This window comes from Catharus ustulatus, chromosome 11 (genome assembly GCF_009819885.2).
Source record: "Catharus ustulatus isolate bCatUst1 chromosome 11, bCatUst1.pri.v2, whole genome shotgun sequence".
Lineage (NCBI taxonomy): Eukaryota > Metazoa > Chordata > Aves > Passeriformes > Turdidae > Catharus > Catharus ustulatus.
This window is the reverse complement of record NC_046231.1, coordinates 6,182,022-6,254,110: the sequence shown is the minus strand read 5'-3', so window position 1 is coordinate 6,254,110 and position 72,089 is coordinate 6,182,022.

Below are 72,089 nucleotides of genomic sequence, written 5' to 3'. Positions count from 1 at the left end.
ATCTACTTCCTAGGTAATTTGACTGATTAACTATCCAGACACAGACGCGTGCGTGTTTGCGCACGTGTGTTTCAAAACAAGGTACAAACCTAAAATCAGGGAACCAGACAGATGCTTGCTTCTTGGTCGATTTGAATGTGTTAATCATACAGCTTTTATGCACATAAATCTGTTGCTGTGGGTTGATGTCCAGTTCTGTTTATTTTGCCAATAAAACAAAAGGTGATAGTAAATGCAGTCTATTGCAGCTCAAGGGATGGTGGATGAGTAGCCAGTAGGAAAGTCTGCAAGCTGCAAACAACAAGCTGTGTCCTATCAGACATACCCACGGTGTATCTAGCCCTTCCAAAATGTTGCTAATATACACCCCAACATTCACACCTATCAGCTCAAACACACTGACAGAACCAGGTCTGGTGTCAGCAGAGGACGTGACCTCCTCATTAGAGACTCTTGTTACACAGGCAAATGCCCATCTCCTTATAGCAATACTGTGAACTCTTGGTAGTACATTATGACTTAGCATCCCTTGACAAAATATTTACTGTTCCATTTGAGCACTGTTGGTCAATACAATTTTAATTACTTCCGAGACTATTTCTCTGGATCAAGTTTTTCGCTGAACCAGATTCACCTCTTGCTGATTTATCCATGCCCTGTCAAAAAACAAAAGTTTTAATCCCTTAATTTAATTAAAATGTTCCTGACGGAGATCATTACATCTTGGAGAGGTGTTTAATTCAAAACTTACTGTATGCACAATGGTGGTGATTAAGAACAGAAAAACAACTTATGTCATATAATTTATTAGAATATTTGTTTACTCTTCAGCTGAAGCATGCTAATTACAATAAGAGGTCTTCACAAGCAATCCAGTTAGCAAATATGATTGGTTAATAGATAAGGAATTATTCGTGATTAAAAACATACAAAAACAGCATCTGCAGTAGAAAGTTGTTAGACCTGGGGCCACATTGCAAAGCATCAAAAATGGGGTTGCCAGAGATACTCGGGCTGCTGTGTGGATGTGGAATCAGACATATTTTTATCATATATACAAATGGAAACTAATATGAGCATTTGTCTCACTGGAACTGCAGTGGCAGTGGTCATCACTGATACAAACAGCGGCCACCTCTGAACCATGTAAATGTAGTATTTTTTCTCCTCAGAAAAGAGATCCTCACAAAATCAGAAAATTTGGGAAGAGATCATAAAACTATTTGACCAAACTACCTCCTAGAAACAGTTTGAGCTCTTTAGAGCATTTTGATTACTAAGAAGGACTGACCTGGCCATGACTGAAAATCAGGAATGACTCATCTCCAGTGAACTTAGTTAGAATATGGGTTCCTGAGTAAGGATTCCACAGGAACGAGTCTTTATTGTTGACTACTCTGAGAGACTCTTACATGCTGAGTACATACAGGTTGGTGAAAGGCTAAACAAATAGGGTATCGAAAGCAGGTGGTATCACATTTTTGGCTGATTTGTGCAGATATGGGAAATCTATCTATTAATAAGCAGAGAAAGTCCATTAAGTATTGTGTTCTATTATTGTTAACACAGAAATTATTGCTTTTCTTGAGACAAGCCTATTTTAAGTTTGGGGATTTTGAAATGAGAAAGGATTTGGCATTATTTTTTCCATAGTCACTGGGGACCTGTGATTGTAAGTTTTAATTTAAAAAAACAAAATAAGCATTGCTTTTAGCAGGTCTTCTGTACACAAGAAGTTCTTGAGTAAATACATTATACTACAATAGGAAAATTAAGCTCATTATAACATGTCTTGTTTTGCATTTTCATCCTCACTGTGTGTGATTCTGGTGCCCCCAAGATAAGAAGGACATGGAGCTGCTAAGCAAGTCCAGAGGAGGCCATGAAGTTGAAAAGAGGACTGGAGCACCTACCCTATGGAAACAGGCTGAGAAAGCTGGGGTTGTTCAGCCTGGAGAAGAGAAGGTTGTGTGGGGACCTTACAGTATATATGGCTCCTCAAAATAAATGTAGGAAATCAAAAAAATTTTAGAAGTTTATCTGAGACCCTGAGTGTCTTAGCATGCAGTATCTGAAGGGGCTACAGGGAAGACACAGAGAGATTCTTCGTTGGGAACTGTAGCAACAGGACAAGGAGTAATGGGTTCAAATGGAAGGAAATTCACATTAGGAAGAAATTGTTTACTGCAAGGGTGGTGAGGAGCTGGAACACCTTGCCCAGAGAAGTTGTGGATGCCACATCCATTGAACAGGGCCCTCCCTGACCCACCTGGTCCAGTGGCAGGTGTCCCTGCCCATGGCAGGGGGTGGAACGAGATGATCTTTAAGGTCCTTCCTAACCAACGCTGTTCTGTGATTCCATGATTCCAGGACTTTCTCAAATGCATGCACCATTTTTGAATCTGTCATTTAAATTCAAAATCTTCATTCCCCTGCATCCTGCTCACTCAATCTGCACCCCTGACAGCTGATTTCCTCTCTTTTTTCCAGTGAGTCCTATCGTACTGAGGTCTGGCACTATTTTCTCCAGCTCAGCCTACATGAGTGTCTACTCCCAACTCCTTTCATTTTTCCAGTATTCACCCAGCCCCATAAACACGGCCCCTCAGCAGTAACCCCAGGATCTCCTAGCAATGGGCACAGCTTCCTCCTGGCAGGTCTCCACCAGCAAACACCTCAGTCAGGGGAGGCTAAGCCTAGGCATTCACAGCAGCCTGTGAAGCATAAACCTGAGTCAGAATTCACACGCCTCTGCCCTTAGTTTACATTGTAAATGTGAATTGAAGCATTTTATTGTAATTAACTGGAAGGGGTACAGATTGTAGTTGTTTTATAGAAGCAAAACTATGAAATCTATAAATGTAAAACTGTTATGGCGGCCATAATACATTCAGAGCACTAAATTAAATTATGTCATAATATATTGGCCATTTACAAAAGATATAACTTCTAATGGATTTTTTTTTTTATAAATGAGGAGTTCCAGATTGAATATCTTGGCAGCTGAACTTTTCTCCTTAGTCACAGAGGTGAAGACTGAGACAGGATGATCCTGGCGTCAGCAGGAGTGGCAAGCAAGGTAACTCCATCTTTCCATGATCTGGCAGGTGAGAAGGGTGATGTGGGGCACACCACCAGCATCCTGACTGACCCCACAGAGTAAATGTGTGCCCATACCCTGAGGCAGTCCAGCTGAGCTGTGGTGAGCTGTTGCAGCTCACATCTTGCCCACCGAGGGGGAAGGAGGCTGCCTTGGGGCACCTTCCCCTCCCTTGCCAGAAAAGGCTCTGCAGAAATCATTCCAGTGCAAACAGGCCTTAACTACTGCCCTCTGTTCCTGCTCATGTGGTCATCATTCAAAAGGGTACTGGGGGTTTGATGCTTCCCTGCTGGAAGTCACCAGTGACTGCTGCTTTCCTCAGCTCCAAAATAAAGCCTTTGCTTTTCATTCTCTCAACTCAGAGCCCTCTGAGAAGGGGTCCAGGGGCATCAGCACATTGAACACACAAGTGACACAAATCTTTGTCAAATACTGACACGGTCTAGCTGGGGATCTTGAGCAGAGCCAGGATCTTGTAATCCTTTCCTGGGTGGATAATTTACTCTCAGAATAGTCTTGATAGCTCCCTCAGGGCTTCTCTGAATATGGATTAGCAGGAGGAGGTTTCTTGCAAGGCTAAGCTCCTCACAGTGAAGGAACTGACTCTTTTCACTGATGTTAGCTGGTTATTTGTAAAGAAAGATGGATAAATGCACAAAGCTGTGAACTGCTGAGCACAGGAATGCTAAAGTCACTGATTCGCAGTGTAAAGGAGCAACATCCTTACTAGAGCTATTCAGTGATTTTCAGCTGAAATTATTTTCTCTGGAAAATTTCAGGCCTCCCCAAAAGTATATTCATTTTGATATCACTGTTCTCAACACACTTGCCATTACCTCTGAAGTCCTCTGCTGCCACTTTGCAGCAATCCCCTTAGGAGTGGAAAAGTTAGGTTTGTTTTTCCATAAAAAAGTTTTCCCAACCAAGGAACAAAAATGTAAATTTTTCTTTGTGGATTACCTTGATTTAATTTTTTAGATCACATTTTGGGGTGCTTTCCTTTGGCAGTCACTTCCTGATGGGACAAGAGACCTGTACACAACCCATAATTTGTCCAAGCAGAAGTCTGTTCAGTAAATGCAATGCAAAAACCATGGTGTTCTTGGAGGTTCTGAAGCAATGCACTAAGCAAGAGTGAACTAAAACCTATGAAATTTCAAATCCACCCCCAAATCATATGATTTTGAATATTAATAAGACATCTCATATGCAAAAGCAGCTTGGGCAGCAGATTAAGGGCAGTGATTCTGTCCCTTTACCCAGCTCTGGTGAGACCCCCCTGCAGAGCTGGCCCAGGACAGCAAGGAGCTGGAGCTGCTGCAGAGAGCCCAGAGGAGGCTCCAGGATGAGCAGAGGATGGAGCAGCTCTGCTGGCAGGAAAGGCTGGCACAGCTGGGATTGTTCAGCCTGGAGAGAGAAGCTTTAGGGTGAGCTCAGTATGGCCTTGAAGGGCCTGAAGGGACTCTGAAAGAAAGATGGAGAGAGACTCTTGACAAGGGATGGAGACAGGACACAGGGGAATGGCTTCACACTGACAGAAGGTAGGTTTAGATTGGATATTGGAAAAAATTCTTTACTGTGAGTATGAGGAGGCCCTGACACAAGTTGCCCAGAGAAGTTGTGGCTGCCCCATCCCTGGAAGTTTCCAAGACCAGGCTGGATGGATATCTGAGCAACCTGGTCCAGTGGAAGGTATCCCTGTCCCGTGGAAAAGGGGTTGGAACTGGATGTTGTCCAAGATCCCTTCCAACCCAGGCCAATCCATGACTTCTTGTTCCTGCCTGTGCTATCCCATTCTTTTGAAACCAAGTTCCTAAGTGCAAGAAGTATCTGTGATGTGTATGTGCAATACTAACCCAGTGGGATCCTTAAATCCCTGCAGTCCCTAGATTCTGGTACAACACAAAATAAGGAGGATCTCTACACCACGGGAGCATAATGCACTGTCACCACTTCATATTTAAATATTTTTGTAGGATTCCCTGGTTCACAGACATATACCAAAACTGTCAGATAGGCTTCCAGCTATTCCTACTAGGGCAAATTCATGGTTGTTTTGCAAATGTTCATTAGGACTTTAAGATGTAAAGGAGCATCTCTGAAGATTCACCTTCCAAAAGTGCACAAATGATTTGTGCAAATAGTGCTGCACTCCATGGATGCAGATGTTCCTTGCACCAGTGACTTTTAAATGGTATTCTCAAGAAATGGCTGTTAAATAGTATTCAGTATTTCCCAACTCTTGCATTTAGCCAAAAAGTCTTGTCTCACCAGAGAACCATTAAAATCTTGAAAGAAATAACAGATCATTGGATATAGAACAAATCTAAACAAGCCTTTTGGTGGCAGTCTATCTAGGTTATCCAATAATAAATGGAAAATATGCCATTTTTATCAGGTGAGTTTCACTGCTGCAAAGAAACCTGCCTGTTAAAAAGTATGAGAATGAATATGTGGGGGCATGTTCACTGCAGAATAGATGGGGTTGAGGCTAGAAGAAAATATGTTGCTGTTCCTGCACTCCAGTTACAATACAACTGTTGTATCACATGTGGCATTGCAGATCAGGGTAGTCCATTACTATAAATACTAAAAGCAATTTGATCAGTGGGGTACAACAGACCCACTACACCAGGAACTCTGTTTACAGCATCCAAGGTGACATTGCAGATGGACGTTTTATTTGCTGGAAAGTTTTCTTTTACACTTCAAGTGCTGCACTTGGGGGTTCATTAAAGGGTTTGCTAGAATTAGCTTTATCTAGTGGCAGTAAAGTTTACCACTGACCCCTTACCCTAAAAGATTTTGCTTTTGACTGGTCAGTGCTGTCCAACTCTCCTGTTTCCCACTGCCATCTTTCCTTTGTCTAGTGTGCAACATATTTGTGACTAAACAAATAAATAGCATCAGCTCAGTAGATGGATCTCTAGACCCAAACTCCAGAGTAAATTCCATAATCAACCAGGCTGAATGATGCTTTCAGCAGGCCAAGGCTGATGCTGTCTATAATTCACATTCCCTGGGTATGCTGTTCCATAATAAAGCTTGAATGTCAGGCGTGTCAGCCAAGAGCTAACATACCTGTTTGAACTAGTCCTGTGCCAATGGAAACATGTCACAAACTGAAAACATTTAGTCCACTGTATAATTGTAAATGGATTCTTTTTAACCAAATGAAGAATAATCACTTATACATAAGCATATGCTAAATGTTAATATATAATAAAGCCTTAAACCACTCCTAGTTGGCATGTTCAGAGTAATGTCACTGTAAATAAATGCATTGGAGAGGTTTTAGAGTCCAAGCCATTTTTGTCCATCAGTAGTATTAGTTTAACAGGACAAACTTTCATTATATTCTGACATTTGGTACATACAGTACGTTGTTTATGCACTAAATGTCAGAATATAAAGATGGTTTAGCCCTTTTATTTATGTATTTAAGAGTTATTAATTTAAGAGTGACCTTATTTAATCAAAACTGCTGTTTAATAAAAATCACGTTCGCAGATTTCAAAATAGAGCTTTTGGTTCTGAAGAGACATTAGTTGTTTAACACTCAGATATGTGCTCAGCCTTCCTAAGAATCCTTTTTTTCCCCTCTAAGCTTGCAACTCCAGCATGCACAGTGGTTTAATCGTATATTGTTCTCTGAGTACTAACCCTTTACAAATCATATGACATAAAAAGAAAAATAAGTAACATTGTAAAGACAGTAATGAGAACTGTTGAGCTAAAGTGCCTCTTAAAGAAATCCTAATAAATTCCAGAATTTCTAGTCTTCTGGCAAGCTTTCCATTTAGAATAAAATCAATGATCAATGGTTGCAAACAGTCAGCATCAGGCTTGCATGCCTCCAGAGCAGAAAAAACTCATAGACGAAAGATGACATTTAAAGGAAAAAAGCTGACATTGACTCCATCACTGTCATTGCTTCTGCCATAAAGCAGCTTCAAATATTAAAACATTTTTCATCTGTGCTGCATTATTGGCACCAGAAATTGTTTTCTCTCTGTCTGATACTCACTTGAACTGCAGCAGAGCTCCCCAGAGACTCCAGATTGTTACCAAGGCCTCATAACATATTGGCAGTTGATGTGGTGGTGTTCATGTACACTTGCCACTCACAAAGGAGCCTCCCCCTCCCTCCACACTCACAGGAAAAAGAAAATGCTCCAACAGGAATTTCAGTCAAGTTCAATGAGTTCACTGGCTCGGATGTAGGAGCTGGTGTGCATCAGTCTGAGTGGCCTCCTTGAACTCACTGTGGGTTTGGCTATGGGGTGGAAGCCTATATTGACCATGCTTCTGATTTTGTGCCAGTGTTCTTAAAAGCTGATCATCTGAATTCTTTTTTTCAAAATCTCTGCCCTCCCTTTGTATAAATGCCTCTTAATTCGTCTCACATTCTGTGCTCAAGCTGTTTCCAGGTAAGTGTTTCACAAGTCAATGGGAAAGCAGAGCTTTTGTTGATCAGAGCTTTTACAGTCTGTTACTGGGAGGGGTGGCAGATTCAGAGGCACCATGGAAAGTCTTTGCTTACTCTAGGATAATCTTGGCATAACTTTTAATGTAAACACACCAGTAGTACACAGGTCAGTGACAACTGGTGGGTGAATAAACCCTAACTAATGCATCAGCTCATCAATAGAAATTAGGCACCTAAACCTCTACTAGTCTTTAAAACACCATTGAAGTGCAAGAATACACTGTATTTCACATCAGTAATAAAGCCCCACAAACCCAGTATGTTGTCAAGCACTGGTACACACTCAGTTTATGAAAGATGACACAATTAAATGCAGCTTCACATCATCAGAAATGATTCACGCATCCTCCTACGAGAAAAAAGACTGAGCTGTTCATGAACAGAGGCTTCTGTCAGAAGCACTTGCCCAAGATGTAATGTTCAGAAGGATGTGAGGCAGCAGGACAGGTGAGGCAGCTCTGTCTCCAGTCCCTTTTGTGCATTACGACCATCACAGAGGCTGGAGCCTGAGTCACCTTTGACTTACTATCAAGTGAAACAACAAAGCAGAGCAAAGACAGGCTGTAAATTATTTTCTGTTATTTTCTACTGTCTTTACCCTCCTTGTCAGTGAATACACCCACTTGGACTTTCCAGGTGTAAAACAGAATGAATGTTGCAATTTGCAACTCCGTCCAGCAATTTTTTTAAGACCAAGGTCTCTGCCCTGTGACACATAAGCAGCATTGTCCACCAGACCCTTTGAGACTACTTGCAGTTATGGGAAAGCAAAAAATTAAGGCTCAGGCTGACAGGAAGCAAAGATTTGCTCACTGTTCACAACTTCACCACCTTCATCCACCTTTTGACCAACAGAGCCAAGGGACTGCTACTCAAAACATTTCCAGCAGCTGGGGCATGACAGCACACAGAAGCTGACTGTGGTCTCTGAGCCTGCAACACACCTCAGCTCTTACAAGCCATAAACAACGAATGTCAGCATCCCTCACACTACCAGGCTGGGAATTGGCTGTAACACTGCTCCTAGTGCCACACTGCTCCTTGTGCCACTCTGCTCCCAGTGTCACACTGCTCCTTGTGCCATGTTCCTCCCAGTGCCTCACTGCCTGGCACCAACTAGTGTCACATACTGACACAGCTGCAGAGCAAAACTGGCCCCTAAGGGATTGTCCTGCTGCTTGGATGGCTGTGCTGCAGCACCCTGGCTGCAAGGAGAGACTGAGCTTCTTTCTGCTGCCATCATCTCACTGCAAGGAGAGATTGAGCTTCTTTCTGCTGCCATCATCTCACTGCAGTGCAGCCTCACCTCATAAGACAGGCTTAAAAAGCCTGGACAACCAAGGGACTTAAAAGGGTTGAAACACATATAATCTGCTCTCTTCCAGAACAGAAGCCCTGGAAAATCCACACCCACCTGGTCCCTGGGGCAAACCATCTCACACATGACAAGCTGCCTGTCCACCTCCTGCCCGGCCCTAGGAGAAGACCCAGACACCCACACACCACAGCCCTGTGCCCTCTCACATGCCTCTGACTTGGTTGTGCAGCCCATTTGGTGAACAAAGTCAAGCCATAAAGAGGAAATGTTGCCAGTGGAGCTGCTCAGGGTGTCAGGGAACCTCCCAGCTGTGGATAACAGACTGCAGGTACCAGTGCCCAAACCTGCAATAGGATGGTCTGTTTTACCATGCTGAGCAAGCTCTGACAATGACTGGATGACTTGACAGGACCATGTCTTTGTCCATCATCTGCTCCAAATACAATTACTGGAGACCTGGCCAGCTGCATGGAAACCATGGATAAAGGGAAGTACATAGCTGAGCAGTATTGGTTAACTTCTACTGTAGGAGAAGTTAACCAGAGATGGAAAGTGCTATATTGGAGCATAGGATGGTGTAAGGGACAGGAATTAGGGCGAGAGGAGGATGCCTTTTATTATCAAGTGGTTTAGGTCTGTCTCAGAGGAAGACATTCAGCATCCCTTCCTTTGGGATTTGTTTTTTTTCACAATGTCACTAGGACACAGTTTCCTGGAGACTGACAGCATTAAAAAAATTATAGGGTTTCAGTCTATGAAAAGGAAGCAATCATTTGCCACAGACCTTTTACTGGATATTATCTCATGAGTCATGACCCATATCAAGAGAGCAGCCATTTGAGTCTGACTTGAAAAGCGACTGGTTGGTAATGTTCCCCATATATTCCTGCAGGTAACAAGTGATATTTAGCTGAGAAGGTCTGCATAACTTGGCTTGCTGGCCCTTTTAACTCAAGTAACTGCCTGAGAGTGAATGACAGACTAGAGAGATTGTGTTGAAAACAAACAGAAAGAGAAATCAAATAAAAAGTATCTGTGTGGGTTGTTTTATTGTGGAAGTGAATGACAGCATTAGGATTTAGACCTCCTAGTTTAACACATCCTGCCTTCCCTAGTTTAATAACTATACACACAACTAAAAGACAGCATATAAAAACATGTAGCGATTTAGTGGATCAGGGTTGCTGTATTTGGATTATCAGGGCATTTAGAAAAAAAAAAAAAAGACCACACAGGGAGACAGCGCAAAGAGCCTCTCCACAACCATCTGCCACAACATCACGTAGCGCTGTAAACTGACAGACACTCCTTTAGCAGGGCCCAGGCACGTCAGATGAATCAATCAATCAAAAAAATTCTTATGAAACTTAATCACGGAGGGTCGTGTTAGGGAGTGGGGAACAGATTAAATTACCACGGTATTAGATACGGGAAATGATTTCTGTCAAAACCATCTTTACTGCAATTATAATATGTTAATTATGTATTTCATTAAGTAAGTGGATTAGAGTCTGCACAGATGAAATCACGCTGAAGGCTTTGAATCATTTGCTGAGCGGTGTGGGAGGACTGGTGTGAATGGAACTCAGTTAATTTTGAAAACTTTCACATGCTAAACATGTCCCCCCCCCAGGTGCAGGAAATAAATGCCTCCCAGATTGTTGTGTAAAACATCCAAAGACCACATTAATTTTAGTGATGTAATCAGATCATGGCTGATGTGGTCCAGGAGCTTGTCAAAGATGCCATAAATGTGTTTGTGAATAACGAAGCTGCACTGTTTCTGAATCTCCCAGCCACTGAAGGAAGATAACTTGCACAGGAGACCAGATTTCCTTTTGCCTGTGCTCCAGAGCAGAGCAGCACCCAGCACAGAAGGGAATCAGAACCCCCCTTATTTTGGGTACTGTACAGTCATGTACGCAGCTGCCAGCACAGGCTGACTGCAACATTTAGTCTGCAAACACACTGGAGCAGCACAGCTCTGCAGCACCCTGCATCTTTTGTGCTCCTGCCTATTTCTCATTTGATGGCAAAAGGTACTGGTTTCATAGGAAAGGGCTACTTAATGATGTATGAGCAGTAGCCCTGGTGAGCCAATAACTTGCCATGTGTGTCTGAAGGGACTCATGCTGGGTGACAGCTACTGGTGTCAGTAGAACCAAGCTGATTTACACCATGGGAGGATCTGGCCCAACACTGTAATCTTTATATTTTTCAGAACAGATTATTGATGTCTGTAGGTACAGCAAGAAACCACCTGCAGAAGCTGTGTGCAAACCTTTTCTTAGTTTGAATTCTGCGTGAGTGAATGAGAAGTGTTTCTGTCTCAGCAGCTGGATGTTCATTGTGCATTTAATGCTGTGCTCTTAACAGAGAAAAGAACAGGAAATAAGGGAAGATCATGGTAACTATTGTTCTCCTCACTCCCCAATAAATTAAGGGGCTCATTTTAGAGGTTTATCTTGAAAAGGAAAATTAATGAATAAATAAAAATAAATGTGTCAAGCTGTAATTAACAACAAGAATTGGGCATCTTGTCATGGGGTTGTACTCTTAGCAGTAGGTAACCTTCCATTCATAGGAGACTACTCCACATATTAAAAATAAAAGGGCATTCAGTGTCACAAAGGAATAAATCTTCCAGCTCTTGCATATCCCTCTTTTCTTTGGAATAGCTTCCAGGGTAGCAGAGTTGTTTAAAATATATCTGAAAAAAAATAAGAGCAAAATAATTAATTTTAAAAAGAAGAACATATACAATATACATAAATTTGCCTCATCCCAATTATTTAGTTATCAGTAATAATCACGAGGGATTTAAAAGGAGGAAAGAATCTGAGACAGCATAACACCCTGCATGGAGTGAACGTTGGTGTAAATGACTGGAAAAGGTTGGCTGATTTGATGAAAACCCAATCAGACTCTCTAGGGAGATATTACTTTCCTCATTATTCCACTGATTGGCCTTATTTCATCTGAAGAATGCAGCACATTCTTTACAGTGCTGGCAAGCCTCTTTAACAATATCCAAGGAAAAAAAGCCCTATCACCTCTGTAATCGAAACAACAAGGAAATTAAGCAGAGTCCCTTTCCTCAGGGAACTGTTACAGAACCCCCAAAATCTTCTGATGGATTGGCACAGCCAAGCTGCAAGGCAAAGGGGGTGGGATTTTCTCAGATTTGGCGCACAGCAAAAGCCTTTCATAAATTTGCTAAAGCAACTTAAACAGCAGGCTCAAGCCATAACTCCTCCCTCTGCACTGGAAAAAAAATAACACTCGAATTGTTTGCTTGTAGCAACCTAATCTTAACCAACAGTGACATAATTTACTAAGGGAGTTCGTTCTTGTGATACGAAATTTGTTATGCCCACATCACTGTGCAGGGCTTTAGAATAAAGCAGCAATTTCAAGTCAAGTACAAAACACACTTGTGAAATTCAGTCTGAGAACTGTGTTATCAATGGCCTCAAGCTTGCAATAACTGTTAATTAAGTGTATTTTTCATTATTCTTTGGCAAAGAAGCAAGATTTAATGATGTAAGTTAACAATAGATGATAATTTAGAGTAGTGACAATAGTTTAATTATTCACACACATATAAAAGTTAACTTCATAACTTATTTCTTTATAGGAACAAGTTCATTTAAAATATTTTGAGCAGTGCATACAATTACCACATACAGTATCTTGCCACACCGTTTTTGCGGATACAAGTCAATTTGCTAGAGAAGCATCTCCTTCAGCAGCAATGCAGGAAAGGAGCTCTTAGCCTTAATTTTTTGTTGTTGTTGTTGTCGTTTGGGAGGAGAACTGACTTTACTAGCAATAGATAGCAGTGGGGCCACTTGGTCAAAATCTGAGTCAGAGTCCTCAAACAATGGACCTCAATATTGCCTAAGCTATTTGCAAACCACCAAGGCCTTTGTTGAATTACAGGAAATACTGTGGGCAGAGAACAAAATTACAGCCGTGATAAGCTGGAAAATGGTGCTCAAAACCTAATTGAACACCAACTTCTGAATACATTTGAGTGTCTTGAGACTATCAATATCCTAAACCAAATCTAGATTAAATGTAGTCAACAGAGCTTTGTAAGGAGAGCTTTGTTTCTAGATTTCTAACAGAAAATCAAAGGGGATATTGGTTTGACTCAAAGACTGTGAGTACCCAAGAAAATTATAATTGTAGTGCATTTAAATATAAAATGATTTCAAAGAACCACCTAGTGAGTAAGCACTAATGATTCATTTTGTTCAACCAATTCTTCTGTTACAATGCTGTATTTAGTACATTTTGTTCTCCTGGCAATGGACAAGCCCAGGCACCCAAATAGCCAGCAATTTTAGACTAGATTTCCTGATTGGGAATGTGGAGATGTTCCTCAGTTATCTCTCAATAAAACCTCTCAGAAATGTCTGTGACACAGAGAATTAGAACTCAGTAATAGTATGCAGTATCTATTTTCAGCCAACTCTTTGATTTATTGTTTTCTCCAATGCTATGCCTGAAAACCTGCAGGGACAATGTGCTGGTAGCCTGATCCTTTGGTCCAGTTCAGCTAGTCTTTCTCTCTGCTAAGATCACATTTTAAAAGACAGGTTTTAAAAGACAGGTTTAAGACCAATTAAAGATTTCATGGTGTCTTACACCAAAAAGAGCTATGATAGTCTCTATTTTCAAAGAAATGTTCCTCCCCTCAAGACAGAAACACTGAGGGGAAAAAAGCCACTGTAGATGCACCCTCTTACACCCATAAAATAACAGATGAATTGGTGGAAAGGTTAGGGTTATGAAGAATATTACCTTTTGCAAGAGTTTTGCAGGAGCTTTTATTTAAGCAAGGCCAGCTTAAAGCGAGGTCAGGCCGAGCTACTCATTTGACTTAAGCATGCATAATTGACACCCACGTTTTGTACTCACACATCCCTGAGGGTGCTCTTGGGAGGCCCCCTCAAGTTTTGAGTGGTTGCAGAGTAACGATGGAAATGTGGGAGACATTACATTCCTGCTCTGAACTGGCTCAAGTGCAATTAATTACGCCCTTTTTCTCCTGCTGGATTCAGATTACCACGAAAACCAGTGCATTTGTTCTTCCAGCAAACACAAGAGCCTTCTTTTTGTCAAGCTTATCAGAGTCACACAATTCAGTATTGAATCTTCTTGGAATGAACAAATATTCTGTGTATAATAGAGACAGAAAATGCAACTACCTCAGGGTATGCTTGTCCATCAATGCACTGGAAGCAAGGAGAGACACCCTGACCTTTGGATCTGTGTTTAGGAAAGTACCTTTGTTAGAAGGTGGTGCCCATGTTCTGGAGCCAAACATCTGTTTCTTTATACTAAAACATTGCTGTTTTTAGAAATATCAAGCTCAGTGCCCTGTGACTGTTTATAAAATTCAGAGGATAAAACAAAATCACTGTTTTGCAAGTGATGCTTATTGGGTACTGCTGAAACCATAATGGTAGTTTAAAATATGAACAAAATAAACTCAAACATTACCATGCTACCAAGCAGCAGCTCCTTTCCTCTCTGGCCCCCAGAGGAAAGAAACGTGAAGGGAAATCTCAGGATGAGTAGAAGCAGAGGACGTGAAGGAAAAGAGATTCAACACTACTGAGAACATCTTGAGGAGAAGACACCAGCAGCTCCATGGTTTGTGTGTATCCTGGGGAGTTTACAACCTGCATGTTCCTCTTGTATGACTCTGGTACATCTTAAGACAAAGAAATATCTGTTCTTGATACCTTACAGACATATTTTCTCCAGCAGACTTTGAAGGTCACAACCATCCCCACATTGCTCCAATGGCGATGCTTTCCCTTACACAATAACTGAACTGTGGATGATTTAGGGCCTTGATCACTCTTTGGAGACAGCTCTGCAGGGTGTTTTGCAAGCTCTGGTCAGCTCCCTTGCCCTCCCCTCCTTGCCCAGGGGCTCTGAGGAGGAGGCAGGCCCAGCAGCAGCCCTGAACAGGATCCCTGATCTGGAGCTCGGAGCTGCCCAGGCTCAGCGCTCAGGCAGAGCTTCCCCACATCTGCCTGCAGACAGGCCAGGCTCACCTCCCCAAAGACCTGCCATTAACCACTGCTGCTCTTATCAAGAGAAAGATGCTTTTATTTTCCTGTACAACAGATGTGAAAGCACATTCCAGGGTACTGTAAACCAGTGATCTCTCTAGACCACACCTTGAGCTGCAACATTGTGGAGAATTTAGCTGGACAAAATTACCCACTGCCTTTGATGAATCCAGAATGCTACATATCACTTATTTCTTGCACTCTTCACTAAAGAAACCTCACTTTGTAATGGGGGAGGATTATAACATCTGATTATATTGCACATGACAGGGCTTATAGCCTATCCACAAAATGTTTCAATTAAATTTGGCAATATTGATGTGCCCTCTTGATCAAAACCCACCCCCCCAAAAAAACAAACAAAAAGAACATAGACCAAAAACAAACAAAACAAAAACAAACAAAAAAAAAACAACAAAAAAAAACAAAACAGAAAAAAACCCACCCAAACCAGTCTGATATAGCAGATCATAGCTCATCCAAACAGCACAGAAATCAAGAAACAACATCAACAACTTCAGTAAATACAACAGCTGAACAGGCTGTACAAAACGTTCATTCAATTCAATGCCATCCCAGCTTCTGAATTTTAAATTAAACTAAACCAAAATATGCCAAATTAGAATAACCTCTGAAATTCCTCCTATATAATTTATTTAGAATTTCCATCTAAAATTCATTAAAATCACTAGCTTGAGTAGAATTTCAACCCTCAGCATAGAAGGGTGTACTACTGAGTAAAGTAATTTTTCCTGTTTCAATTAGGTATGGTGTTTAGCTGCAGCATTATATAGAACATCTCACTAAAGGACAAAAAAAAAGAAAAAAAGAGAAAAAAACCCCTCTTGCTCTCATGTAAAAAAAAAAATTAAAAAACCCCAACAAAACAAAAAAGAGCAATAATAAAACAGAAAAAAAAAATCAACCTGCTTCCAAGCCTTTTGTGATCATTTATTGTAGAACTCAATTTGACTCACCTTCTAATCCTCCCCAACTCTTATTTATTCCGATAAACAGATACTGACACTAGTGTGTCCTGACTTGAGTTACTGGGCTTAAAATGTGTGTGGTGTCTGAAGATAGCTCTCACAGAGCTGTTTTGGGTGAGGTAAAGTACTTTGAGTACTTTATGTACTGTCCAGTTCCCAGAAGTGGGAACAAAGCTAAATTAACCTGTGCTGGTCAAGAGGTTGTTTTCTGGAGGTTGTGTGAGCTCTGTCCTTGTTAATAAGTGACAAAAAACAAACAAAAAAACAAAAAAAAACCAAACAAACAAACAAAAAAAAACCCAAACAAAAAAAAAAAACAAACAAAAAACCACCAAAAAAATAAAAACAATCAAAATGAGATTTTTCCATTCTTCCCCAAGTGGTCTTAGAAGATAAACAAAGAGATGAAACCAATGGTTCTAAAAATATTTGGACAGCAAAGTAGCCAATTTTAATTTTTACATACTGATAATGTGGTTGGGCAGTTTAGAAGCCATGGAAAGACCAACTGCCAGTCAACTTGTGAGTGGTGATTCCAGACTAAACCCTGCTCTCAGTCAAATCACTTAAGCTTGTCTAGCTTTTCTTTGAAGCCTGGGAAAAATCAGAGTTTTTGACCAATTGCCATGGAAAACTATAAATCAGACTCTGGTCATTGAAAGTTAGACTCAGGTTCACCATATGGTTTGTAAACCTGGAGAATCACTGATGCGTTTTGAGTTTCTGATGAAATCTGAAACATTAGCTAGTTTCACATGGTTTCAGATTCCCTTGCAAACATTTCAAACTCCCCATTCTCTCAGAGAATAAATTCTTTTATTCATTCTAGAATGTGTTAGGAGATCAAAAAGGAAACTTAAGATTAAAAAGAAGAAAAAGGTAGAAACGTACAGTTTTCACAACCGTGTATACAACCGGTTTAATGACCCGGACAAATGCACTTAATTAAGCATTTAGTGCACAATTACCCAGTTTGTGAATAAAGTCTTTACAATTGCGTGTCCTAACCGGATGTCAGATGTGCCTAGACTGTACATAACCTATGGTAAAACTGACCTTAGCAAAACATGGCCTTCAGCCTAATCAATTGTTTTATCTATTTCCAGGCGCGTATAAAAAGTCAGATATATTCAGCACATCAGTTCGGTGTAAAACTCAACAGCCAACTTGGGAGGTTGGGTTTTTGTTTTGCAAGATTGTCAGTGTAACTTTCTGTAGGTGTTTGGGAGCTGAGAGAGGTTTTCTTTTTTACAGCAAAGTATAGAAACAGTTTAAAAATTAAAAAAAAAAAAAAGCAAAACCAAACCTGAAGTCTTTTTCCATTTTGGTGAGAAACAGTTAATGTTCCATAGTCTTTGATTTATTTATTAAAAGTATTTTACCAGGAAACACAACAGAGACAGGCCTTCTCATTTACAGTGAGACCCCAGAGAGCAGTAAATTTACATACACAAAGGACTAGCATCAACCCCTGAACCTTTAATGTTTATTTTGATAGCCCACCCTGCTGGTAAGGCCTTTTGTTAAGAAGCCAGGTACAACAAGGCAAGGATCCAAACAAACAACACTGGTAGCTTTGTTGACCAGGTCATATGATGTCCTGCCCTTGAACAGTACCCCTTGTCTTTTTACCCTTTGGCCCTAGAAAATGAAGTTAGTTAGAGTCCCTGTGGCAGATTTAGCATTTCCTTTCAGTGTCTGCCAATCTATCAAAATTCAGCTACCGCTGTGAACCCATCAACTCAGTGCAAAAAAGAACAAGGCTTACCACGGACCCCCTCAAAGTAGCAATCATTTATCCCTTCCTGAACTTTAGCTGACCTTTGTAAGCACGCTAGCAGTTGAAGCATGCAGCACCTTGGTGGGCACGATCAAGGCTGTGGGTTTTTCTCTCTCCCCACTCAGCCCCAAACCCGAGCTTTTATTTCATTCCATCAATAAATGCCTTGCATTTAGGAATAACCACGTGAAGGGAAATAAACTCTTCAAGAGGATGCAATTGTGCAGCAAAAGAATAGAAACAAATATAAATACTCTGCATTTAGGGAGCCAGTTAGCATCACTTTGTAGAGGAGATAAACAAAACAAGTGGATTCCATTCACAAAGATTTATCGGAGGGAGGAGGGGAGATATTGTTCGCAGGACACAATGATGCATTTATATACAAATAATTGCAAAGCAAAATGAATCATATAGAACATTCAGCCCCAAAACTGAGACTACCACACAGCTACAATATATTGGCTAAATATTGTGGTGGGTTTGTTTTATTTTTTAAAGCAGCAGGAAAATCTAGATTGCAGGAAGGGTTATACACAGCGTAACTCCCACTGTAAATTTAAACTGACCTAAGGGACATAATTACATACATCTCATCATGAGACAATATACTTTTTATTTGTTTGAATTTTATTTGTATTGGTGAAACTGACCTGAAAGTGACACAAGTTTATTAGAAAAAGGACTCTCAAAAACAGAGTGGGCTGGTCTTCTTACTCAAGATGGATGTGCCAACTTCTAGTATGATTAGAGAAATGGATAACTCACTAACATCTGTGCAAACTACAATAAAAAGGGATTTAGTGTTACCCCAAGGAAGGTAAAAGAGGCTGTCTGTCCATTAAACGCTTTATTACAGTGCCAGCAGCTTTTTTCTAACTCAGTTATTCCTGCACAGAGCTCAGCACTGTGACTGCCTGTCATCCTTACCAGACAGTGCTTGGGGCTTCGTAGTTTTTTTGTGCAAGGTAGATGACAATCAAATGACTCATTGAGCAGGGAAAGCGCCTGACCCCTAGTGAAGGATTAACTACGGAAAGTGAGTGTGATCATGTCACACCATTACTTAGAATTTTCACAGTCAATTTCTGAAAATATGAGATAAGTCCTTAAAGAGACAGCTCTTTCAGGAAGCGCTGTGAGCCAGCAGAAATTCCCTCCCAGTACAAAGGCAGACAGTGCCATCATGGAGACATCTGCTCAGTTGCTCAGTGTAAACCAAACACCACCCTTCTCATCACAGCAGACAAGGTTAAGAGCGAGCAAGACAAAAATCAAATGGCTTAGACCATTCAGGTAGTCTAGGCAGAAAGCAAAGTGGTAAGAGAGAAGACTATTAAATCCTGTGTAGTGACACAGTCTCTGTTTAGGTTAACACAAGAACTTTTAAAATGTGAACATTAAAATCTCTATTCTAACACAGGTGGGCATTTCATGGGATCCTTCTTTTATATTAAAAAAGAAAACCTCTCTCATCATACCACACAGATACAACTGTCCAGAGACTGCCCAACAAATCCATTGAAAACAGCAAATGTTTTACTTTGCTTGCAATCACATCATGTGTCCCAGATGGGAATGCCTGTACCCCCATGGCACAGCTGGACTACTGCAAGGAAACCTCAAGAAAAACCACAGAAATACTGTTGGGTTCACCAGCAGCATTAAGCCCCAGCTTGTTGTCTCTGTGAACCTATTATCACTTTCTCACATTAAAACCCCCTCGTGGTATAAGAAGAGAGGCCTGACCCATTAATCAGCAAATGAAGGGCCCATTTGCTCTGTTTTTACATAACACTTTTTTCTGAACAGTTCTAAATGTGAGATTCATCAAGTTTCCACCTAAAAAAAAAAAAAAGTAATTCAGCCTAAGAACCTCAAAGCTTGGGCGTGCCAAAATGAGTTAACATCTGCTGCTGCCTGAATCTAATTGAAATGATTCATTATAAAATTTACAGATCTACTTAATGATTTTGTATTTCTTTTTCAGAATCACCTTGTTCATTAGCTCACCTTAGGTAAGCTGAATTCAGCAAAGCTGTATTCTCCCTAGCAGGCTGGAGTTTGCACACAATTCCAAATAAAGGCAGGCTGATTTTTTCCTTCAACATTGTGTTTGTGATTTTTTTTTTTTTTTTTTTGGTGTGTGTGTGAATATATTCCCTCAGAGAAAAGCTCCATTATCATCAAACAGAGACCCATTAGGGGCACCTTGGAAATTTGGACCCTTTTACTTGAATCGGGGCTTAAATAGCACTTTAATTTATGGCAGTTTTCTGGCTGATGGCATTTTTGCTCTCAGGTAAGGTCATCCCAATATATATCCGTTTAGAGAAAGCCAACACAAGAATCTTTTTATGCTTTTTTATTTTCAAGTAGCCAACTACTCGGCTGCTAAAATGTAAGTCACATACAGAATGTATGCATGCTTGATTCTACACTGTTTTTAAAGGGAAAATGCTTTATGTGTGTGAAAAAGAGAAAAGTGAAAGAAAAAAATGAATAAGCATGTGAATAATTAGATCAGAGATAGATGCCACCTTTTCTCAGTGTTGAAACTGTGAGGAGAAAAAAAGTGCTACCATATAATTGACATAATTGATCTATTTTTTTCCCTTTTTTGCTGCAGTAATTTTTTATGCATGCCATTGTTGCTGTTATTATCCAAGATGTGATCTTGTGTGGTTGATAATACTGACTAGATATGAATACTGGTAAGTACCAGCCAATCACAAATCTATAGTGTCTATTTCTGCATCACCAGGTGCTATCTCATGGGAAATATCCTCTTTTTTGGCAGGCACACAGCGCTCTGCATTATCTGTCATTTTCATTAGATTCAAGCTACAGCTGAGCCAAAAAGACTTAGTTCTAGCATATGTGCTCAAAATGGCCAAGATGAGATTGTCCAAATTCACCCTTTCAGGATTGTATTAGAAAACAACTGGTGCTAAAGCTAAAAATTAGAGCTAGCAAAGTATCTGAATTACATTTGGGAAACTGCAAACACCATAAGCTCAAAAGATTTCCAGCTTATCACAGTTATCACCTCCAAAAGCTCCAAGGAGCCTAAGTCAGCAATTTCTATGTTTTTCAACACTTCTTTTGTACAGACTAAATGTGATGATGTCAACAAAGAAGAGCAAGGACATCACAAGAAGACAAAATCCTTCTGTTTTCCAGTGGCTCAGAAAACTACAGCTAGAAGCCACTGATTACATGCAAATGCCATATTTAATAGGTCAATGTTATTATATTCTGAGTCAGCACTAATATTTTAGTTGGGACTGTTGTTTATTAATAATTCTGTAGCTAAACTATATGAAATGGGACCGTGAGCCTTTCTTCAATTACAATAAAATAGTAATACTGTATCCTCCATCTAATGAGGACAGGCTTAATTGGGATGGTTGCTTTATTAAGATACCTCCCAGGAAACTAATTTGGTGTAATGTTAGTGAATAGCTGTGACTGCTGTTTAATTGGGATGGTACTAACAAAAACTCTGCTTAATGGGGATACATTTGGTCACTACCAAGGGGTTAAGTGATACTTAACTTGGTGTTAAATGGGTGTGAAATTCTAAGTTTTGTTCTTTTAATGAAGACGTAGCTAACTAGGGGTCAGGCAAGTAAAACAGGCAGGAAAATAAAATTCTATCACTATCATTTTTGTCCTCTCATTTCATTGCAAGAACTTTAAAACCAGCAAATGACACCTTGATAGTATTCATTCAGTTCCTCAGATATAATCTCCATATTCTGTTAAAATTTATTAGTCTCTTTCAACCTAGTATGTTTTCACTAAAAGATTTCACATGACTGAATTCATGTGATTTCATCTTGCATTTAGGAAGCATTTCTAGGTGGTCATTTAGCCAAGGGCTATGAAGAAGCCTTTACCCCGCTTAAATCTGTTTTAATTCCATGAACTGAAGCATGAGTCTTCTGCTACTCCTATTCAAAGGGATGGAACTGGCAGGAAGGCTCAAAATAAAAATCAAAAGCCATACCCATGTCAGTTCTCCCGCAAGCCATCCATATGCATGAGAAAATGTATTTGTAGTAAAGTTCAATCTCCTGTAACAAGCAAATAGCTTACACAGACCTTCCTCCTGCATGTAAGCCTTTTACTCGGGGAACCAGGGAAGCAGAAACAGTAACTTGATCTCAGTGATCAACACATATATAGGAAGTTTCCAATAGCACATCACCTACCAGCATCTGTGGTACATATTAGCTAATAAATGTTTTATGTTAAGAAGTTTTGGTCTGTGAAATGTAAACCCTTAATTATGAGTTCTACACCACATCTAAAACATTTATCAACCAATATTGAATAGCAAACATCTGTAAAAATCAATCTCTTTTTGTGGCTCATTTGCAAACCAAGGAAGAACTAAATTGTGCATAATAAGCAAAAAAATGATCAGAAGATCTGCAGAACTGGCAAAAAAGATAAAATTATATCCCATTATGGGACTACTACATATCTTTACCTGCAACTAGAATTCAGGGCTTATTGGTGACAGGAAATGAACCTGTTGGCATTTAAGAAAAATAATCACAACAAATCAAGTTGAAGTTCACATTTTAAAAATCAAACTTGAAGAATTAGTCCAAAACAGATTTTTTTGTTATTGCTAAAATTTAGTGTTTCCTGGAATGTTGTTGATTCCTATCATATATTAAATTTCACTGCTTGATTACTCTTGTTGTAGGTTCTTTATTTGCATTGTGGAGGCTTTGGGAGTGTGGGGACCACATGATACTTTCTTAGGACATTTAAATAAATAATAAAATATCTTTAAGCTACTGAAGTTCAAATCAAGGCCTTCACTATAATCTGCTAAATAAAAAAAATACAGAAACTGTCTTATATTTTGAACTATTCATTGGCATGATAATAGAACCAAGATGAGTGACTCTTGAAAACACTAAAGAGAAAGAATTTACAAATAAACTTTCAAAATGTCTTTCAGCAAGTAAGTCTAAAGTTACCCAGTTGCCTTAGCAAAAGAAGAATTAGGTCTTTTTCAGCAATCAGTTCAATTACATTGAAATATGTCAATAGAGAAATCTAGTAGTTGTGCACAGGAAAAGCCCTTTGGAGAAAAGACTTAGTGGGACACGAAAACTGAAAAACATTCATGACCTGAGAAGGTATCAAAATGAACAAGCTGTATTAGTTCTGCAATAAATTGACAGCTTCACCAGTGTGAAGATACTGATACCATTCTAATACTGCATTTGGCCTTTTTGGCACTTCACTAATCTCCCATTCTCATAATGGGCACATTAAAAAAGAAGAGTTTTATGCAACTTGGCTTTTGAAAGAAGCCAGAGATTCTGATGAGAAACACTCCTAACCAATCCTGAGGAGTATGATATAGGAAGCTCTTTCACCATTTCTGTGACTTTTTAAAAACAGATCTTTAAATTCCCCATTTCACTGCAGTAAGATGAGATCAGTTTTGACCAGAAGAAACATCATGCAAATTCTACCTCAGAAAATATCCCTCAAAGGGACAGCTTTCTCTGGAACTTCAGGAGTACAATTTAGCCCCAAAATTTGTGCTTACACCTTCTACCTGATTCTTTGTAGAAACTTTTAAAGCTGAAGGTCCTGTCTCAGCCTTTCATTGGGCAATGGTGCCAAGAGACAAAGGTGAAGGACATGAAATCCTCAGCAGGCCAGGGCTGGTGATGCACAGGTGGTTCCTGGCGATGAGCAAACTAGAGTTTATCCCATGCAACAACCAAAGGATTTATGGCCAGACGACCACCAGGACGGATGCTCAGCAAACTGCCCTGATTGAAGGACAAATGTGGCTTTGAGGGCACAAGGAGGATAATGGACCACACCTTGGGAAATCAATTTGTATTATTCCTGTGAGGAAAAAAGAGCATTTTGCTGCAGCAAATCTGGAATGATAATAAGGGTTTAAAAAGGCTCTGGAAGAGGTAAAATACTGCCTTGATTTTGAATAATGGGAGAATATGATTTTTAATTGGCCTGGTCTTCAAAATTTGCTTACAGTCATTGTTGGCTAAATACTTTTTTCCTAGCTTTGTTAGGCAGGATTCTCAGTGTCCTATGATCTGTGGCTGATGAAGGTAGTTAGGAGAAAATGTTAAAATGGCAATTTGTGTCTGAACAAAAATTGCTACAAAAATTAACAAAACACTAAAATACTATGCAGTAGGATCTTTGAAAAGTTCCCACATTAAACTGAGGCTATTACCTATACTGCAACTTGAACTTTGAAGAGTTTTGTACCTTGTAAAGTCTTAAGGGTATAACACTGTAGCAACAAACATACCTCATATTTTTAAAACAAATATGCAAAATGAAACTACAGATAAAGCAAAAATAACCAAGCAAAATCAACAGGCAAATTCTTTGAAGCTTATATTCTACATCAATTTAAATATCAAGTATTGAATGTGGCTGGGTTTTACACAGTACATAGAGAGCCAATAAAACTCCTTTTTCTTTTCTTAGTACTGGACACAATCCCTAGAAAACCCCCAAAAGCTAATGAAAAAACAAAACCACACTGCAGACCTGTGTGCTCTTTGCTCCTCTGAAACAAAACAAATTCTCTGTTCTGTTGGGGTTAAGGGTTGGTGGTCTCATTTGAGTCCACAGTGAAGAGTGAGCAGCACAACGTGGCTGGTGAGGCTTTTGGCACAATTCAGCATGATTGGCAGCATTTGCTCAGGAGAGGCCCCGGGCTGGATGATGAAGGAACTTCCATTATAGAGTACAGACAAGGTCAGCTGCATGCAGAGAACAGCAACAAGAAGTCCTGGTCCCCAAAGCCTTTGTCCTGCTCAACGTATGCTTTTGTATTTTGCTGATATGCTTTAACCAAAGAAATGTTTTTCAGCTGTTAACTGCTATGTGCACGGAGGTTATCAAAACTGTGGAAAAAATTACATCCCATGTACAAGTTAAAAAACAACTGTGCTTATCTACTGCATCTAAAATAATCTAAGGCTGTCATAGATGTTTTTGCAATACTCTAGATAGAGTGATTGATTTTAGAGAAGTTGTTTGGACTGTGTCTCTCAGGAAAGCTGTCCATAGAGCAGTAACTAAGAATAACAGTTGTATTTTAAGAGTTATGCCCAGGTTTGAGAGGCCCACCTGCAGAGAAGCTCAAAATCTGTGAGCTTGCCTAGAGAAATGGAATTGCTTAGAGCTGGAATGGAGTGCTTGACAGTGCTGTCTGAGTTGACTTTTTCCAGTGAAAATCAGAGTTGCAGTAAAACAAGCCCAAAAATCCAGTGTGAAGTCAGAGTTTGTGGGAACATTTATGGGACCAACTTAAGTACTGAGAAAGACACTCATGCTACAGCCTGAATTTTATTACCCAATCATTCATTTGACAAAGACATTTAATAAATTGAAATTCAGCTTATCCTAGTGGACAGATAACAGTTCTCACTCCTTGCTATAATCTTAGTGCTTTGGTACCTTTGCTTCCTATGAGTCTATCCAGGAGCAAAACCTCTGCTAAGACAAAGTAGCCATGAAAAGCCTGCAGAAAAGCTCATGGAAGTCAGCTTTTCTAACATGCCCCTTAACAGAGTTCTCTTCAGTTTTTTTTGTTAACAGCATTTAATGGTTTTCTTCCCCTACCTGGAGAAACAAAGGCCCAGTTGCCTGGAACTTTGAGTTATTAATTACAGTCCATTTTCTTCTCAGCCAAGGTCTGTTCCCAAGGTCACCAGGGAACATTGACAATATTCCACACTGTGTATTTAGCAGTCCACCTAATCCCTTTCTTTCCTTCCCTCTGTATGTACAGCCATCTCTCATTTGCATGCTGTCAGACAGTGCAGCTTGCAGGGGTGAAAGCAAAATGTACAGTAGACAATGTACCAAATTTCTTTCAAATCATAGGCAACAAAAACCCCCTAGCTCCCAAATGACATTCTTATGTTAAGAAAGAATTCACCTTGCTGGAGCCTCATGATGCTGCTGACAGATTATCCCCATTATATACATCTATTTACTTTGCTAATCAATTAAAACACTGAAGTTAACATATGCCATATTAAGTGGTACATATGCTATGAAACAGTTTGTTAAAAAAAAAAAAAAAGAAAAGCAGAAATTCTTTTGTGAACTTCTGTTCCCATCTGATGTTTTAAAACAGTCTTGAAAAATTATCATTTTCTAGCCTAAACACAAAAGCATTTCTCCCACCCTCTGCTGTGGCAGCTGAAGTTAATGAAGGAGACCTTAGGGGAGAAAAGCAGCAGATGAAAAAAATCCCCTCTTTGACATGACACTGGCCATCAAATCTTGTGGAAAGGTCTTAAAATCATTTAGGGTTAAGCAAAGACAAATTGTCTCAAATTAAACATCTTGTCTTTAGGCTGTGACAATCTCCTGATGACAGAACTCACTTGTGAAGTTCTGTGTGACACCATTCCCAGTAAGACTGGCACCTAAGGAGAGGGCCATCCCTAGGCTGTGGTGCCTGGCACATAATGCCCCCTTTGGAGGGGCTTGATTGCTGAGGTTTTTTGTGAAACACAGATGGAAACAAGGGAAAGGGGCAGGGGGGAAAGCAGAGTTCCCCTGCTCAAAAAGAAGTGGTGAAAAGGAAAAATAAGACAGTGAGTGTTGGTGAGACTCAGATTTCCAGGCCTTCCCAGATTTGACTGACAAGCAAACTGAGTGTGAATGCACACTAACACTTGCCCATCAGCCCTGAGCATCCAGAGCACGGGTGAACACTTTCTCAAGTCTGCCTTTCTTAAGTCTCCTTCCTACCTCATTTAAAACACCCATAAACCAATCCCACTGTTTCTCTGGCTGGGTTCTTTGTGATTACCTATTTAGTAAACAGCTACACACAGGCCTTGAACTAGATCAGGGATATCAGAACCTAAAAAATTAAAAGAGCATTTTTTAAGAGTAAATGTTCTAGTGCAGTTAAACAGCACTCCTGAAGCGCCCCAGGCTTCACACATCATTCTGATGAGGACATGTCACATTCTGATACTGACATGTCAGGCTTAGGAGGTTTAGACAGGTACAGTTAAATCACATTGCAGCATTGAACTTCCACTTCTAAAATTTTTATCTTGCTTGTACAGTGAGTCAGGTTGGCTGGCTTTGCAAATTCAACTGGCCACAAAAATAAAAAAGGGGGAGAGTGTCTTACCAGGCAAAAAAAAAACCCAAAAAACAAACAGGGTGGGGCAGTGGAGAAGACCTATATTGCTTTATACTCCCTCTGTAGACTTGTGTATTACTGTGTGAAGAAAGAGGGGGGCAGCAGAAGTAGAATTAACTGCTCTGAGGATCAGCTGCTCATCCCTTGCCAACACACCCATTTCAATTTGGAGTTCCAGGCTGTCACAGACCACTAGGCTCACAGACTGTTCCTTTCATTGGTGGAGACAGTTCCCATGGCTGGATAAATCCAACTTCAAACCACCTATGCAGCCATGCTGACCAGATCAAATTTGAAGTCTTAGTGCACAGCAGGCACCAGCAGACTCAATTAAGGTGAGCTGCTAAGCTAAATTTGCCCTGCCACCCCCCGGCAGCAAAAAGTTCTCCCTCTCACAAATTTCCCCTGTCAAAAAGCAACACAAAAAGCCTTTCAAAGGCTCCTGGATGCCAGGCAGGGGTAATCAGTGAGGAGAACTGCAGGGATTCATGCAGTCCTATTAGCTTCAGCTGCAAACCAAGACACCCAAAGATAAAATCAGTTATTCTGCTATGAGATGTAGAAGAAGGTGTGTAACACCTCTTCTTCCTCGCATTCCACCTCTAAATACCACTGGAAAGAAGAGCAAGACAAGACATTGAGACAAGCATGCAGATGTGAGCTGAGGATGCATTTGGAGTGTGGTAGCAAGAACCACACGCTGTCCAAATCCTGCTCCGTAGCATTTAATCTTGTGCTGATGAATTCTGCTGCATCCAGCAGCAGCCAGTTAAAAACAGAACTGGATGCTCTGGCCAAGACTGATGTCAGATATTCCTGTATCTTTGTTTCCCATCTCCAGTGGACACCCTCTATTACAAAATCTGCTGGAAATATTTCCTGGCAACATCAGAATCTCTAGTTAATGGGAAACAAGATATAGTTTGCTGTGCTAGAAGGAAGTGTTAGCAGTACTAGACCTCTTTCAAGAACTTTTAAACTAAGCTAAGAATACAAAAAGACCTGAGGAACCTCCAAGTGAATTAAAACAATGCAGTTTGTGGAATAAAGCTTGCTTGAGACAGTTGAACTTTCAATCTGAAACATGATGTATTGCTAATTCTTCAAATAAAGTCTTGGACAATAACACCCAGGTGTTTTTCAAACTGTGGGAATATTTGATCAGCTTAGCAGCAGAAACATGTAAAGCTGTTTTCTAAATCACAGGAACTTTTAGCATCAGCATAAATGAGAACAGAATATAGACATGAATGAGTTGTGAAAGGTGCTCTAGAGGGTGGGAGCATTCCAACCACAATGTCCAGCTGATTCCTGTCATACAAAACCTCCCCATCCAGGATCTCTTTAGGCTGTTATCAGTAGGAGTTGAGTCACTTTTTGACTGAGGTTCTCTCTGGAAAAATTTTTCTCAATTTGGTCTTCAAAAGTTCCTCTGAACATGCATTCTTTAATCTCTACTTTTTTTTTTCCCCCCCTCTAGCTCTGTATCACTTTTCCGGCTCTCCTCCTTCCTAGAACCAACAGTTTGCCAAAGGTAACGATGGGCAAGACTTCCCTTGACACAATTGCTTATCAGAGTCAATTAAATAACTTTAATGCAGAATTCCTTTTCCAAATAAAGCATCTTTGTGAAAGGGAAGTTGAAAGAAAAAAAGTAAAACAGACAAAAATCACACTGTGGATTTAAACAAGTTTCATGAAAGGTAAGCAGAAAAAAGCCATTTTAGATCCTTTGGTCATAGTACTAAAAGTAAGTTGTTTACAAGAAGTTTAGCAGAATATGAAGTATTTCAGTTTGCTGAACCTGAGCCTTATTCCTTAATATTAATTTAGTTCATACTTCTCTTTTCACCAGTGGTTCCAAAAGTAAGATATTGGTTAGCTCCACATAAAATGAAAATATACAAAATTTGTTCTGATAAAGAAATTTGTTTGCTTTTTGTTTAGTTAGTTTTGGTTGGTTGGATTTTTCTGAAGTCTTGTTCTCTAATTCAGGTCTGGACAGAAGGAGACACAACTTCTGCATTCCTTTAGGGCTGAAATGAAATCTTGGAAGACCAGAAGTCCTAGGGGCAAAGTCTTAGACCATTCAATTGGACTGTTTTCCATTAATTTCCATTAATTTTCCATTAAAAACTTTCTCCCTTTAAACCAAAATTTAAAATCAGTACACTTCAGGAACATGACTCCTTCAAGGTGACAGGGTCTGTGGCTTAGTACTTCAACAACTGTAATTTCTGTAAGGTTTACAGCTTTTTCCAAAAGGCCATCTCACTGAAACTAAGCACCTCGTTAAACCACAATGGAAAGTAACAAAGTTCCTGGTCTGATAACATCACCTTTTTTTCTTCCTTCCTAAAGTTTCAGTCAAAACATATTTCAGTCCCAGCACCCAATTTCCTTAAAGAATTAAAGACGGCAATTTTGTGGTTCAAGTCTCAACCTCTGGTTGTTTGATGGCAATCAGAGGTCAATTCATTTTAAACTGCTTGATCATGTCATTTTACTTGGCCATTTTTGCCTTAATTGCAGATCACATTGGCTGTACCACAGTATTCTATAAATACTTGAACAATCTGTTCAATAGAGTGATAAAGCTAAGCAATTTAAAAAATAAGTTGAGCTGTGTCACCTTCTTGTCAACTAAGCTACTAATTTAACTATATGTAGAACTTATATAATGAACTGCTATGCTGAGCACTGGGTAGAATTTCTAGTTATTGGCTTTCAGTGCTCATTAAGGTGAGAGATGACAGGACTGGCCACGTGTTCCTATACAGCTGGATATCACTGAGCTGATATAACTAACCTGGCTGGAGCAGAATTTAAAACACTTATCAGCATTTAAGGAATGGAGTATTTCAGCAGTAGGCTAGTCCTGCTTGCCCAAGCCCTCATATTTTACTGCTCCTATTGTGGATGATAGTAGAGTTTGAATTATCACAAACATTTTTATATACAATTGCTGAAATTGTTTCCCATGCTCCAGCTCTGTCCAGGCCATGATCTCCTTAAATCTCCTTGCTGATCTCATCTCAAACTTACCCTTACATTCCAGGTTCTGGTGGCCACTTCTACATCTTACACCACATCCTCATTACAAAGGTTATTTTGGAAGGACCTAAACTGTCTTCAGCTGCCCTTCCCCATCTCAGTTAGGAGCTGCTAGGGGAAAGGTTTCTCTTCAAACCTGAGTTCCCATTGGTGGTGCAAATGGACCACAGGGAAGCACATGGCATCTCTGAATCCAGGAGCCCTGGGAGACAGTTTATAACAGTTAGCAGGTGGTTGAAAAATCACTTGGATAGCAATTCTGCTTTGAAAACATCTTTCCTGATCCCTTCCTGGAAATACTGCTGTAGCAGGTATCTCCTGAATAAACAACCCTCATCACCTTGGAAAAATGGTGATTTAGACATCACAGAGACAATATCACATCATTATGAAACACACATGCATAGAGAAAAGTACAATGTCAACCATATGTACAGTAGCACTCACTGGACAGGTCATGGAAAACCATAATTTTACAATTCAAAGTGAACAAATAGTTCCAGAATACTGTTTCCAGTAGATTTGTGTCTTGGAGTCTTAAATATGAAATCTATGGAGACACAAGGCCCACCCAAGGCTTTTCCTCTGCTGGGATATTTAGCAGGACTCCCATGCAAATGCTCTGCTCTATAATAAATTATGAATACCACCTAAGATTTTTCCCTCGGGTGAGGACTATTAGACTCTACCTGTCTGATTACCTGGAGCTCATGGGAAATGAATACCCTGAAGTCAGTACCCATCTATTGGCTTTTGAACCCCAGTGTCACAGGGATTTAAGCAGGGAAGGCCTCACAGAGCCAAACAGGCCATGTGTCTATGAGGGGTTTTTTCCTGGAAGAAACTAGGCTAAAAGCTGATCAGTTTTAGTTTAACTTGATTATACTACAAAAGAAAAATCTTAATATACAAATGTTTTACTTGACAGCAGTCACTGTTCCCTTCTGGAGAGCTGTCCTTGATGAATTCTGTTTGCTCAGGGAAATGACATGGCTTAAGTTGTGATGTATACTTAATTTTTAAGGCATTTTAATGCTAAGAGAATGCCTGTAAGTGTTAAAAGGTACTTCTGAAGTGGATTTCAAGTCATTATATCAGGACTGATGAGCCATTTATTTGCTGAGCACAGAACAGATCTTCTCAAAGCAATTTGCAGGCCACACCAACACATCTCTAGTGGTAACCCATACTAACATGACAGGAGGAATATGACAACACAGGACACAAGAAACAAAGCCAAGGATTGTTGCAAGCCCAAAAGCTTCAAGTTACCTAGCACAATGCTATTAACAAACAAACAAGAAAAAAGATATATGAAATAATCTTCTCAGGCCTTATTCCCATGGATTTTCCTCTAAAAGGAGTCCCCATCACTTGGCACACTAAACATCACCTTGCAACCAAGATTTTACAGTACAGGAGCCACAGCGTGCAGAAAGTCTGCAGGAGCCAAAGTATGCAGGTTTATAACCTCTACTGAAATCTATTAAATCAGTGAAAATTATGACCCAGGATACATGTAGGAGTCTAAGCCTTTCTGCCTTCTGCTTCTTCAGTAATACAGGTCAAAATCATTTTTGTGTAGGAATGAACACATTTCGGATTGAACAATCTTCTTAGCACACTTTGAAAATCTTGAAAAAAATCCACATGAAAGTAGACATAAGAGAAGAAGCTGTTGGTTTGAGTTTAAACTCTAAAAATGCAGACTTCTACCTGAAACACAGTAGTGAATTTTTCTATCAAAGGCAACCAGGAACTCCCCTTCAGTTTCCACCTTCCATTTTAAAAGACTATTTTGCCTTGAGTTTAGAAACATTCTTACAAATCCTTTCTTTCCATTCCGTTTTCAAAGTATGAAATGGAGAAATTGCTGGAGCTAAGGAAGTTCTTCCACTGTTCATTTAGTGCAGGAGCAAAGAACTGGTTGCAGCTTACACTTAACTCCCTCCCTCCTACAAATGGTTTCCTTCCTGCTCTCGACCATCTACTGGATTTTCACAGAATTTACTGCTGGAAAATGAACATTTTAAAAGGCCAAATCACCCCACAGCCAATGGAGGCGTAACACACACATGTCCTGCAGGGGAACAAAGCCTGTATTTGATAGGACTTTCTCACACATCCTCCACCTCTGTGTGCCCAACAGTAGAGGAGTTTCCTCCAGCATGGGGAGGTAGACACAGCCAAGAGAGCATGAGCTTGCATTCACAATCTGGCCTGGGTTCCCTGGCTCAGTGCAGAGCTGCAACAGCCCACCCTTTCCAAGACAAGAACCTTCTCCTGCTGCCAGTAACTTAAAAAGTCATGTCATTCAAATAGTTTAAATCTGTCCTGAGAAATCAGAGTCAAATCACATGCCTGATGGGAGCTGTTTAGGCTGCACAAAACAGAATTTTTTCATTCCCTCCTTCTCAAACAACAACAACAAATAAAATTTCCCAAAAAATTACACTTAGGACTATTGAGAGGTTGTGATTTATTTAATGAAAGTTAAGCACAAGATAGGAAATACTAAAATTAGGTAGTCCATATGACTTCAAATCTGCTTTAAGTGTAACATAAACTGTCTTTGATTATATTACTACTGTTCTCCACACCAGCCCTGCATCATGCAGTATATGGGAGGCACCACAACTCAGGGAAAGAGGAGTTATTCCAAGAATACCTTTTCAGCTCTCCATTTCACTTTCTGCCTCTGATGCATTTGCTCCAAGAAATGCTAAATTGCTTTGACATCCATTGCCAGAGTATCTGCATGCCTCAAAGTTACTAATGGTGTTTCTCCACAGGGAAATGGACAATATTATTTATCCCATTTTGCAAAGCAGTAAAGTCCCTGAGTAAGTCTGGGGCATAAGTTAAAGCCTCTTGTCTCATGCTGCAGCTTCCAGATCTGCATATGTAATCACTGCCTGATCGACCTGATCCACCACTGTAAGAGCTTGGGAATTCTGCTATTCAGACCCTGTACGTTCCCCTAGGAAAAAAAGAAGTATTACATGATCAGACAACTAAAAAAAAAAATCACATATATGCCAGGCAATACTAACAAAGTACAGTTTGAATGAGTAGCTTAAACTTCCAGCATTTTCTAAAAGTCAAGTGTTTACATGTGAGTCTGCAATGGTCTTAGAGGAGCCTGCTATGTGCTCAAAATCTTACAGATTCTTTAGTTAAAGCAATTGTAAATGTAAGTTGGCTTTAGGAAAGCAGCATGAAATAACAATCTTATTGTTTTATATTTTCTTCTGACTTTCTGTATCTCTTTTTTCAAAATGGCAATCCATCCCACAGAAGATACTTTCTTTCTACCTTAGATCCTTTTCTCATAACTGAAATTTCTATTACAGCATCAACTTTGAATTTGCAAAGGAAGGAACAGGATGTGAAAGTTGCAATAAGAGAAGCAATTTACATGCAACGAATATTAGCTTTTCTACACTGTGGCAGTGAGTGTGATAAGGAGTAGGCACCCATGTACTGTATGCACAGAATGAAACCTTTGCTTAGCAAACAGAAACTGAAATGTTTGCCCAAAGGATCAAAGATTCACACTGCAAAAGACTAATATTAGAGGGCAAGATAACCAATTAGTGTTTCCAGACCAGGTGCAGGACTGAGTATTATATTTAACTCAGCTACAAATTTCATCCTTTGCCCTCTATAAACTCCCACGGCAACACAGACTGTGAATATGGGAGAAGTGAGCAATTTCTAACAAGATCTATCTATGGAACCACAGGCAAATTCAGATACAATTCATCATTGAAGAATTTGCCATTAATATAGGAACCATGTTTCTATTCTAATGTCTTATCACTTTTCAGTATGCCTAATGCAGCTAAGAGAAAGCCAAACTGTGAATCCTTAACAGTGAATTCTGATTGCTCAGCCTCAGATACCCTTTGAAGAATAAAGTACTAATCAAAGTCAGGTTTGGCTTTGCAACTTGATCCTGTACATAGAACTGGAAGGTAAGGTACCATAATGTCTTAAAATACCACCACAGATTGTTTCTATCCCTTCCAGGATTTCCAGGCTCATCCTATCATCTATGCTTGCTAAATACATTCACTGAATGGTTATGTAATAAGTATGGTAACATCTGGAAGCCTACAACATTCAGCACTGTTTAGTTAACATTTAAAAGTGTGGGCTGTGTAGAATTCAGGTGGGAGAGCACTGATCCATCACCAAGGATATCAGTAATAAGGAAATGGAGAGGGCTGTGTGGACACTGACAACTTTCCAGCATATCATTATTGTCATCATTATAAATTATAACTGTTACTTCCTACTTAATTTCCACTCTTCAGAATATATCCATCCCCTTCTGTTGGCTTCAGATTCCTCTTTTCTTTTTCCCACTTTTCTCCTTTCCAGAAAAGGAAAGGTGCACAGTTGGCCTAACATGCAGATGCCGTCCCCTCTCTAATAATGCCCCTTACATTAGAGCCAAGCAGCCAAGTTTTTCTAAAGCACTAAAGTAATTCCACAATACCCTCACTGCTGTGGAAACTGCTGAGCAAAACCCTCACACAATGGGTCTCCCTGGCATTCTTTAACCCTGTTGGTGATGATAAAGTCTCATAAATCTAGGTAAATCTTTAATTATACCTTAGGAGCACTCTGATATTATAACTATGAAGTAGTAATAAAGAATATGCTGACAATTACCTTGAGTAAGTATACACTTTATTGAAGAGGGGGAATTGCTTCTAGGGTTAATCTAGAGTAGCATCATGGGTTCTTGCTGCTATTTTGGGTTTGCCTTTGCTAAGCCAATTTTTATGGGTTAGCATATATGCATAGAGCACACAACACCTGCAGTTCTCCTTATTTTTGGCATGTATTTATCTTCTCTAGCTTTTTGCTTTTCTCTGGAACATTTAGAGTTCTTGGTATTGGAGAGCCATTTTGGATCTGGTAAAAATAAATACCTAACTACATTTTTTTGCTGTGTATGGCTCTTTCCCATGGCAGTTCTTTTTCACTCCAACTCTGGTTAAAAATTAGCAAAGGTAGACCTCTTACTGTGGCTTTGGGGCTCTGGTGATATTGGCAGAAAATCAGAACACGTCTGACTGTAGGATATATCTTTGCTTTTAAATGTCAGTGCTACATTTGCATGTATTTTCTACTAGTTTATGCAAGTTATTTATATCTTAAAGCAAAGCGTACATTTTAACTTGTGTGAATAATGCTGAAAGAATAGCACGTTCTTTTACTTTGCTAATTAAATCATCTTGAAAAATGGTCTAGGTGGTAAGTGACAGGATTAACAAGGGCACTTTGCAGGATTTTGATGTTTTCTTGATTAGATCAGGAGTATTTTATATAGAAGCGGTATTTGATGAAGTGGTTTTAGCAATGTGAATGAATGCACGGCCCCAGTTTATCTCAGTATCTTCATAAAGAAGCCATCTTAGCTGTCAAGGAAGCCCAGCCAAGAGTGAAAATGACCTTAGCTCACAGCTAAGCAAAAGGTCAGCTGAAAAGAATAGTGAGAAACATTATTCTTAGTTCTGATCCTTTGGGCTAGCCACTATTATTCCCAACAAATATGAGGCATTACACTGAACTTTAGTAGGTCAATATTACAGAAATATTTGGTCTATACCCCACAAAATTATTTTCATTTTTATTTTGTTTCTGCAAGAAATAATGACATTTCTACTTAAAAAAAGAGAGCTTGCTGAAAAGATTATGTAAAAGGGGACTGTATTTAAATAGTTGCATGGCAAGGCAACTTTTTTGAAATAGGAAGAGAGATGGTCCAAATACTTCTATTGGCAACAGCCACAAAACTCTTAGCCTCTTCCAAATGTGATTCCTAAACCTTTCTATTTTTAAGCTGGGAGAAATAATAAAACTGTCAAAATGTTTACATATAGTGCCTACCACCTGAGGTCTCAGACTGCTCTGTCAATATCCTATTAATTGCATTATAAATTTTATAGAGCTGGAAAGTATAAAAATTCCCATTTTACAGATGGGGAAATGGGAATATTAAGAATTCATGTACTCAGTCACACAGGAACTAGCAAGAAAGAGGGCTAGAATGAAGATCTCCAATTGCCCAACAGCAGAGCTCATTAGACAGAAGTCGAGCAAAGAAAAATATTGCATTTGTCTCTGTGATTTCAGTCTTCTAGATATGAAATAGTTTGGTACTAACACAATAGCAACACATTTCCATGGATTGCTCCAGGAGGACAGCAATTTGGAGCAAGTTACAGTAACTCTCTGGCCAAAAGCAACACAAATAGACTTTTACAAAAATAAATTGCAAAATAACAAATGGTAAAATTTTTTTTCATTGAAATATTAAAAAGGAAAGCAAATAAAAGCCAGGGAGGATTATCAAAGAGCTACCCTATCTTCATAAAAATTCAGTGTTGGTAAATGCAATAGCCTGGATTTAGTTTGCATATGTTATATTAATCCCGGTCATACTTAAAATGGAATAGGAGAGTATAAAGAGATCACACCCAAAGCACTCTCCTGGAGATTTTTAAAATGACAAAATCCAAAATCACTCACTGAGAAGGAACTGGGAAAGGTGATATCCTCTGATTCTAACCTGTGTGACAGATGTCATTCAGGACTTGAATTTGATTTGGTTTTATTTGCAAAACTACATGTATCATGTACGTTTTATCAGGATTTGTCCCATACTCTGGTCAGGTTTGTTCCCATTCACAATCTCACCACAGCCACCTCTTAGTCTGTGCATATGCCTGACAGAGAAATTGATTCCAGTTACGCAAATAAACATCAGTCACTAAACCCCAAATATATTGCAGTATCTAAATCTCAAATTACCTTGCAAAAATTCACAAAATGAAGCTCATAAACCCCTCCAGAAACTACTTTCTTCATAAGTGTCTTCAAATACTTTTTTTTTTTTTTTCCATATGGCTTCCACACGGTTTCCACACAGAAAGAGAGCAGTTTCTCTGGGAAAACATTCCTTTGGCTAAACATAAAATCAGAATTTTGTGTCTTCAAAAGAAATTGCAGAAAAATTAAACACCCCAAAAGGTAAATCTCAAATGGAAAAACAAAACAAAACAACAAAAGTTTCCTTCCATTGAAAAAATAATTTCTCCTTAAATTAAACCAAACTCCACAGATCATTTACCTAAATAAATGGACACAGTATCAGTAGCCAATATCCTGTCAGCTAAAGTTCTTTTTCAAGTTATTTCCTCACTTCCTGTGTGATTTCACTTTGTTTTTACTCCCTTCCTAACTATAGTTCTGGGAATAGTTTATTGATTATGACTCATTGCTTGAAATTACACAGATTTAGAAAACTACCACTTTATCCACTTCTGACAAGTGAATTCAAGCTGTATTAGAGTTCAAGAAAGCTTGAGGAACCTTGTATGTCAAACTTTGGACAGAGAGGCTGGTTCCTGAAGCCTAACTGCCCATAAGTTAGTGAAAAAAATTCAGAGTCCATTAGACCAGGAAGAACTTTTTGCTGCTACTTTTTGTCTCACTTTATTTTTTCAACAGTATTTGAACTCACACTATCAGGCAGGTTCTTCAATCCTACTTTTTTAAAAATATATTTACTAATATATCTTTTTTTCCCAGGGCAGTTTTGAACAATTTACATCCAGCTCCATGTCGGCTGAATCTCAGTTTAGCATAAACAGTTCTTGTGTAATCTAGGCTTTGGAAAGTTATTTCCTAACCTGAGTAGGAATAAATGAATGTCTAAAATTTAGCATAATTCTATTAGTCTGAAATTTCAACCCAGCTAATAAGGCCCAGCTACAGCCCCTACTCTGCACAGTTTCTTCTTGCCCACCCCCACCCCCCCAAAAAAAAAAAATTGATTTGGGGTAGGGCAAAACTCCTTTGTAAGGTTTAGTGGGTTTGGTTTGGCTTTTCCTCTTCCCTCTGTTACTACAGACTGCTCACATCTGATGTGAGGATAAAGGTATTAAAGCTGGTATTATTGTAGGTATTAAATTCTCACAAAAGTTTGATTGATGCCTCCTGCTCACATTCCCAGGGTTACTGCAAATCCCAGGTCTTGTACCAGGAAATGATTCCCCTGTGTGAAATAGCATGGAACTTGGGGCTAGCAGAAGTTAGTCTCTTCTGTACTGTGAGGATTGACTTACTTCATAAGATTGTTTGCTTTTTTATCTGCAAATGCTTCAGAAGTTCTTCCTTGTAACATTTCCATATATCAAAACTGTCGCACTATTCTGATAGTAAAGGCTTTATGATTATTTTAGAGGTATATTTACAAAATTGATATGTATTTATTTTTCAGCAAGTATATTGTGGTTTTGGGAGTGAGGAGGTCCATGGAGAGGATGTTGCTTAGTCCCTCCCACTTCAACATTTCCACGGGCAGATCTGGAGATTCCCACTAGCAGATCATCTGCCCCATCTCACACTCAAAGCCATCAGCACAAAGTGCCTATGGGCACCAGGAATCACCCACCATGCACAGATCCCCAACTAAAAATGCAGAAAGCCTTCTCCAGTGTGCCAGCACAATAAATAGCTTATCCTCCAAGTTAACCAGCAATTACAGTTGCAGTAGATAAAAGACAAGCACACTGGTGTAACAAAGCAAGCACAGTTCTTCCTTGAACTCTTATATTTTAGCAAGCTCAATACCTAAAGTTAGCCCGTGTTTGCTGTTTGGAAGTGAAGCCCGTGTTCTTCTAATTCTGAGTCACATATTGACAGCTTGTCACCTTTCTACTGCTTTCCAATCCACCAGACCAGATCTTTCAGAGAGAGCATTGTGTGTGTGTGTGTGAAGCACACATTCCTGGAGCTCCAAATAGATCTGGTGATCCAAAAGCACAGGTATTGCAGATTTTGGAAAGTTGAAAGATGTCTATTTTTTTGCCCTGAGCTCTCAGATTTGTTCAGTGTCTGTGATTTAAATGCAAGATCAAGATAAATGCATGGGAAAAAAATATTAATGCAGTGTTTAAAAAAGATTTTATCTATTACATTGAAAGTTAAAATTGAAAGTTAAATTAAAAGCAACAATGCCAATGATAAAAAAATATGTTGATAGAAATGTTAAATAGGACAATTTTACTGTAGGCAAGTGGTTTCCAACTTCAATTGAATTCCTAATTAAAGCCATGACTGCTATTTATTGTGCAATATGCTTATTTGGTGCTGCAGCATCTGCTGCTTGAAAGCGGCATTCACCCTCCTCTCCTGGGTTAATTTAAGTTCACCCGCCTCCCCTCAGTTCAGCACTTGCACTGGAGTCTCACAGAATGGGAATTCAGCACATTGCAGAGATTTAGTACCTATTCTAAAGCCCAAATCTTCTTTACCAAACACGTTCTGAAGAGTAAAGGAGCTTGTTTAGAAGTGGCAGGGCTGCTCTCAGAACACCGAGGTGTCCCCGTGCGCTGTTTGTGCCTGCCGGTGTCCGCAGTGGGAACTCCCAGCTAGGAGAATGGGATGATTGAGGGGAGAAACGTCCCAGTGCAGCCCACAGCTCTCATCCCACAAACGCAGCCATCCTGAAAATAAAAGGCAGGGCAAAGTGCTTCCTTTCTGCCCCTGTTTCCTTCTTCAGCAGCCTCAGGCACAGTGATTTATCACCAGCGTGGCTTCTCTCCTGAGGATCCTTTTGGAGCAGTACCACAGGATCCAAGCAAAGCCAAAGGCTGCTAGGCTGGTGCTCCACAGACACAGGGCAGCATCTTCTCTTTTCTCTGCACTTCTTTTGGAATTTAAATGAACAGACAGAAACAATTGCGGGGTAAAGCTGGGGTCAGCACGGGAGACGTCTTTGCCCACAGCCCCATATGGAGGGAGGAGGAGGAGGCCACGCAGGGGACAGCGCTGTGCACAGCGATTCCTCCAGGCCAGCACGGCCTCCTGGCCCTCACCACACACAGCAGCTGCTGGACACAGCCTGGCACACACTGCAGGGCCTGTGGGCAGCAGTGCCATGCCAGAGCAGCGTCCCCATGGCTGAGCACAGACACCCCGGCTCCTCCAAGACCTGAGGCTCTGTGAAAGAGAGGGAGAAGATCAACCTTTACACCCCCGTGAGCAAATACTTCTTTTCTACTGTGCAGGGAAGAGTGCGAACATTTGGGCTAAAAACCCAGGAGTTTTGCACTGTCCTCAGAAAGTTACAGTGAGTAGTGCCAAGCCTACAAGCCAGTGTGGGAAAAGGTGGAGGACAAAGAGACAAGATTTTAGTCCCCCATGAAGAAGCTGCATAGACAACTGGCAAGATCCACTTCACTCACTTCAGGTGGAAGAATCAAGAAACAGCACCAAAAAAACCAGAATTTTTGCTGAAAATATGCCTATATATTTTCCAGACAAGCATCTAAAGCAAAGGGGTGCCCTCTGAACCAATTCCCACATGCTTAAACATGCCAAGGTTTTGGTTATGCAGAAGAGAGTGTCAGCACTGAACTGTCAGCTGGTCAGGGCCATCAGAGAGCCAGGGTTGGAGGGGACTCCAGACAGTGCCAATCCTCTTCTTCCTCTCTCAGTCCTGATCTTTCTCCAGGTGTCTGCCCAGCACAGAGCTGAGGCTGCAGCCTTTGCTCCCCACACAGCAATGCACCCCAGTTACCCATGGCAGGCAGGGACAGAGGAAACGCTGGATCAAGACTCCTCCTGTACAGCCAGCATTCTGCATCTCTCTCTGGATGCTAATTCTGGTAGTGGATTTTTCATTTATTTCTTGTTCCAGGTCTTATGTAAAGCATCTTGTTTGTTCATGTGACAGCCTGAAGGTCCATTTGGCTGCTCTGCCCAGTGCTGCCTGTACTGGGGCCAGCCAGCAAACAGATCAAAAACTGAAAACCTTTGCACGAAGAGGCTGCTATTGCCAAGGACTATAGAATACGACTGAAACATTAAGGAATTTTTGGTGACTGTTTGGGGGAGGGAGAGAATTCTACGCTAAAACGTAAGAATTCTCTTCCAGCATAGTTTAAATTGCTTCACGATACTGATTAAAATAACAGAACATTATAGCTTGCTTAACTAAACATTATATTTCTGAATCCATTTTCAATTGTTTTCCTTCAATTTAAACATTTTGAGTAATTTTACTGCTATTCATACCTGCTTGATTTTTTTATTAGAAATTAAAATGCATATTTTTTTATCTAGGTTACAGAGTGCTAGTACATTTAACTCTTTCAGATCTGCAGACTGAGAACAGGAGAATATCAATGGCAAAAACACTGTCTGTCTATTTGATTAAAATATTTCTATTAAAAGACAGTTTTTTCAGGGAAGGAAGGGAAGGAGAATAAAGTAAAACAAAGGGTATAAGTTGCAGCATCTAGACTAACATTTGATTTTCTTCATACAATATCCCTTCACTGTATTTTGGGGGCTTCTGTCCCTATTCCAATCTTGGCATAAAAAATAAAAGCCCCAGCAGTTTTAAGAAACAAAAATTTGAACAAATTGTGACTAGACATGAAGTGTCTTTTAGACTGTGAGTTGTAAATACATTTCTGGAGCAAGACAGAGACCTAGAGATCTTCTCATTGAGGAAATTCTCATCAGTGCTGAGAGACAGCCAGCCCAGGCTGGAGCCAAGTTGCACATCAGCTGAAATCACCTCTTTCTGCTTGACACCTCCCACATTTCCTTTTCCCCAGCCACCCTTCACCAGAAGGTTTCTCCCTGATGGCACAAGTCCACACCAGCACCACCCTTCATAAAGTGGGATTCCCCCCTGAGTACTTGGGCAGAGATGGTATAACTGGCCCCACCACATTCATACCTGAATATTTCTAATTTCCCTAAGTCAGCAGGGGACGTTCAGAGACCACTAAGTGCTGGTAACCACATCAAAACATTAATTAACACAACTATATTCCCACACAAATAAAACATTAATATGGTAATTTCTAGCCTATAACCAGCTGGTATCTTTTCCCCAGCTATATAGATAGTAGGATTAACAGAGCAAAGCAAGTATTATAACAAAGTCAAATTAATATCACCTTTTCCCAGTTTCATAATTCAGACTCAAACAATAAATTATAGAAGTCCTTTAGAAACCGTCCCTCATGAAATACTTCTCCTGAATCCATGTTCAGGGTGTAAATCCCTTTCCTCAGAGTTTTCCTGGTTTCTAGGTATTTCAAGGCTACTCAGTGACAGAATCTCAGCCTGGACACCTGTGATTGTCAAAAGGCCCAAGATAAAAACTAAAACAGGAGAGTTTTCTGCGAGAAAGGTGCTTGGTTCATACTTGGAAATTGTTTTTTAATTTTTTTTTTTAATCATCTCAGGCTCAAGTTACACTTGTCAAAAAACACACAAGTATATTTCTCTTCACTCTGCACTAATTTTGGCATTGCCTTCAATGATAAATGAATTTCATGAACGTTAACACATTATACATACATAATTTGAAAGAACTACAGGGAAAACAAGCAGCAAAAATATGAGCAATGTCAGTTAATGAAAAGCTCACATTTTCAAACTAGTGTTTGGCTAATTAAAATTGAATTAAGTGACTACAACATTAACTATATCAACTATTTAGCATAAAAAGTTGTTAAATATATCATATTGTATGTAGGAAGATCCTTGCAATCTTTAATTGTAAGAAATAGTCATGTACTATTTAATTGCACAACTTGGTAGGCTATAAAATTTGGTTAGATGAATTATATTTAGTAAAATATTTTAAAACATGTTGTTTTTAAGATTGTGGAATTTTATGGGTAGTGTAATATGACTGAAGCACATTCTTAATTACATAATTATTTACATTTACAAAGTCCAGTTAACAGCATAACTGGTCTTGTTTTTACAGTGTAAGGTAGAAAAAGACATCAAGTGCTTTGTATTCACTAACAATGAAATAATTTTTAATCCTCACTAGAATAATTTTTACACAAGTTTTGATCAAGTTGATCCAGTATCAGACCACAGAGAGTCCTCCTATTATTTATGGAACAGGTGTTCTGTTCCTCACAATCATAAATCCACAAACATAAACAAAAACCTTCAGCAGTACTTTAGGCTGATACTAATATTATCACAATTAACATGTTTTTAAAAAGACTAGAACAAAGCCCAATAAGCCTGAATTATTTTTTTTTTTAAATGCAAGTGTTATCATCAAACTTCTGACATGGGGAAATTAAAATCCTTCTGGTTTTTCTTCATGCATAAAGAGTTGTGCCATTCCTTCATCTACCACAATGATTATATTTTGCTTTAAAAATTAGAAGGGTTTCATATCCTATTCACCTTCCAGCATATACAGGCATCTATCAACTTTTCCAAGATGTCCATGCTACTCATTGCTATACAAAAACACTATCACCAGTCAGGGCAGGGATTAAAGAAGAGAACCACATAGGGAAGAAAAATAAAATCAGGTAATACTCAATGTTCATTAAAATAACCAACTTTAAAAGTGTTTTCCACACTACCTATAGTATGACTCACCAAGTCCAGGCTCCTGGTGTCACACATAGGAAGAAGCTCAGAGGCAGGGCAGCCCTAGGGAGCTCTGGCTGCTCTTGGGGTATCCCCAGGGCCCCCATCTCAGTGGCACTTGTTTGCCTGGTTTCACATAATAGCACCTGTCCTCCCTCATTATCAATCAGCAGTTTGGCTACCAACTTAGAGGGGAAGTAGCCTGGCTGATACAGGATGATAGAATAAGAAATGCGCTTCCCACAGCCAGGGCAATAAACACAATCTCTTAAATTAAATCTCTCTAAATTAGAAATTTCCAGCTCTCTTTTTAATATGATCCTAAGTAGTAGCAAGAGCTGTCATTCCTAGCTCTGCATACCCCACTCTGATGCAACTCATCTATCACTAACTCATTTGAAAGCCACATTTTATGAAGCCTTGAGCTAAACTGCAGTTAATCATCTGGGCATGGCTCAGAAAACCTACCAGTGATTGCAAGGAAATGAAAAAAAACAGCAGAGAAAGAAACATTAAAGCTTCTCATCTGTTGCACTTGTACAGGAATTTGTATTTGTACAAGCAGAAAGATGCCACGAGCTGCAGGCACTGGTGCCATCCACAGCGCTCAACACTGCAGCACACACTACCGCAGCACTCACCACGACAGCACTCACCACTGCAGCGCTCACCACCACAGCACTCACCACTGCAGGAATCACCACCACAGCACTCACCACTGCAGCACACACCACCGCAGCACACACCACTGCAGCACTCACCACTGCAGACACTGCAGCACACACCACTGCAGACACTGCAGAACTCACCACTGCAGCACTCACCACTGCAGCACACACCACTGCAGCACTCACCACTGCAGACACTGCAGCACACACCACTGCAGACACTGCAGAACTCACCACTGCAGCACTCACCACTGCAGCACACACCACTGCAGCACACACCACTGCAGACACTGCAGCACTCACCACTGCAGCACCACACCACTGCAGCACTCACCACTGCAGCACACACCACTGCAGCACACACCACTGCAGACACTGCAGCACTCACCACTGCAGCACACACCACTGCAGCACTCACCACCGCAGCACTCACCACTGCAGCACTCACCACTGCAGCACACACCACTGCAGCACTCACCACCGCAGCACTCACCACTGCAGCACTCACCACTGCAGCACACACCACTGCAGACACTGTAGCACACACCACTGCAGCACTCACCACTGCAGCACACACCACTGCAGACACTGCAGCACTCACCACTGCAGCACACACCATCACAGCACTCACCACTGCAGACACTGCAGCACACACCACTGCAGACCACACCACTGCAGCACACACCACTGCAGACACTGCAGCACACACCACTGCAGCACACACCACCACAGCACTCACCACTGCAGCACACACCACTGCAGCACACACCACCGCAGCACACACCACTGCAGGAATCACCATTGCAGCACACACCACTGCAGGAATCACCATTGCAGCACAGGTTTAAAGGCCCTGCCAAAGTGCTGTCTAACCTCAGGCACCTTTCCTGCACACCCAGCTCCAGCGCCACGCTCAGATCGCTGTGTTAGCAGCATAGGCAGTTCAATGGGCACCCGAGATCACACCAACATTCTGCAGCAAGGCTGCAGCTGCCCCATCCCTCTCTGTGCCTCAGGGGGCACAAAGCCCTGGCACTCTGCATTAGTCACATATTTAGACTCAGTCTCTCAGAAGATCGAGGGAAGCACCTCTCAGAGCAGAGTTAAACAAAATTTAACTACAGTGCACATACATAGTCCTTTCTTGAGCCTCAGAAGCTGTGTCACTGAGGGTCAGATCATGCAGCTAGCAGACCCATCCACATTCACTCACTGCCTCCCTTAAATTCCCAAGTTCCCTTTCTTTCCTCAGAAAGATCTTGCCAAATCAGCTGATGCTACTCAGGCAGCTCTTACTGCTGTAATTCTGTACAACCTCCTTTTGGGTTTGTTGGTTTGGTGGAATTTTTTAACATTAAACTCCTTCTAATTGTCAATTTCCCTCATCTCAATTTTCCCTGACTGTCTTGTTAAAATCAAAACCCCACATTGTTAACAGAGTGCAGCGTGCTGTCCTGAAGAGTCTCACACAAACAAAACGTAGCTATCAGAATCAAGTGGTCTTTATAGCACTTGTTGAACCTATTCTACCTTAATAAATCAAAGCCTTGATTCCACATTTCATATCAGTTTCCAAGTTTCATAAGGAATACGGACAAATGAAAGCAATTCCGAGGTCAACTGATACATTTTATTGCCATCCTTTGTAGACAGGGTGATCCACTGGATGATAATGCTGTTTTAAAGTGCTGTTTTGTGATCATCTCGATTTACTTAACACTCATTCTTACATTAATATTTATCATGTCTGATAAGAATTGATATAAACAAGGATAATCAAGATTATTTTAGCATCCTTATTACACAAATAAGGATTTGGGTAATTTTATGAAAGAGAAAAACATTGTTGTGTATTTATTCAGAGCTACAAGTATCCCACAGGCCAGTCATCTTAATGACAAAATCACTAATTTTATAGCTATAGATGTAGTCACAGTTCAGTTGCAATGGAGAGTCCAGTGGACTGGAGACATGAAAGGAGAATTTGAGGGAACTAAATTGGTTTGCCCTGGAGAAGGAGAATTTTGGGATAATCTAACTGTTGTTTGATACCAGCTAAAGGAAGGTTATAGGAAGGATTTTTTCTCAGCAAAAGAACAAGAAGCAATGGTCACAGACAATCACAAGTTGCAGAAGATAATCACAAGTGGGCTAAAAGGAAAAAAAAAAGGGACAGCAAGACTATTTACACACTGGGACAGTTTTCCTAGAGAGGATGCAAAATTGCCATCTATGGAGATTTCATTGTATGCCTGCATAGGCAGACAAACAACCCTGCAGCCACCAGCTCTGGGTTTCACTAAGGGCTCTGTGGAACACACCCACCCCACAGATCCCTCCAGCCTGGCATCTAACCCCAGGGCACGCGTAGAACATGCCAGGAGAGCACTTGCACACCTCCTACCTTGCATGGGATGAATCCAGCAGAGGCAATGCCCCCTAAAGCACTCCTTTCCTTGGACAAATCAGCTGCAAGTTTTACATATGATACATGGGAGAAAATGCTTGAGAAAAGGTAACAAAAAGATGGAGAAACCTGTTCAGTATGGGACCCTGCCTTGCATATTTTAACAAATAAAATACATCCAGAGTTTATGTCAGCCTGAAAGAGCTCTGACTAGCTGAGAGAGAATTTTAGGGTTTTTCAAGGCCCTTGGATGCAAAAACATTTTGGAAATGCCAGGAAAGGAACAGGACCCTCCCTTTGCATCCTGACATGTTTCTCTGGGGAAGAACACAAGAGACATCATTTTCTCTGTTTGTTTTAGCAATTATTTTACCTTTCATCAATAACCAAGACATCCCTAAGGCATTAATCCCAAAATCTTAAAAAAAATACAAGATAATTCCTTAAACAAAAAAACCCTTCCTCTTCTGACTTTTGAGTCAAAATTACATCATATATTCCGATATACTTACCTAAAAATTTTAACACAAAAGCCTTTTTCCTGAGGCAGATGGCTTTGTGGGTCAGTCTTATGCCAATCTCACAAAACAGTTCTGTTTTTTTCCTCCCTGATAGAATAGCACATCCTTTGGTCTTGTGTTGCACTGTTTTCTGGGCTATAATCTGTGAGTGGATTGTCACTCAAACCTCTGTCTCTGTACATCCAGGTTAACTCCTGCCTCTCAAGCAGCAAGGAACACACTGCAACATGGATCAAGGCAGGTACTTATGCTAAAAATCACCCTGCAATGGGAGCTAGGGACATTTAAGTTGTCAGGCAAAGACAGAAGACACACATTAGGAGACTGCAACCCAGAATAACCAGACTTTCCCTTTACCTCTGAGGCTAATGGCATTACAAACCCATACAGCACTTTACCAGTTACCAGTCATTGCTCTCCAAGGAAGATCTGTACCTTTCACTTGAATTACTAGTTTGAAAGCCAGACCTCACAACGTAGAAATCTTTCCTAAAATTTGGATGAAGAAATGGTTGCAAAATTAATGGTCACATTTAAAGTTCCTTGTTTTCCCAGTTGGTTTTTTTTCTCTTTTTCTGAAATTGAAATATAAAAGTTACTAGCAGAAGAAAAACTACTTTCCCTTGTCAGACAAAGTTTATGAGTTATGTCTGTTACAAATGAAGAAAGACTTGATGAGAAGTGCTTGCACACAAAAGCTTCAAGCAGATGATGAACAATTTTTTATTAAGTCCCTGATACAAGAAGTTTGCAAATCCATTTGCTGCAAAAAAAGGAAAAAATTTGGTTCTCTTATAGTATGAAAAAGTGCAAACACAAGGAAAGTCATCTTCCATGATTATATAATGATATATTCCCTTTAAATGAATATTGCAAGGCAGGAAAGGGGAAAAGGTCAGGAAGATGACTAAAGATGTTAGCAAGAGTTTAAGTATCAGTACTGCTTATTACTGCTCATCATTAGCATAAATATTACCACCAACCACAGCTGGGAAATCTGAGCTGGTACTTCAGCAGACTCTGTATCATTATATTCTAGAGATTAGGAAGGAAATCAGACTCCACACCCCTCTCTGTGCCAGTGCTGGTGACAACATGCAAACAGCAAAGCGGTGCCAGGGCTGCAGCAGGACATGAGGGCAGCAATGCAGAGCTGGAAAAGTGACACAGACTCCTGCCATCAGCTTTGTGTGCTGTGCTACAAGATGATATGGCTTCTTCTGGAGCAAGACAGATACCAGCTTTTATAGATTTTCTCTTCTAGGGGGTCGCCTCTCCTGTGCCACTTCCATGTTGGGAGAGCTGAGCTATGCACCACAGGAATATTGCCCTGTCTTCATGATGAAGGCGTCCATGAGGGTCCCAAGAGGAAGGGCTTCCTGCTCCTTCTGGCATGCACACTGTGGTTTGGTAACTCATTCTCATGGTATTGTCACTGCTGGGAATTCTGAGCTTCAAGGTGACCAAAAGTCCTATTCAAAATCCAATATTTTGGCTTGAATACCCAGTCTTGACACTTAACCTCTGTGTAACATGGATTTGACTAAATTGGATACAATGCTTGTAAATTCTATGATACATTCTTCTATGTGCATGGTTGGAATAGCATTTATGTGTTTTCATAGAGAAATTTCAGTTCCTTATATGAATAGCAATTTAAATCATCATGTATAACCAGAAGATGTGGGTATTAATATGACATTATATTTCCATACAGCTGGAAAGTAACTTATGTGTCTTTGGTATCTAATCTACTTCTATATCTTTTTTACCTCAGTATTTTTATTTCTCATTTTCAGAATACACCTCTGGAAGAAGAGGGGGTGATGAAATTCTTAAAGTAATTTCTGGAAACAAATCACCGGGGTATGAAAAGTGTAATTAGCTCTGGTAAATGTGCCTGTAAATCAGGCAGCCATACACCTGCACTTGGGCTTTCTGAGATGTGGGTTTTGGTGCAAGGGAAATATTCTTAGCTTCTTCTGGTGATTGCAGCCACTGAAGCACAGCTTGCTGAGGTGTTTAGTTTTGCATTAGGATCGTGACTTGGATTTCCTGATAATGCTTTCATTCCCCAGTGTGACCCTCCCATTCCCTCCTTTCCATTGCCATATCCAGCTCAGGATTTCTGCACGAGCTGACAAGGTTAGTGCTACCAGAAATTCCCCATCATGGCATAAGACACAGCTCTACTTTCAGCACAAGGCTTCCCAGGTATTGCCATACAGCTTAAGGGATATGGCTTTATTTGCCACTCAACCTTGTCTGCTATTGAGAACCAAAATTTTATAAGACAAAAATCCATGACAAATAGTAGAGTAATATTTGAAATGTCTTTGAATAGGGCTCTCTGCATTCAAAACCACTCAAGTTTCTGCTTCTTTGTTACTCCTCCTGGAATAAAGCCCAGATTTTTCTGAGCATTGCCCCTGGATTCCAGACCTTGCTGGAGAACAGGGAAGGCTGGCTGAGGAAACTGCAACCACTTCAGAGGAATCAGACACAACCTTGCCTTTTAAAGCAGTTTATCCTAATGTATTTAGACAACTGCCAGGTCAGCTGCAGGCCCACACAGTTTTACATGGTTTCCCAACAAAGAAATTCAGTTGGAGGTTTTTCTCTGAGGGACTGACTGCAACTCACTCAACACCTATTTGGAATATGAGAAGATAAAACAAAAACATTTCTCTAGCATTTGTGAGAGAAAAATTGTAAGAGAACTTTGTTATTAAAGAAATGCAAGTATTGGAAGAGGGGAATAAAAGGTTATATCTCTGCTGGACTGTAAATCCAAAGGGAGATAGAAAACTGAAAAATGCAATTGAAGGCTTTATAGATAAGCTTTAGCACTTAACAGTGAGGGATCACCTTTCTGTAATGTTTGAAAACTGCACCATATCCTGTCCTAGTTTATAACTTGGAATGATTTGTCCAGGAATGCTTTGATTAACAAAAGTAAAATAAAATAAAAAATTAAAAATATTTTAGCATTTTAACACACTATCTGTCTTCCACTAGTTCAAAGGCTTTACCAGCAGCATCAAAAACTCTCAGAACATTGCAGGTTGTTATAGTTTGCTGTGGACTGTATTGAGGCTCTATTTACTGAGGAATCTAGCACAGGTTGTCCTATTTAGTTGTGTAACAGGCTGTGGGAATGTCCACTCAGTGCCTAATTTTGATGGTACAGTCTTAGTAATTGTAACAAGTGGAAGCATAAGAAATCTTTGATTCATGTTGCACAGTTCTCACCGTGGAAGACTTGGCCACCAAACAAAGTCTGTGTAGCTGCATGACCCTTGAAAGGCAGCTTTGGCTCCATGGGATGCTGCAGTCGAACAGATGATGGCTCTGAAGCAAGGACATAGGAAGAAACAAATCAGAAAAAGGGACTTTATGGCTCTTGGTGCAGCTCTGCAGAAATCTTCCCTGATGAACAAAACCTGTTTGAGACGTTCCTACCCCAGTCATGGGCCCATGGTCCCACTGTAGCGCTGCTGCTCACTCACTCTGCAGTCTGGCTTTAAAGAAATCCAAAAGCCCAGCTCCTCTCTGTTGCTGAAAACATAAAAATAGCCTCAAAAAGCCAACTTGCCCAGCCCTGGTTTCGCTCTGTTATGCACAATTGTCCCTTAGACTCCTTTGTCCCCAAATGACTCTTCCTCCTCCCTTCATGCCCTGGCTCCTGCCTGCTGCTCCCCTCAAAGCCACCCTCCACATCTCAGCTCACTCCTCCCTCTGCACATCCTCAGCTCCCTGTCATGGAGTGATGCTGCACAGGAAGGCACAAATGTAAAATTCAAAGGATCAAAAATCAGTTCCAGTGGACAATAAAATGTATCTCTATAATTTCTGTATGACATCACTACAGGGCACAACATGGTTGTTTACTTGGCTTAATTAGGTATTTCCCTACTTTAACATGTTTGCCTTTCTTTTGAGTTTCTTTGTGTCTATTGAATTTTGTTGTTTTAGGGATAATTACAACACCCTCTTTTTTTTTTTTTTTTTTTTGCTTTTAACCCCAAGTTACCAAAAATGCACTCTCAATTTCAAATCTATTTTAACTCAACATTTTCATTAGGGAATATACAGAGCTCCCTGTATTCCTGAACTGAATTCTGAAAAATAGTCAGTTAAAGATTCTGTTAAAAAAAAAATTAGTGGCACTAATCTACAAATGTCAGCTTGATATTCCTCATTAATTTTTTAACCTCCCAACAGTCAAATTCTAAAAAAAAATATTTTGAGACACAAGATATTTTTCACTCACAGGTGGGTGACAGGAACTTGTTCCCAGGTGAAAAACACTGTTAGAAGCAAGGACAGCTATACCTTCTCCCTCTATCATTTTTCTCTGTAACAAGTAGTTTGCTGACTTGGATACCAGCCTTCAGTTCTTCCCTCTCAGGTGCATTTGCCCACTGTGGAAGGCAGGAGAGCTCCTGGAGGCCACCACAGCTCTGCTGTCCTGCTGGAAAGGCTCCAGAGGAGGCACATGTGCGACATCAAACCCCATATCCAAGATCTGCAGCTTCATGAGCAATGAAGAAAAGGGAATGCACTACGATGGCAGCTGCCCATCTCAGGCACATTTTTGTTCTAAGTAGGTGGTAAGGGGAAATAAACCCCAGTTTTCCACAGCTGTAGAAGTGCAAACCCACCACCTCCAAATCAGCAATAGAATTTCCAGCCACCCAGATGTGAAGCTCCTACAGAAGCTGTAGACCAACCTTGTTCTCTAATATTTGCCCCTATTCCTCCGCTGTGGGAATAAAAATTGCTTTGAAAAGTATAAAGTGAAAAGTGAGGATTTTTCCTAAATCCTGTAATGATGTCTGCATACACCTAGAATATCACTTTTTGTTTTTTCCCTCATCTAGTCATATACATTAGTGGAAGGGTCTGCTAGATTATGGGGTTAAGTCTTTTGGGTTTGAGGGAGTTTTAGGGATTTTTTTCTTGTGGATTTTGGCTCCTTTCGAAGGGACAGCCTGCTATAACAGGTGCATTGCAGACAGGTGCTGCATAAGGTTCCCTACATAACTCTGCCAATGCTTTTCAATCATGATCTACAACACCCCTGTTACTCCTGTGTGGGGCCTCCCCTCTGCTGCAATTGCCAAGGTTATGAATTATGCCATCCTGTATTGATTTGGACAAATGTCCACTACTGACTAGGTCGGCACCACTGGTCCTGGCTTGCAGGTAACACAAGCCAAGCCTGGGAGGGCTCAAGCCGAGCATTTAACCCTCTGTGCTGCCTCTCCCACAGTTTTTCTTTTTGATTCAGTCACACATTATGTACCCTGACTCACATGCAGAAGATTTGTGGCAATTGCATGATGTATGAGGTGCCATTTGTAAAATATTATTTAGTGTAAAACATGATGTTTTTTCCATTGATTTACAAGTTGGATTTATAAATCTGCACTTCTCACAGTTTGAGTTATATATCTTGCCTCTGATTTATAAAACTCACTAGTAAATCTTCAGCAGAAAGTTTTGATTCAGAAATCATTATTTTAAACATTAGATTTAGCTAAAACATTCAACTGCTTTATAAGTCATGAAATGGATTTACATACCCCAATCTGGATTTACAAATTCTACAGCAGATTTACAAATCACCCTGAGAAATTCCTAAATAAAATGCTTTGATTTATAAATCTTCACTTTCCACTTAGGATACAAGTGACTGATTTATTATTCTGAAGCTATGCAATAATGATTTAGTCATAAAATCCTACTTTTACTTTAAGTTAAAATTCTGATTTATAAATAGTTTTACTGCAATATAGACCACAAAAAGTAAAATTATTTGGTGCAGGACTGCTTGACTGCTTTGCAAACAGCTCCCTGCACACACAAAAGGCAAGACATTTCTGAGAGTCATAGGGAACCAACTGATCAGAGTTAGCAGCAGGGCAAAGAAACAAAAAAAATGGGACGAAGAAATTCTTATTTCTCAGTAGTAAGCCCAAGGTTTCTAGATGGAACGTTTTGACTACCCTGTCAAAATAATTTCTCAGTTCACAAAGCTTCCTGTAACCCTGATCTCAACCCCCAAAAACAGGAAAATAGTTTTAGTGACTCCAACAATTCCAGGAGTTATGGGGACTTCTATTGAATATCATGCGGAGTTTCACTGAACACTGCAGGAAATTTGTTCCTCTCAAATGAACCTAATGTTTTCCAGCTTTTAGGATCAGATGTCATTTATTTGCACCTAGCCCAGGTGCTTTCAAGTATTCAAAACTCAGTAGGAAAACAGGAAAGTATAGGAGTGAAAGAGACTTCTGCAAATGCCTCACTCTTTGATGGGCTCCAAAAGTCTTTGCAGGACCAACAGGGCATTTAAATATTTCAGAAACCTGAGCAGCAGTTCATCATGAATACCTATCAGATGGAATACTGACAGAATTGTCAGACAGCATAAGCATAAAAGGCAGCAGAACAGAAATTAAACAGCCCATTTTCGATAAAAGCCACGTATCTTGGAAATGGTTTGGCAATAATTTTTTAGCAATGACTAAGAGTAGGTTTCATCCAAAAAGTAACATTCAGAGTAATTATCTAGAATCCACTGAAGAAGGCCAAGTATCCTGTCAAACTGTGGGACATAGGGCCAGCATCCAACCACCGTAGAAGTTCCCTTTCAAAGCTCACTCCATAAATCTTCAGGAGCTCTGAGCAGGTTGGACAGCCCCATTGATCTGAGGGGGATTTTCTTTATCCAGGTAGATCTAATAGAGGGTATCAGCAGCACTGATTCTGGCAAAGTTCTCTTTAACACAGCTGCAATGATTCCATGATACAAGTTTGCTGGAGCACAGGGTTAGAAATCATGACTGCTAATTTCATCCTCACCTCCAACACTGAATCACCAAGACCTGAATCCTTCCAGACACTTGGGGTTCTAACTTCTAAGGGAATTTAGGAATTTGCTTAACTCTGAATTTGTGACCACAAAAATGTCTTTTGATTACCTCTTCCTGCCTTGTCTAGGAGTTTCCACCCCTGTACAAAGGCTCTGACCACAGCAGCAGTGCGCTGGGACCTGGACAGACTGGTGTTTTGGGGCAGTGAGGGGCAAACACTGATCCTCCCCGCTTCCTGCTCTCTCTCACTTGCCCAGACAAATATCCAAGATATGAAATGCACTTCTTCAGGGACTGTTAAAATGATACCTATGAACTGATGCTCTTTGAGCCATCTTGAATGGTTCCTTTTATTAAAATAGAACGTGAGAACCTAAGAGCTTGTATTGTGTTCTCCTAATGACAGATACACTCCTTACAGTGTTCAAAAATTCAGTTTACCGTTTGTAAAATGGAGACTATGTCTTTAAAGCACTCAAATCTATAGATGAAAATGGAATATAAGAACAAGATATTCTATTACAAGATTATTATTAAATGGGCAGTCTTCTGAAACTATTGCATATGATTTTGCTGTCAGATTTTTGGAGTAGAAGAAATAGTTGCACAGGATTGAATCCCTAGAATTTAACAAATAAAATTAAGATCTAATCCAAAGCCAAAGAGAAGAATGACAGTGCTTTAGTTTTCATCACCAAGCTCTACATCAGGCCTCTTCTTGCTGGTACAGATAATATTGTTGGTACAAATTCCAGTAAGCTCAAATGCAGGTAAAAAATGATAATGCCTACATGCACATATACTTGCTGCAGCTATAACCAAGTGAATGGCTCTAGCAGGGGTGACAAAAGAAACCACCCAAGTCTAATTTGTGATTTTATATCTATAGTTTCTCCAGTCACATTCCGGAAGGTCTAGGTAAGCCATCTCAAAGTGGGACTGTGTAGTGGGAGGTATCTCTCTTGGTCAGATTTGCATTTAGCATTTTCCATGTTCTCTATATTGTTAGATAACTCATATTTCCTCATCACCCTTTCAAAAATCTTCCTCCATTCTGATTTATACCTACATATATATGTATATTCACCTACCTTTCTAAATTCACTTGGAAATACTCAGGGAAGAGCAGGACAACATGTGAGCCTAAATTCCCATGGCTGCATAGCCTGACAGCTGTAGTTAAACCCCAGAGTATTTGGTTCTGATGTGGTGGCTTTGGTTCCCAGCCCAGTTGTGCTCTGGCATCAGCCCCTGACGTCACTGGGAGCTCTGCCTCCTTGCAGCATGGTTGAATGGCTCTCCCAGTTCAAAGCCAGATTCATAGCTGTGTTTGATTACTTGCATTTATTTTCTTGACAGGTAGCCTTTTGCTGTAATTACAGTAGTAAAATTTTTTACATCCATGCTAACCAGTTTTAATGTTCTCAGCACAGAGCTAAGAACATGTACATGCTGAAAAAGAGATCTACACAGGGAAAAGGAGAGCTTTAATGCTCTTTCTCATTCTTCAGCATGATTGACATCCATTCAGCCACAGATAAGAAAACTTGTAAGTTCACTGAATAAATCTCAGTATAGTGCAGCAAAGGTATTTTGGTAAAAATGCCTCTGTGACTGAGATGTACAGACATTCTCCAGAATCAACACATTTGTGTGAAGCACTCTGTGATAGTGTAAGATTGAAGAGATGTTTATCTTGGTTTGATAAGACTGAGAAGATCAGCTGGACACATACATAGCCCACAGCCTGCCTACTCTTGCCTGTTTCCTCTGATGTGAATCCAATGATTCTCCCATTCTGTGTTCAAAACTCCTGAACGACGGGGCTTCCACTGCTTTTCTCAGAAGACTATTCTGTAGATTAGTTAGGAGCTTTCTCCCTGACATCCATGCTGAAATTTCAATTTTTAATTATTTTTTTAACACTCCTACTGTCTTCTCTTTCTGGTCTGCCTTTCTTTGTGCTATCTTAAATGTTCCTTCTTCATCCTTCAGGTCCAGTTCTCAGCCTGCTAAAGCTGTTTTGCCTCTCTGTGCCAACACAAAGCAGCCTAAAAGCCAGTGTAACAGCTAGGAGAGGATTTCACAGAGGACAGCAGTCCCACTGCTTATATTCCAGCCTTGTCCCCACTCTGTGGTGCAGAGGACCTGGTCACTAAGGCTGGGCTGTATCTGTAGTGCAAAGCTGCTGCGGATTGCTGAGGTTTGGGCTGTGCTGCAGAACTGGGGTGTGTTTGAAATCAGCCTGATCCTTCTTGTCCTGCTTCCCCTCCCCTCCAGCAGAGCTGTTCCCATTTCCCCCCAGGAATTACCTTACATTTGTCCCAGCTGACATTCCTTTCCTTATTTTCTTGGCATGTTTCTGATCTCAGTTCCCTTTCTATTATTTCACTGCCCTCAGTGATATTTATAATGTCTCCAATTTAGTATCATCTGTGAATTTCATTAACCAGCTGTTTACTCTCCTCTTTCAGATCATTAACGAGGATGTTAAATAACACTGGACCTAATGCTATTCCCTGCATTACATTAGTAGGAAACTTCCCTATGTTTGATACATTGCCCTTTTTTTGTTCTGCTCTGTACAGCTCCCTGGCTCAGTGTTACCTCACATGCAGCATTTCTAGGAGCCAATGTGAATTAATTTCTCAGGTAAGACGATAAGCAAAGGTATCTCATGCCTCACCCAACCACAGTGTGTCCTTAGCATTAGACATGATGGGAATTTTATTTCAAGGAAGAAATCAAGCTTTTTTTCCAGCTAAGCAATGTTCTGTATAATACCCAGTGCTCATGATAGCAGCAATGGAGAGAGCAAAGCTGTTTTAGTGACTGCTTTGCTCCTGTTACAATATTTTTTTCCTCAGCATTAATGCTGCTTTATCTACAGTCAGTGCATTTCCTTGCTTTCACATTTTCAAAAAGATGCTATTTAAAAAAGACAGATTTTTGCATGGTTGTGTTTTAAGCGAGGAGTCTCCCACGATGCAATCAAGGGTAATGGCAACTACTCACAGGTGTACATATATCACATAAACAAGTGAAACATTGATTGTGAGGGGTGCAGTGACAGTCCTCTATCCATAGCATAATCTTCTCAAGAGATATTTAATCAGATGATTATTTACATCTTAAAGACCAAGGAAAGGGAAAATGTTAACATCGAATTATGGGGAGGAATGATAAGGAAGATGCTATGCATGAAGTGCTCATCACAGAACTGATGAATAAAGGGTTTGCCTGAATATGCCTTAACACCACTAGTACAGTCTAAGCCCAGACACTTGCATGATCCAAATCAGCAGAATCCACTGAAGCTGGTGGAGTTTAAGCAGTTCAGAACCCAGGAGACTGTGCCCTGACTGCTCTCTGAAGCTCATATCAGTAATTCTCATGTTTTTTCAGTTTTTTTTTTTTTTTTTACAACTTCTAAGTTAACTCATATGATACAACATTATAAAATATGTTACAGAGAAAACAGAGTCAAATGTCACCTGCAGAGGCTTGTTCTTTTGTGTATAAAATTCTCTGAGTTTAAACTGACTCTGGGTAGAGAGAGGGCACTGAGTTGAAATGGAAGAAGGCCTGAAAAAGCCAAAAAGGTTTCTAGCTGTGCATAAAAACATGTGGAGAGCTTATGGCATAAATTAGAGCTACATCCTTTACACTAAGCCTTTCTTTTAGTAAGTACACATTTCCTACTGTAAGAGACAGCTTTTCTTAGCTGGGTAGTTCAAGGAGTTTGCTGTGAGGTACTTGGGTTGTGAGAGCAAACTCAGAGATGAGACTGGAGCTCTGATCATATGAAAATAACCTCATGTTACAGGTGAGATTCTGCCCTCAACTCAAGAAATTTCACCAAAGAGTAAAAAACATCTTGTTCATGGTTTGGGAGCAACAACATGGAAAGCAAAGGAGGTCATTGTGCTGTCTGCTGGATTGGTTCAAGTACACAAACCCTCAATCACTTCAACTCCAGAATGAACTGCAGCCTGCAGAGACCTTAGATTCACAAACTCTGTTTGGAAACAGACCACAGGCTACTTTGAAGCATGGGAAACTCCTGAATGCATAAAGATGAATGATTGGTGCCCATCAACTATTACTCTTATTTTTATAGTAGTTTTTGTGGATTTTTTTTTTTTAAAGAGGTGCTGTTAAGTAGGACAAGCCTGTAAGATTCACAACCCTGTTCTACACAAAATTTAATGCCATAAATCTAAGCTTTGTGTCACTGTATTCTGACCCTCCCCACCGTCAGGTACTGCAGACAAAACCCAAAGCAGAAATTGTAACATGTCTATCATTCACTTGAGTTAGTGGCTCACCAGAGGAGCTGCTTTGCTGCTTACCCACAACCTGCAGAGTGCACATCCTTATTGTCCATTAGACTTGTAAATTAAATGCTGGAGTGGACTAGCTGGACAGGATTTACATAAAATCTCAATCAAATTCATGGCAGCATACCTTCCCCTTTGGTAATTAGATTCAGTGCCAGTTTTGGTTTTCTGAACCCAATAACCCATCTCTTTACTTTATGATATCTTAGCAATTTTCATTAGTAAGTGAATTTCTATGCATCACTTTTAAAAAGCACCAGCTGCACCAGTAAAAATGTGCATCCATTCACTGAACAGTCAAAAAATCCAAATGCATATTAATACATCTATACTCATTGAACTCTCAAGCACATCTAAATAGTTATCACATGTTCCTGATTTCCTATGCAATATCTCACTGGATGCTGATGAGAATACAATAAAGTGGGTGCAAAACTAGTTGAAAACCATATCTTGAGAGTAATTATCAATGGTTCACTATGAAAACAAAAAAGAGGCATCAAAGAGGTAGTCTAGAAGCAGGTACTATTTAGCACTCTCAGTGACCTGAATGATAAAATATAAGGGTAAACTTGTAAAGCTCATTGGAGAGATCAAACCAGAATGTCTTGCAAGCAGGTTGACCTATGGGAAGAGCCAGACAAATTACAAAAAGATCTGAAAATGTTTGGCACCACAGAGAATTTTTAATATCACAATCAGATGCACAAAAACACATATAAACTATAGCACATGAATGAAGAAATTAAGAAAATCTTCTGCTCTGAACATTTGGAAGAACTCAGGTGATGCCAGTTTGAGCCACCGTTCCTCCACAAGGCTGTGATCCAAGTGGAGAAAATATAGGTGTAGGGATAAATCAAGAAGCCATAACGTAACAGGTTAATTAATCAGCATTATTAAGTCAGTGAAGAAAAGGATGAGGTATGTTAGCCTGATAACAATTTGCAGGCACATTAAAGTTAGAAAAGAGGAGTGGATTCAAAGCCCCACTAAGCCTCAATGAAAAGAAGAAAGAAAAGGTTTAAATTACAAACAGAGTCAGACTGGATATCAAGAGAGAACTGTTTTGAGGCAAAAACAGCAAAGCAAAGGAAGAGATTTCCTGGACATATTTGTGCAGCTTCCAAAAACTGTGTTTTTAAACAAAAATGAGACAAGCATCTGCTGGGAATGACAGAGAGGAGTGATCAGTTACACCACCCCAGGGCAAGAGGATGGTCTTGATGCCTCCTAAGTGCCCTTCAAGTTTGCATGACTTATTTTAAAATCTCAGCTCTAATGTTTTCTAGGGAGGCCAGAAACAAGAGAGCATTTCTTTTGAGATGGAAAATAAACAGATTTCCCGTTGTTACTTCAAATCCAAGAAGAAATGTTAAGAGTTCATACTCACGTTTCCTGCTCCTGAGGTTTCTTTTGCAAGACCATGTCATATGATTAAAAACTTCCCTGTATTGCAAGCTATTCAAACACCTTAGCTTCACTTGCTACTCCAGTTGCTGTATTTCTTTTGATACATTGGAAAATATCAGCTCAGAAGGGCTGGTGCCTCTCTGGCATGACTGGCTGGATGGCTAATTGGCCACTGGTTCACAACACAGCTTAACCGTGTATTAATGGTCCTTTCTAGGTGCCTGATCAGAGGGGATTGTCATTTTAATATCTATTCATTTCCATATTTGCTGCCAAAGGATTTCTAACAAAAGTTTTTTCCCTTGTCTCAAATTTGTAGATTAATTGTAAACAACTTCTGGGCATTCCTGTACCAATAACTTCCATTTTAGTGCAGGCTGATGAGGGCCTTTTTTCATTTGCAAAGGTGATACCAGGCTGTTCCTTTTCCAATAGCACAACCATACCTTGGCTCCATTCTCTGTAGCCTTTCCTGTACAACATTTCTTGTAGAAATGGCCGATTAATTCCCTATCACAGTAAAAAGTTCTCTGGTCATTTTTTAGACTTAGTTCAACTAAAATTTCAAGTCTCCACATAGTAAACTTCTTCATTTGATTCTCAGACTTCGGGCACAGAGGCAATTTGATTCTCAACCTCCAGTCCACAGGATTGATCCTTAAAGGCAAGGAATGACGCTTTAATCACACCAAAAAGGATACAGCAATTAGAACTTGAACTAAATCTGGACTTGCAGCAAAAGCTGGTGGAGAAATTTGTGAGCTCTGTGTTCTTCATCTGTAGCATGTTCTCCCACTGTTGTAAGCTGCAACAAGACCAAAAGGCTATGAAAACAGTGAAGTAATGTTGTTAACACTATTCTTACATCTAGAGGGGTTCAAACACACCATTATTAGCTTGTATAGCAATCTTTTAATTATTGAAATGAAACCAAGTGAAAAGCAGCAACAATGCACTGATGGAAACAATCTTCACATGCAGAATATTTGAGGGTGGGAAATGAAGCATACCAAAATCTTATGATAAGATGGTGGCAAGAAGAAAATGAGAGTTGGATAAAAAATGAATTAGCCCCAGGGTCAAAACCAGAACAAAAACCTCTCCCATTCATTCTTCTTTTTTATTTAAACACAAAGACTTTGAGTCTCACCCTCTATCCTGAGTGCTGTGAAACTTTAGAAAAACTTGCTGGGGCTGGAGAAAAGATGGATGTCCTCTGCTAACCTGCAGGGGACAGAGTCCAAGGGGAGTCAGAGGGCCAAATACAGAAGCCTTTGAAGGGAGAGACAAGTTCAGCTCATCTGGCAAACACACTTCTCTCTTTCACTACTGCCTTAATTTTTTAGGTTGTATGTGCTGGCAAAGAAAGGGTGCAAATGTCTTGCCACAGTCTGAATCAGTTTTTCCACTGGAGATCCTGGAAGGGATCTGCCCTTGTTATCTACTGAAAAGTTGACAATGTAAAAAGAAAATCTAATTTTATCTCCACCATTAACTTTGAGGAATAACCACAGTTAGCAGAAGGATAACTTGGCTAACAGGGAGCAGACTGAGCCACAGCAATGCTGCCCGGCCTGGGACTCCCACTCCTTCACTGCATTAGTTTTAAAAAGAGCACAACACTGGGGCAACAACTGATGGCAATGAGTAACTCCAGGCATGCAACTGAAAGAAAAACAAGGCTGCACAGACATGCATGGGAAAACCTGATCCAAACTGTCATTACCAAATACCCCCCGGTGCGGATAAGGCCCAGCTGTAGCTGTGAAGATGACTTTCCTCTCTGGAGATGAGCCAAGCTGGAGGAGGATGTGTCCCACCACCATTGCCTTGATGTTTGAGTTACTGCCAACTATGGAGTAGAGAATTCATCATCTGTCAATGACCTCCAAGATCAGTCAAAGTTTTCATTGCTCAGAAAGGAAAAATCACACGAAAAGTAAAACATCTGTTAGGAGGATAAGCTGCATTTTATGGTGTTTGCTGTATGCAGCAACATGTCTGTAATCTCAGACCATATTTGCTGTGCCATAGTCACTCTCCACCTCTCCTCACTGCACAGTTCTGATGCCCAAAGTCACCTTGACTGGAGCAAGTATTAATTTCTGTCAGTGGTGTTTTAAATGTTTGCATAGACAGAGTTATCAAGGCAAGTGTGAGCAGACTGTAGGTACGGCCGGAGCAGCTCCTCTCCTGCCTGTCCTTTAGGAGCTCTGCTCCAGCTGCAGACCCAGCAGCCACCGAGCCCTTCCTTACACATAGCCTGCAGTGTAAAGTCATAGTAGTATTCAAAAGGTTAAAGCAGAGTGAACTGTTAATTTTAATGCTTTCTCTAAGCTTCAGTTTTAATAAGCGAAAATGATGTTCTTATTTGCAGTAAAGTGGTGTTATAAAATTCTGTCTGTCAAGCTCATTTTAAAACCATGGAAATAAATGATCTGACAAAATCAGGCTATTAGACAAGTGAAGAAGAGTGATTTCCATAAAAGTAGAGGAGCTGTTCCTTAATTTCACACTTGGTAGTCTTTTGGGTCGACTAAATTTTTAAATAAGTGATAAAATTATATTAGCGCAATTGCATTTTTATAGATTTTTTTGGTCATTGTACTCTTTTTCAATTCTTTTATTTTAACTCAAACCATTCTGCTGAAAGGTTACCTCTCAACTTATGTTACCTCATAACAGTTTCTGCTCACACAACAGAACTGTAGGTTCACCAATCCTCCATATAAAAGTATCCAGAATGACCACACTGACCCAAAAGAATTTTAAAGTGGAAAGATATTTTTATTGTAGCCACATCCTGCTGAAGTGCTGGCCCTGCACACTGCATTTGACTCCTGCAGGAACAAATGTGAAGTGATCCAAAGTTTTTTGATTCCATACATGAGCATTCTTGGGACCAGGTTACAATTTCCTTTATCTACACCACACGTGCGAAAGTACAACAAACATGATCCTCTTCCAGGTCCAGGTGAGTATGGCAAGGAGAGCCTGTACACAAAGAGAAGCCTCTGCTCACCACATCTGCCAATTAAGATCAGACAGGCCTCAAAACACACAGCCCAATGCTGAGAGATGTCAAAACATGCTCAGGGGCTGGTGCCCCTCTGACACATTCCAGATGACAGAGGGAAACTGCTCACGCTCAACTTTCCCCTTCACTTGAGAAACAAGGGAAGTTTCCACACCCACAACACAAGGGAAAGTTTCTGTTTCTAGTTTTCCCAGCCTAGCCTGAGCAGAGAGGAGCAAGGCTGTGGCTTCTCCTCACCTGAGCCCAACACATGTTTTGAGAGTACAGCTGACTGCATACAGGAATTTGGAAACACTTCTAAACCCTTGGCAAAGGTTGTGGCACAATTTTTCCACCTCTGGAAATTTACGACAAGCTTTTTTCTGACAAATCAAATCAAATCACACTTTTCAAGACAGAATCTAATTCTCTTACTTACAGATTGAAATAATACCCTGAGAGGTAGAGAGGTAAATATAGAAGGATTTTGACCTTTTATGAGGTCAATGACTCTTCATCTCATATTGCTCAGTTTCATTTGTTTGTTGAGAGAAGAGATCCAATACATTGATACACAGGTTGTGACATGCTGTTTGAACATTAGCTTACTATAATTGGTCATGTCATCATGCATCATATTAACAATATACACAAAAGTGCCCTGAAACAATTGTCTTATAGATCCATCACATATCATAACAAAGCTTCTGGGACTGCTATCCAGCAGCATCCAATTGTGATGCACATTCTACTTGAGCTCTGGACCTAAACATCACTGTCATCTTAATAGTGAAAGATGGATTAATAACTTCCTGCTGGCTTGCAAAACCTACATGCATGTAAAAGATGGCAACACAAATTTATTGTCAATGAGCATGCTCAAAATAGAAAGTCTGTAGAAAAGCAAAAAGTACTTTGTGTGTGGTTTGCAAACTAGCAGCTCTTCATCTTTCCCAAGTGTGGCAATTCCCACATTGCATAGCCCCAGCATTGCAGTAAGTTCTTCCAAAAAGTAGAACTAGATATTTTATCTATCAGTTGAGACACTCATGATCTCGAAATGCAGTGTAAGAATAGAAAAAAATACTAACATCTTGGATTTAAATTTAAATTTTCTGTGTTATAAATCACACAGAAAGCATTTTTGCACGAACATCTTCTTTCACCATCTCTTCAAATATTTTTTAAAAAGTGCAAAATCAGGTTCATTCCACACACAGCAACACAGCTATATTTCAGTCAAATTTCAGTGTAATTACGATGCCCACATCTCCTAAGAGATTTGAGATTTTCAGATATTAAACTTATATTTTTTCCCCTCCTATCTTTTTACAGCTGTTTGTCAGTGAGAAATGCCAATGATTTAACTCCTGATACAGTAATGCAAACTCAATGTAATTTATCTATCGAGATGTTAAGCACAGAGAAAGGCCTTACAGTCAGAAATCCTCCTAACCATGGGGTTTGTAAGCCAGGAACCTCATCAACTTGACCCACACTCCACAAGAAAGTAAATATAATTATCCTCTTTATAACCAACATGAGCCATTGGCATGTAAATGCCATAATCCCCAGAAGAGGCACTTTGTAAGGACAAAGTCCCACAAACAAGTAGAATTAGAAAAGAAGCAAAGCTCTGAATCAAATATGAGACTTTTTGCCCACTGCCATTCCAGAAATTGCTCCTGGAAGGGTCTGTGGGCAGCAGGTACAGACCCCAAGCTTTACATTGCTGCTGAAGATGTTCCTGGTTCTGCAGGGTCTGCACTACTCCTCCATGAGTCAGCACTGAGGGAATGCCACCTCATTTGTGCAGCTGGGAGAACTGTTCTTCAGATAAGATGGAAAATGATGCAAATTGTAATAAACCATGAAGACAATACTATGAACATTCCTACAGCCTGTCCCACATACTATCTCAGCCCTTTAACTGTGCCCCAGCTGCTGTGCTCTGCTGTGTGGCTGGAAGCACAGCACTGGTACCCTGCCCCTCTCATTCCAGCAGCACAAACCCTGCAGCTGGGCCCCAGGCACGTGGGGCAGCAAGGTGCATAAATGAGCTTTTTCCCCCCACACAACTCTTGCTATGCTCCATCCACAGCAGATCAGTGACCCTCAGCACAGAGTGGCACAGTCAGTCACCGCTGCCACCCCAGCACCTCCTGAAGCCCTCGGCAGTCTAACAGGGATACCATAACCTGCAGAGTCCAAGGCACTCACAGGAAGTTTTTTATATCTAGGCCACAATAAAATTCCACTTACTAAGAAGGAATGAAACCCTCAGCTTCACAAGCTCCTTTCTGGGTGTTCACGAGCAGCAGGCAAGCTGAGGGTGCTCCAGCAGCTCCACACCACGCAGGAGATGCACATCCAGCTGCAGTGGATACATGCCCTCATTTTCATCAAAAGAAAAGCTAATTTAAAGCTCTCCCTGGTACCCTGGCCTCCAGGAGTGGGATGCACATGCCTAAAGCAAAGCAGCACACTGAATCTGGCAGACACGTCCACCTGCAAGGAGAGCACAAGCGTCAGCTGGGACTCCTTGAGACCCCTCTCATTCCAGCAGCACTCCCAGCTCTGAAGCAGCACAGGGAGACCAGCCCTGCCTCAAACCAGCCAGGAGACCCTTGAGATTCCAGGCACTGCCAGGTCTTGGCACAGAGCCTGATCCCTGGGGTGCCCAAACAGCCCTCCCTGTTCACACACCACTTGCAGCCCCGTCTGAAGCTGTGGGGCAGGAAAAGAAACCCAAGGAACAAGAACAAAATACAATAGATCGTGTATAGCTGGGTTTGGGGACAAAGAAAAAAGGTTAAAAGCAGGAAGGTGTGAAGCCTTCTGGGCATCAATTCCCTGGCAGCCCTCTGGCCTCCTCATGGGGGTCTGAATGCCCACGGCACCATACAGGAAAAGTTCTTGGAAAGGGTACAGAAGTTATTCTTTCAGTAGTAAAATACTGCTGTCTGTCCAAATACCACAGAAACACCCGAATCAAGTTTTTCAGCTGCTCCTGTAAATTTCATGTGAAACCCTGATGCAACATTAATTTCAAAATTAGCACCATTTAGAACAGTCAAAGACTGATATTGATTTATTTGAGCAGACAGCGTGCTGTTATTCAAACAAACAAGGCTGTAATACAGTCAGTGTCAATCTACCTGAAACTGGAAGCTGGTGCACTGCACTGCAGTTAGATTATTGCCTGGAACACTTTCCCATGAGCACAATGCAGAGGGGTTTGGGGCTGATTGTAGAGAAAGTCAGAGCTTTGTGTCTTAAACACAAGCAGCCTGTACTGTCCATGGACCAACTCACTCCTCTTGAGCCTGGGGGAATACTCATTTTCCCTGTCTCTGATTCACTGAGCATCTCCTGGGCCTGCTGCAACACTCATTTCATCTCACAGTAACTGAGGAGACTGCTGAACTAGGGGGTTTCTATTGGCAGAGGAAAAGATAACAGTAGACTGGTGTATTGCAAATTCAAAAAATGAACAATCCCTGCTGACACTTCCTGAACAGAACTTTAAAATGGTGGAGTTGTCATCTTCCAAAGCCACTAAGACACTCCTTGAAGGATGTTTGCAACAAACACAAATTATTCTCAGATACCTTCTCAGGATACTGAACAAAGTTCTTATTGTTGTACTCTGTTAATAAATAGTTTTGGTGATATTATATAAAGTTGCGAGTCCACATCAGATTTTACTATTAACACATGATTAAAAGTCACACCAGTATGGGCTAAAAGTATGTAGTATTTGCTTTTCAGATGTAGTCATCTTTCATATGAATCTCGTTTAAAATCTACTGGGAGATCTTTAACAAACAGGACCAAGTCCCCAGCCATATACCACGAACACAGAGCAGTGTAGCTGTTAATAAGGGTATTCATCATGAGACAGCCTATTTTTGGCATTGTATATGACAGTCTCAGTAACTTACAATTGTCCCTTGAATGTGAACTTATCATTTAATTACACTCTGAGAGACTGCTTTCCCATATCACCCAGCAAGTTAGTTAACCACACAGCAATTCTCCAGCTAATCCAAGTGTGATTGGATCAGGCCAAGGTGCACAACATGTCTCTCAGTTCCTGGGAACCCCCTATGGAGCAGTCTGTTTATTTCCACCTTTCTTTTTTTTCCTTGAACTTAAATATGCACTGTCAAATGCTCCAAGATTTTGAACAGATAAATACATTGCTAAAAAAAAAATAAATCTGAATTTCAATTGATCATAAAATACCCAATATTAAGCCAAATGGATATACAGAAACTCTGAGAAAAAGTATCAATAAAACCTTGGAAAGGAACAGATCATTCATTGGCAAAGGTTTTATTGATTCATAATCAGTTTATTTTAATAAAAACAACAGGTGTCACTGGATAATTTAGGCATATTTCATATGCATTGAGAACACAGTGCAAAGGACGTGGGGTGCAAGAGATTTTTTTCATGTAGGAAGTTTATGCTAAAACATATAATGATTGAGATCTTTTAGTGACCCCAAGTTCCATTAAATGCATATTTCTTTGTTTCTATTGATGCTTCATGCATCGTGTTTCCAGCCAGCCACAGCTCTGCCATGCTGCAATGCAGTTTCATGGTAACACAAGGCAGCTGTATCCTGTGCAACATGACCAATCTAAAATGCCACATGACTTTTCTAACATCATACTACATTCTCTAGGAATAGTTATTATTTTTAGTAATTGTTCTGCTTACCTGGAAAGCCCCACACACTCACACTGCTTCCTGAAAGAGGCTCTCAGTCTTTTGGAGCAAAAGCAAGAAAGAAGAGGGGGTAAAAAGGGGGTGTTGTGTCAGTTCTCCCATTCTGCTTCTACACTGCCAGAACCAACCCACTGCACAAGTGTTAAACATGGACACAAGCAGGTGCCCCAGCCACCTGAGAGTTTGGTCAGTACCAATAAAAGTCAGTATGTATTGCCTCTGCAGTATGTATTACCTTCCCTCAGAGAGGCATTAAAATGCCAGCTACATTTAAACAAGTGAATGTCTGGCCCCTAATAAAACCCACATAATTTAATACTAATGAGTCTACCAATTATGACCTAGACTCTGAACTTCCTTTCTGGGAAAAATCATTGGGAAGGTAGTTCAATGGCAACTCTAACAATTGCATTAATACTCAGGCATAGAGAACCCCCCTTTGCTGCTGGTCATGGCATGAACTGCTTTGGGGTGCAGAGGGGAAGGGGAGAGGTGTGATTGCCTTCCTGTGATGATGAACAGAAGCTAAACAAGCTTGCTGATCCTCAGACTAATCAACTGCTTTCACATCTTAATCAGAATATACAGCTGACTTTAATGGCAGCAGGAAAAAAAGAGGAGAGAGCTTTGTAACTACAGCTAAACAACTTAACCTTCTGTTGCCGTGGCTGTGTAAGGTTTCCCACTGGAGAAGTGTTGCAAATCCCATGTTCAGCAGTGTCTCATTTGCTCTATAGGAATCACAGAGCTCTAAGTGTTCCTTGAGATGCACACACCATGACTGCAATGCCTACAGACTGCTGGGTGGAGAACTTCAACCACCTATTCACTTCTTGTTGAGCCTGCATGCAGGCACGGCTTCTTCTATTTGGGATTGAACTCCAGGTTAGATGGGCACAAGGTCTCCCTACACAAGCAAGAAATTCAGAAACAGGAGGCACATAGCAAAATTTATGGGGCAGCTTAGTATGGCAGTGCTTACAATAATTTTCCTTGTGCTGCCTGCAGCAGGATTGTCACCTTAGGTCTCTCATCCTTACTCATCTGCTAGAAGACTGCATCCATTCATCATCTCTCCAGATTTAATTCAATGATTACCATATGTTTAATTAATAGGCCCCACTATGACGACAAACTCCATTTTGAGCTGACTGCTGAACCCTGCAGAAGCTCTGGCTGGTGGGGAACAGACCCATCTGCCTTCTGAGCTGGTTCCTGCTGCAGCCCCACACGGCATCCAGCACAAGGTGACCACACACCTTTGCCTGTCCCAGCCACAGCCACCATGCTCTGCCCTGGGTACGAGTCCCCCTGAAGCCCTGCAGGACCTTCTGCCAGGCTGGATGCTGGTGGTACACCTTTAATTCCTGGTGTATCTTTAATTTCTGTGACACGCTGAGATAATACAGTGAGGAGTTCTTTAGAAATGCTATAAATAGCTTAAATAAATAGATATTCTCTGTGGTGGGTCCTCAGCTCCGGAACTGACTCTTGCCAGAAATCCATCAGAGCCTGAATCTGGCAGGCTCTTGCAGGAGATGCGAGACACATCTTTTTACATTCCAACTCACTAAATGCAAGTGCCTGAGTAGTTCTGTGAAAAGGGAAAAGAGGAAAAAGGAAAAGAAAGAAAAAAAGGGAATTCCTGGAACCCAAGGGGTCACTCCCTGTGCCAGCTTGGAAGTCGCCTTCCATCAGCTCACCCCGTACAGGTTGTTGGACAGGGCACATGGATACTGCAGTGCCTGGGACTTTTAAATGCATACAATAATTAAAGCTAATTTCTACAAGAAACAACCTCCTGGTCCTTTGAGACACAGGGCTCGCTGAGGCCGGGTGATGTTGTCATTGTTATTACTAAACAATGTTACACACACTTTGCTGCCAAACCTGTTAACTCCTCACCTCATCCCTCAGCGAGCCATGACTGCATCTTTAAAAAGCTTGCTCTGGAAAGGTATGTGTTTGATAGTCAAACAAAACAGCCTCAAAATCACTTTAGGGCATTGGAGAAGTGGCTTCTATTCCCGGCCTCTCAAGTCAAATAACTGTCACAACTTTGTCTAAACTAACCAATGCCTAGGGTTCAAGGTATTTAATTACATAATAAGTTATAGAAACACAGAGAATAAGTGGAAATGCTGCACGTTCAGAGTCAGACATTTTGTCTCAAAGTCTGGCATCCTTAGCTCACTTAGCAGAGAATCAAGATGAAGTCAAAATTAGTGTGGTTACACTATTTCTTTTTATAGCAGTTGCCTGAAAGTCCACAAATGCCAGTTCCACTAATGCACCATCACTCAGTAACATCACCTATTTTATCCTTCAAGAAAATAGTTTTGTGTGCATTTCTGAACATCAAAAGCACAGACATTCACTGTTTTAAACTTTTAATGGTTTGACTATTTCTATGTCTCTCCTGCCAGGATGTTAGCACTGATAGTTTAGTATGGCCACGTATATATTATTTATTGCATGAAGCACATATTTTTATTTTGGCCACAGAGGGTTTGTTTTTAAAAAGCAGAGTTTTACCTTCTTGGTTGTTACAATTCCCTTACCTCTTGTCTTTCTAAACATGCTGCAAGTCTGTCAAGAAAAGCTCCAAAATAAATTCAGCATTGTGATTATTACAAATAAATCACACTGGCATTTGGGTAGGAAGACCCCCCCCTCCCTACATGCTTCTACCACGGTGGCAAACTTATTTCAAAAATTCTGATGAAACGCTTTGTAAATTTTGTTATTCTGTGATGATAATAAATCATTATAGCCTTAAACACTCCTCTAGCTTGGAGCCTCAGTCACAAATTATCTTGTCATTCTGACCAAAACATTCTCCAAAAAAGCTTGACAAGTGCTAAAACCCAGAACATGAAACCATGTGTTGTTGTGAAAGCAAGATTCAGAAATGTCAATTAATTAGATTAAGAGGCTACTTTTAGCTTTACTTGTGTTGCCAAATAACCCTTAAAATATGCATAGCAGTGGAAGTCTACCTCAGCAATACAGTACTTCTGTGCAAAATAAAGACAATGCATCTGGCTAATAGAGGGAATTATTGTATCTGTCATTCAGACAAGGAGAATGATCTAGAAGCAAATGTCTTGCTTCTCTTTCCACTGTATGGATTCACAAGCAAGATAAATTCTGCCACTTACAAGTTTAGGCATAATTTTTTCCCCCTGAAATCTGATTCAGATTAGAAAATAAAAGTCAAATCACTATTATACATCTCCATAAGTAAAATGGATTTTCTAACATCACTGTCTGTGTAGCTGTCTCCCCTGCCCATAAACTATCATACTTTATTTGCATTTTTGAAGTTCACTTTAGAAAAAAGAGTGGTGCAATTAAATACATTTTATTCAACTTTCTCATAGCTACCCCTAAAATTTTTATCTTTAAATAATCCATATCCTCAATTTTATTTACACTATAAACTGTTCCTATATTTTAATGGTATGTTTGCTTTAAAAGGGGTTGTTGGCTTTAATAGCTCGGTTATTATCTTTGTAAACTAACATTCCACATTCCTCCTATCTAAATCCTAGCAAATCGCCTGTGCTTGCATTTGGAACATACATTCCACCACCGAAAATAAAATTTAAGCCAAATAAATGTTCTGTTCAAATTAATATACATAAAATGAATAGCTAAACATAGATCAATTTTGATGGATTTAACAGTAGGTTTGCTGGTGGCAGGAGGGTCATGTTATACAATACACCCAAGAGAACAGAACTAAATAAATTTAATTTCCTGTAACCCCTATTAATTTGTGTTATTTTTAAGGCTAGAACACTGTATCACTTTAGAAAAAAAAAAAAAAAAAGTTAAATGTTTGTGTTTTCATAAAACATACCACTAGTAATATGGATCAGTATAAAGGTACAGATAGTACACACAGAGGTGGGTGAGGAGGTGAGAAAAATAGGAAGAACCCTGTAGGGCTTGGGCCCTGCCCCAGGACAAGACCCATTTACACACAGAGCCTTGGCAGAAGCTTAGGAACAATACCCTACAAGAAGGCAGCATCTCATTTAATTTTTCATTGAAATATATCAAAGTAAATACGATCTCTCATCTTTGCCCTTCCATGCTATACTCTCAGAGGACCTTAAGTCTGTCAAAGCCATAATTTCTCAGGTAGGATGGTTGTAGGCACAGCTCAGGACCCACACTTACTGTGCACAGAATCAAACCTGGTATGCAGAGGCATCAGTCATTGAGCAATAACCAATCTTGGAATGACATTTAGTAACTCAAATAATGAGTTTTGGCCTTTAGCTGTAATTTTAATTCTTCAGCTAAAAAAAAAAAAAAATCCCAAAGAACAACTGAAAAATCATTATTTCAATTGTTTCTTTTTCCCCTGTTAACTGGCCACTGTTAGCCATGGCACAAGCAATGGTTTCTGGCAATTAACCCAGCTCCTCCCCTGCCAGAGCCTGCACAGACCTACAGGCTCCTTTATGGCCTGCACTTACTTTAAGCAAATCTTTCTCTTCCCCAGTCCCTGGCCTTTCCCTTCCTCACAGGGCACATAAATGGTCTTTTGGCTGCTGGCCTGATTTGTGATGTAAAGGTGACTGTGTGTAACTACTTGCTGCTGTTGAAGACATACTTGAGTCTAAAC